The sequence below is a fragment of the Pogoniulus pusillus genome, chromosome 35 (assembly GCF_015220805.1).
Source record: "Pogoniulus pusillus isolate bPogPus1 chromosome 35, bPogPus1.pri, whole genome shotgun sequence".
Classification (NCBI taxonomy): Eukaryota; Metazoa; Chordata; class Aves; order Piciformes; family Lybiidae; genus Pogoniulus; species Pogoniulus pusillus.
In genome coordinates, this window is record NC_087298.1 from 10,581,705 (window position 1) to 10,651,713 (window position 70,009).

General features: G+C 54.4%; 1 protein-coding gene across 3 annotated transcripts; it reads right to left on the bottom strand.

The window, feature by feature from the left end:
* Nucleotides 1-2,095: 2,095 nt before the first annotated feature.
* On the bottom strand, nucleotides 2,096-50,639 carry NOTCH1 (notch receptor 1). Of its 3 annotated transcripts, none has more exons than XM_064170914.1 (34): nucleotides 50,414-50,639; nucleotides 48,324-48,405; nucleotides 29,287-29,549; nucleotides 28,603-28,941; nucleotides 25,048-25,170; nucleotides 24,654-24,887; nucleotides 24,356-24,511; nucleotides 24,067-24,252; nucleotides 23,518-23,631; nucleotides 22,822-22,935; nucleotides 21,432-21,665; nucleotides 20,990-21,100; nucleotides 20,073-20,265; nucleotides 19,566-19,705; nucleotides 19,255-19,368; nucleotides 18,137-18,256; nucleotides 17,660-17,812; nucleotides 16,935-17,163; nucleotides 16,570-16,771; nucleotides 16,282-16,435; nucleotides 15,868-16,052; nucleotides 15,541-15,673; nucleotides 14,989-15,246; nucleotides 14,766-14,878; nucleotides 13,270-13,841; nucleotides 11,720-12,148; nucleotides 10,815-10,963; nucleotides 9,942-10,161; nucleotides 8,782-8,872; nucleotides 8,361-8,526; nucleotides 7,195-7,490; nucleotides 6,409-6,556; nucleotides 6,201-6,298; nucleotides 2,096-5,764 (listed from the first exon to the last, which is right to left on the bottom strand). In XM_064170914.1, the coding sequence occupies exons 1-34, from the start codon at nucleotides 50,469-50,471 to the stop codon at nucleotides 4,283-4,285; spliced, it is 7,659 nt and encodes a 2,552-aa protein (XP_064026984.1). In that variant the 5' UTR covers nucleotides 50,472-50,639; the 3' UTR covers nucleotides 2,096-4,282. The 3 variants fall into 3 exon arrangements, with proteins under 3 accessions (XP_064026984.1, XP_064026985.1, XP_064026983.1); XM_064170915.1 differs by having other exon boundaries at nucleotides 14,989-15,108; nucleotides 19,566-19,711; XM_064170913.1 differs by having other exon boundaries at nucleotides 19,566-19,711.
* Between the last annotated feature and the right edge of the window lie 19,370 nt (nucleotides 50,640-70,009).

Consider the following 70,009-nt stretch of genomic DNA (forward strand, 5'->3'; position numbering starts at 1 on the left):
ATGCTTTGCAGCCTCCCCATATGTTTAGTTGCCTCTTGTCGTGTCGTTTTGCTCATCCCCCCTCCCCCCCTTTGTTTTAATCCATTCCAGGTAAAATTCCTACCTTGACCGTGAGCAACTGGAGCTTCACGCAGCAGACTAGATGGGAGAGAGTCTCATCAATGCCTCATGCTGTCATGAGGATCTTCCAGTCTCAGTGGTGGCACCATGGCATGCCCTGCTTGCAGCCAGATGTGGACACAAGGACTGGGATGCATCCACGTGGGAGAAGCCTGGAAGGATGGGCTGCGTGGGAACACAGCTGGATGTTCCCAGACATGATTCATGGACAGCACATGTGTGAGTTGTGGTGGAGGCAGACACACTTCATCTAGTTTATCCCAGATGGGATGCAGTGAGACACAACTTGAGGGAAGAGCACGTCTCAGGAAGCTCATCTCCAGGGTGTCCCTTGGGATAACAAAATCCTCACTACTTAGCCACATTTTGCAGGGAGAAGAGGGCTTTGGCCTCAGTTAAAACACCTCTTTCCATGGAGTTTGCAGGGAGTGCACACTGGCACATCACTTCCCTGAGCTTGGAAGGTGCTGTGCTTGCTGCTGGGTGGCACATCAAATGCCACAGCTGCAGCACCAGCTTCTGCTGACTGTACCACAAATATCTGGCAGCCCTGACTCTGTCTGGGGTTGGGTACTAGGTACATGTACACACATGTCCACTCCTTCCCTGGCCACTCAGTGGAAAATACCAGCATTCCAGGAGTTACCAGGCTTATCTGATGTGGGAGGAGGTCCACAGCTCAGCTATTTATATCCAGTTATTTGGGGACTTTGCTGCTGCATTTAGACTGCAGAGTCCCTGTGGGGAAGAGAAGGAATTAAATAAATTACCTTAAAAATCAAGAGTACAGCAAGGACAGCAAACATTTCTCTGTAGTCTGTGCCCAGAGTGGCATGAGTGAATCTGTCCCTTGGGTACTTCTGCCTCTCATCAACTGGGGATTGCACGAGATGACCTTTAAAGGTCCCTTCCAACCCAAACCATTCTGTGATTCTAACTACTTCCCAGTTCTGCTTTGTGCAAGCCACCACATCTGAGAGCCCAGCCATATGCTCAGTGCTATGTGTGAAGCAGGAGGCACTCCGCAACCCTTCACACCACTCCTAGAAGGCTCTGAGGCTCTGTTTCCATAGGCACCATGTAATTAAAGCCATGTTTTACCCTTGGGCCATCTCATCAGCCAGAGAATGCTCAAAAAAAAAACTGACAAGGAAGTTTTCAAGTGACAGAATCCAGTACCTTGAACATGCCTGAGTGACAGCCTTTAGAACAGCTTTTCCACGTTTCCCTTTTTAGATCCTGAGAGGCCTGAGAGGACACCAGAGCATCCACAGCACAAAGAGCTACCTGGGCAGAGCCTATTCTGGCCAAGAGCCTGGCACAGCTCCTCCTGCCTTGCTCAAATCAGCTGCTTCAACTCAGGGAGAGTTTTGCACGACTTAAAGAGAACCAAAGAGCCACAAAGCTGATTAAGGGAATGGAGAGCCTGAGGGAGCTGTGGCTCTTTAGCTTGGAGGAGACTGAAAGGTGACCTCATCAATGGTTATAAAGCTAAGTGCCAGGAGGCTGGAGCCAGGCTCTACTCGGTGATGCCCAATGACAGGACAAGGGGCAATGAGTGGAAGCTGAGGCATAGGAAGTTTCATTTAAGCATAAGGAAGATTTTTTTTCCCCTGTGAGGCTGACAGAGCCCTGGAGCAGGCTGCCCAGGGGGGTTGTGGAATCTCCCTTGCTGGAGATATTCAACCTGCCTGGATGTGTTCCTGCGTGATCTACCCTGGGTGATCCTGCTCTGGGTGATCCTGCTCTGGCAGGGGGGTTGAACTGGATGAGCTTTTGAGGTCCCTTCCAGCCCCTGACAATCTGTGATAATATCATTGTCCAAAGCCCTGCTCTGAGCTTTAACACTGAGTGTCTAAGACATGAGGAAAGCTCTGGCAGTGCTTCGTGATGAGAGGCAGCCCTGCAAGTACAGAAAGACAGCAGAGTATCCAGACCCTACCAACCCACCTGTAACAAAAACACTAAATTCCAGTTTTAGTAAAATCTAGATGCCCAGAAGCATCATTTATTGCAAATCAGTTAACCAAGAGGAAAAAAAAAATACATCATTTTTGCAAACTACAACTTTGCATGTAGATAGCTTTATTACAGAAGATATCTTTCTTTCTTTCTTTGTTTTTCCCCCCCTCAAACTACACTCTAGTTTATAAAACATAGGAAGATTCAACACCACGGTGATGGTTTTAATCACTCAAATTAGGCATGTCACAAGACCAATGGGCTGAAATGTTAACTAAGGTGAGTGCTCGAGCAAGGCTTTGTGCCTTGAGAAGTAGCTGCTTGATTTGGTCTAAGAAGAAGGAAGGAGGAAAAGGAATCCTTCCCCTTAGCTTTTCTGCTCTCTAATTGCCTGTCCCATACACATATCAAGTCTTAGGGTGTCTGCTTGCCTCTGCACCCCACTGAGTGATATTCCAACACCTCTCTAAGGTGATATATTTAGGATATATTTTAAGACTTGCTCATTTAGATTTTTGAAACAAAATCCACCTTTTTTTTTTTTCTTCCCTTTTTTTTTTTTCTATACAAAAAAAACCCCAAACCAACCCCAAACAAACCCCAAACAAACCAACCCCAAACCCCCAAAGGTTATTTACAAACGTTAAATCTGCCACAGGCTTATACTCTATTTTACATGATACACGGGCAAGAGTGGTAACATCAGTATCAAAAAAGATGCAGCACTCCAGACTAACGAGAACAAAATGTTAAGGTTTCACAGCACAGACCGAGCTGTGCTGTCCCTCGCCCTCCTGTTTAAACCAGTCCTGCATCCCCCACCCCCCACCTCCAACACTGGCAGCCAAGGAGCTGCCAGAGGAGCTGGCTGAGGAGGTGGGGGGAGAGCAGGGGGCGCTGGCAGTGTTGTAATGCTTTGTAACCTCACTCAGGCTGTCTGCATTAAGAGACAAGCCTTCTGCAGAACAAGCATCCTTAAAATAAGGATGTGGTTTACACCTCGATATTGGCATTTATTTCTTTAACAGTTCCTCAAACAACACGAAAAAAACCAACAAGGAAAACAACAAAAAAAATCCAGTAAAGATATTCAAAGTAAAATTAAAGTCTCCTTTGCTGTATCAGCTCTGCTGTTAGGGGGTTGGTATAGACTCCATAGTTATGGGCTTGGGTATAAACTCCATAGTTATGGGCTTGGACTTTTCCAAGTTTGGCAAATTATATTTTATTGCTGTGGGGTTTTTTTTTCCTTTTAATGTTTTTGCATTCATGTTTTGTAGGGGTTTTTTAAACTCGTTTTTTAGCTTACAACCTGTTCTTACAGGTCTATAATCCTGATTTCTTTTAGCTCATAAACATTATTTAAATATATATATATATATATTATATATATATATGTATATATATATATAAAAAACAAAACCAAACATAAAAAAAAAACCAAGAGAGAACAAAACATTTCTATTATCAAGGCAAATGTACAACTATATAATACTGAAATTTAAACAAAGATTTGTGACTGGTACCATAAAATGCCCTCTCAGATATAACAGCAAAGGAAACATTTTAAAGTACATGACAAAAAACCTGTCCATATTCATGCCTCCTCCCCCCCACCCCCCATCCCCTCCTCTCCCAAAGAGTGGTGTTTTTAACCCAATTTTTTTTTCCCTTTCCCCTTTTCTTTCTCACCTCTCTTTCGAAATCGAAAGAGAAAGAAAAGAAAATAAATTAATGGCATTTCAGAATCACAAATTGCTGCTTAAGAGCTTTACATAAACGTTTCCTCTCGAATCAAACACGACGAACCCCTTCCCCTCCCCACCCCCAACCCCCAACCAAAAGAGAATGTCCTCTAAAAACCTAATTGATTCCTTGAAACACAACTGGTGTCCCACACTGAGTCCTTAACAATAGACCATATAAATAAAAAAAGGCAGTGTTTGCATGTCAAATAAAAAGTACATAAATAAATACTAAAAAAAAGAGAGAGAGAGAGGAAAAAAAAAAGGAATTAATTTGTCTTTGAACTTTTTTCTTTTCCTTTTTTTTGTTCCTTTTTCTTTTTTTTTTCCTATAAAAACATCTTTTAAAAAGGATCCTTTAATAAAAGCATCCAATGGTCCTTTTGTTTTGTTTTAGAAAAGATCTCCCTCGAGGTCCTCACTCCCCACTGAGCGTCTCTCAAACACCTTCTCTTTTACTTGAAGGCTTCAGGGATGTGTCCCATCTGTGACTGCATACTCGTGGGAGGGCTGGAGATGCCCTCGGACCAATCGGACACGTTGGAGTGAGGAGATGAGCTGGACCATTGGTCCGGTGACTCCGGAGACGGCGTTAGGAAAGGGTGGTCGGGCACCTGGAGCTGGTGGCTGGGGGTGTTGTCCAAGGGGGAGGAATAGCTATGCTGGGAAGGCGGAGTTAGAAACTGCGTGGTGGTCATGGGCTGGGCGAGGGAGGATGGCAGAGATGTGGGCAGCATCTGGGAATCTTGAGGCAGGATGGTGTGGACTGCCATGGTACTGCTGCTCACCGGCTGCATGTCGGGCTGGCTCAGCTCGGTACCAAGGAAATTCTGGCCGATGTGGCCGCTCCCGTTGGAGCTGGGGTTGTGATGCTGCTGCGGCTGCTGCTGCTGCTGCGGCTGCTGCTGGGGCTGCTGCGGCTGCTGCTGCTGCTGCTGGGGCTGCATGTTTTGCTGCTGGAGCTGTTGCTGCTGCATCTGCTGGAGCTGCTGGCTCTGCATCAGGTGAGGCTGGGAAGCCAGCCGGGTGTTGGGCATGGCCTGGTAGCTCATCATCTGCGACAAGCTCGTGGTGGGCAGGCCGTTGTGCAGGGAAGTCATCATGCTGTGCTGGAGGTTCTGCGTCTGCTGATGCGCTCCCGGCTGCATGTTGCCTCTCATGGGGTTGTACTGGCTCTGGACCATGCCGTTCTGCAGCCTGCTGAGCCAGTCACACTGCCCGTTCAGAGCGGCTGCCCCGCCGACAGAGAAGCTCATCGGGGTACTGCTCATGGCCGTGCTGGGGCTGGAGACGGGCAGGTGGGAGAGGCGCGGCGGCACCGAATCGAAGCCCATCCTGCTGGAGCTTCCCATGGCCATGTCCTGCTTCCCCGCCATGTTGAGGTGATTGATGCTCAGGTGGGCATCAGGCATGCCTGGCAGATGGTTCAGAGGCATGGAAGGGGACTGCTGAAAAGGAGAGGTCATCAGGGGAGGAGAAGCGACATCTGACAGGTACCCATGGGGTGACTCCAGGGAATCCACCGGAGACAACACGCTGGAGTTGTCAAGCAGACATCCTTTGCCGTCTTGTGACTTTTTCCTCCGGGCTTTGAGGTCTTTGCCATCTTTGCCATTGCAGCTCAGGCCCTTGGTACTTGGCTTCCTGGCCTTCTTGCCCTGGACAGCAGGTTTCAGGTTGCTGATGTAGCTGTTGGGAGAGCAGAGTGGCGGGGACAGGGTGGGTGCCCCCAGCGGGCCGCTGTGCAGGGGCGGGCTGCGCACCAGGTTGTACTCGTCCAGCAGCCTGACGATGTCGTGGTGCATGCGCTCCTGGGCGATGTCCCGCGGCAGCCGGTCCATGTGGTCGGTGATGTCGCGGTTGGCAAAGTGGTCCAGCAGCACCTTGGCCGTTTCGTAGCTCCCTTCTCTGGCTGCCAGGAACAGTGGAGTCTCCTCCTGGAAAGCCAGCAAAGATGGTTAGGTTTAAGTTCAGGTACGCTCCTGGCTATCGTTATCCTGAGCTCCACGCTCTATGCAGTTGGGTGGCAGAGGCAGTAATTGGCTCTCCAATTTGCTGCTGTCTTTTCCTACCCTGGTGAGCTATGTTCTTGTGCTGATACCAAACCAGCAGCCCTAGGAGTGACCCAGAGCACACAAGGAGAAAGCCACACCAACACTTTACCATACTGCTCACCAAGCACTTCACGGCCTCTCAACATTACCCACAGGACCAAATCCCACAGTGCTTCTTGAAGCTAAACCCAACAGCTTTGTGCACACCAGAATCAGTGACTGAGTGCCAGGCAGTGTTGTATTTTAGGCAAAAACTACCCTTTAACAAGACTCCCCAAGTGGTTCTTCTCTTGCTTGTGTCAGCCCAGAAGCCTCCTACCTTATTGTTCTGCATATCCTTGTTGGCACCATTCTTAAGGAGGACTACTGCAGCTTCAACATTGTTCACAGCAGCTGCCCAATGCAGTGCTGACTTGCCTGCAGGGGAAGACCATGAAACACAACATGCAACAGTGAGTGGCAAGAGTAACGAAAAGCAGCCCTTTCCTTCTGCCTCTGAGGAAGCCTGTTGTAGTTGCCTGCAGTACCTAGATCATCCACAGCATTGACATCTGCATGGCAGTTGATGAGATCGTCCAGCATGCCCTCCACAGCCAAGCGAGCGGCCAAGATCAGAGGAGTGGTCCCATCGTGCATTCGGGCATCGAGATCTGTTGCCCTGTTCCTTATCAGGATCTGCCAGACAAAGGCAAAAGCACAGGAAGCACAAACGTTAGGAGGAACAGACAGCAGATGCTGCAGGTGCCCATGTCTCAGGACCTGCAACCACCTCTCTGTGTTGTAGAAGCTTTTTGGTTGGAAGGGACTTTTCAGATCATCAAGTCCAGCCACTACCCGAGCACTGCCAGGTCACCACTAAGCCATGTCCCTCAGCACCACATCTACAGGGCTTTTAAATATCTCCAGGAATGGAGACTCCACCACTGTCCTGGGCAGCCTGTTCCAGGGCTTGACAATCCTTTCTGTGAAGATATTTTTCCTACCCAACCTAAGCTTTCCCAGGTGCAACTTGAGGCCATTTCCTTGCCTGTTACAAGAGATGATCCCCACCTTATTCCAACCTCCTTTCAGGGAGTTGTAGAGTGAGAAGGTCTCCCCTAAACAACCTCAGGTCCCCCTCTCAGTCCAGGGCTGCACGTGCAAGGGCAGCTCTGGAATTGCTGCTTTGCTGTGCCCTGCCCTGAGATAACAAAGGCCTCAGTTTTCAAGACAGCACGAACTGAAGACCCTGCAATAAGCTCAGGGGTGTGACTGACTCAGCACCAGTGCTTTCCACAGAAAACCCTGAGAGTGGTGGCAAAAGGGTCAGTTACCTGGAAGACTCCTTGGGCATCAGCAGAGACAGCAGCATGGAGAGGTGTCCTGCCCATGTTGTCTTGGATGTTTGCATCAGCACTGGCTTCCAGCAGGCGCTTGGCAGCGTCGGAGCGAGAGTACCTGGCAGCCAGGTGCAGAGCGGTCTCACCGGTGCGGTCAGTCTGGTTGTGTAAGCTGGCACCTTGGTAGATGAAATCTGAGATGACAGCAGGAGCATCGTCCTCCTCTTCACTGTTGCCAGTCTCCAGCCCTCCTCCACTGCAGGAGGCGATCATCAGCGGGGTGAAGCCATCTGAAAAGCACAGGGGAGCTCAGCGGCAAAAGGCTTTTGACCTTCCCGTAATGCAGGAGGCTCAGCAAGATGCTCTGTCTGCTACAGATGCATATTCTCCTGGGTGCATCAAGCTCGAGTTCCTGGCTGGTTCTAAACATCAAACACGAATATCCTTCCTCTGATATGGATCTGAAATTCCTTAGTGGTAGCTCACCACGCACTCCTTTTCCTATTTGGTCTGCTGGCTTCCACATGAACATGTGAGGAGCCATTTCCAAGGAAGGTCGCTCAAAGCAAACTTGTGTACACTACAGTTGTGTGGACAACAACACAGATGTGGAGGAGACCAAATCCGTGTAAGAATTGAAAAGACTCTTAACAATTAATATAGTTAAAAACCTAAAAACCATATCTGTGTAAAGTGCAGTTTGGTGGGAGGAGAAGAATCTAGGAGTGCTAGAGAGGTAAACTGGATGATTCTTTGCTGTGAGGGCGGTGAGACACAAGAACAGGTTGCCCAGAGAAGTTGCAGAAGCATTTAAGACCAGGCTGAATGAGGCTTTGGGCAGCCTGGTGTAGTGGGAGGTGTCCCTGCCCATGGCAGAGGGGATGGTCCCTTCCAACTCAATCCATTCTCTTATTTCATAGGTACTTCTTCTGTGTCTTCTGATTTCCAACTCAGAGACTGAACAAAAGAGACCTCACAGAAAGCAGAACGGGACAGGGGCTAGCTCTAAATTACACACAACAGCAACCCCATCATGCAGAATGGCTCCACACTAGAAACCAAGCCAGGCAGGGCTGTCTGCAGCTGCTCACCTGCAAGGGGTATGGAAGGGTTTTAGATTAGCTGACAAGCAACCCAGAAGTGCAAGAAGTCCAGCTTACCAGGGCCTCTGACATTGACATCCATACAGTCTGCATCGATCTCCCCCTGCGGTGGAGTAGGTGCCATGGAGGATATGCGCAGGTCAGCGGCGTCCAGGTGCTGCTGAGTCCACTGCCTGTGGTCTGTCTGATCGTCCGTGTCCGGCAGCATCGCCTGCTCCTCGAACTGAGGAAGAGAGGGAGATGAGCACCGAGCAAAGCACCCAGGTCAGGATGGGAGGAGTGTGCTGAGCTCCAGCCTAGGAAGCTCTGCAGGTCTCAAAGGTACGTTGGTCACAGGCAGGTTTGCAGAGGAGCCAGAGGCAGCGATGCAAGCTGGGCTCCTGAGGTCCCTCTGCTCTGCTCTGCTCTGCTGCCTTCTTGAGAAAACCTGGCAAGTAGTACTGGGCAGCACAGGAAGGGAATGTGGCAGGGAGCTTACCCTGAACTTCTTGGTGTCCAGGGTCTCCTCATCGCCCCACTCATTTTGGTTGTCATCCATCAGCGTGCCATCCGAAGGATTCTTGAGGGGTCTTTAAAAATAAACCCATGAACACATTAGCTCCTCTGCAGGAACTAGTCCATGATGGATGATGTTTATCTACGTGCACAAAGAAGAGTCAACAAGACAACGTCCAGGACGTTCCCCTAGGGCTGCCTTTCCATTTTTTTACCAAGTGCAAATGGATGACAAAGCATTTAAAAACCTCTTCCAGGTGGGAACAGTTTTCCCCATGCAGAACTTCAAGAAACCTGATTTTATCTCCTCCCTACTACACCAACACGATGCACCAGAGAGCAACATTAAGAAACCCTGATTTTTCCTCCTCCCCACTATCCCAACACGATGCATTAGAGAACGACTTTAACAAACCTGTTTTTTCCTCCTCCCCACTACACCAGCATGATGCACCAGAGAGTCACTTCAAGAAACATGTTTTTTTTCTCCTCCCCACTATCCCAACATGATGCACCAGAGAGTCACTTCAAGAAACATGTTTTTTTTCTCCTCCTCACTACACCAACATGATGCACTAGAGAATGACTTTAACAAACCTGATTTTTCCTCCTCTCCACTACACCAACATGATGCACTAGAGAATGACTTTAACAAACCTGATTTTTCCTCCTCTCCACTACACCAACATGATGCACTGGAGAATGACTTTAAGAAACTTGACATTCTCCTCTCCACTATTACCAACATGATGCACCACAGAATGGCTTTATAAAACCTGATTTTTCCTCCTCCCCACTACACCAACATGATGCACCAGAGAGTCACTTCAAGAAACATGTTTTTTCCTCCTCCCCACTACACCAACATGATGCACTGGAGAATGACTTTAAGAAACTTGACATTCTCCTCTCCACTATTACCAACATGATGCATTGGAGAATGACTTTAAGAAACTTGACATTCTCCTCTCCACTATTACCGACATGATGCACCACAGAATGGCTTTATAAAACCTGATTTTTTCTCCTCCCCACTACACCAATATATTGCACCAGAGAGCAAAATTGGAGTGGTTTCTTCCCGAGGAGCCCCGAGCAGCCCTGCTGCGCTGCGTTTAAGGAGTTAGCAAGCCATTTACTCACTTCAGCCCAACAGAATCCTCCCCAAGTGGTTCTCGTCGCTTCTTCTTGCTCGACTCTGTCACTTTGAAGCCTTCTGGGAACCAAAGCTGCCCATGCTCCCTGCGCCGCTTCCGAGACACCAGCACTCCCACTCCAATGAAGGCAAGCAAGACCAGCGCAGCCACCACCACCACGTACATAGGATACAGCTGGGAGTTCTTCGTGGGCTCAGCTGTTTCGCCTGCAAAACAACGGGGCGCAAAGAGATGCTGAAGCATTAAGCCGCATAGCAAAGCAGTGGCGGAGTGGAAATGCAGGAAAATTAGTTAATAGAGGGTACCTAAGTCTGATCTAAATCAGTTCCACACTGCCACCACCACACCCCCCCCTCCAAAATAAGGTCATTTTCTACGCTATTAATCAGAATTGCAAACTATTGGCAAATTCTCGGCTGCACAAGCCAGGCTGCGTCAGGAGACAGCTTCACTTTTTTCTCCTTTAAGGAAAAGGATTAGCAAACTTCAAATCATTGCGCTTGCATTGAGCTGTTAAGACAAAAGGATTTAAGGGGGATTTTCAAGCTACAAACTTCAACTCCTTGCATGTCTCTGATTGATCGGAGCCGGTTGGGTTTTCTTTTTCTTTTCTGCCTTTTTTTGGTTGGGGTTTTTCTTTTTTTAAACAACTTTTATAGTGATAATGATTTTGAAACAAGCACACACACACACACAGATAACAAACTGGTTTTGCCAATTGCTTCAAGAACAGACTTAAAGAGAAATATAAAGAGGCATGGTTATCAAACTCAGACTGTGCTCCAACACATCTAACTGACACGAGGAAGGCTGGGAAGTTTTGGCTGACTCTCCTCCCCAGCTGAGCAGCCACACTTACTTTTGACAGCTTCTATTTTGTAGGGTATGTTCAGGTTGCCAAGAGAGGCCAAGGCACCCAGGAAGGCTGCCACATCGGTTGCACTCTGGAAGCACTGGGAAGAGGACTGGATGCACTGGCGGTTATCAATCTCCAAGTAGACGATGGAGCTGTGTGAGAGAAGAGTCAGTGAGGAACACGAAGCAATGACCACGCTGTCAAGGCAGATGAGCCCCATCTCCCTTCTCTCCTCAGCCTCTCCTCAGTGAGAACCCACCTCCTCGCTTCCCTGTGGCTCAAGCCCAGCAGCTCACACTCATGGTCTCTTGGATTTGGCTCAATGAACACTGTGAAATCAACCTCCTCATCTACAGGAATGGAAGGGAGCCTCTGCTTCACAGCATTACACAATCATGCAGACACTACAGTGTCTTAATGCTGTTTGGGAGCCTTCAGATCTTTTCACATCAGTTTCACTGCTCTAACTCCTTCCCTTTCGGTGGCTTTTGATTGAGGGAGAAGGTTAGATCTATATGTTTATTCCAAAGATCTCCAAACACAGTTGGCTGTAATTGAGCTTTACAACAAAGCTCTAGAAAGCATTTCCCAGGGAGAAACTGAGGCTTAACTTAATGACTTCCTGAAGTCAGACAGTCGGTCAAGCCAGCCTCTGCTTCCAGGTCCCACCCAACCCAGCCCCAGCTCCCAACAATGCACAGGACTCCTTCAATGGTGAGAGTTGGTGCAGCATTGTGTCCGGGATTCCTGAGTGACCACTTGCTCTTCCCGCCTGAGAGCACAGCCTGCTTTCTATTCACACAGAAAGCAACATCCAAACACAATCACCTGGCCCACATCCTTCCCTCTGCAGCAACACACAGCCCAAATGCTGCCCACTGAGAGAGGAACCCACTGGTCCCCCTTACCCTCTGATGTCCATCTGATCGAGCTCTCTCTTCTGCCTTCTGCCAGCCCTGGAGTAGAAGCTGCTCTTGACTTTGTTGATGACAGCACTAGACATGTCTGACCAGTCCTCTGTTGACCTCTTGATGTAATGCTTTTTCAGCTCCTCCTCATTGCCATAATATGGGAAGATCATATACTCCCCCTTGGGGTTCTTCTTGAAGACCACATTGGTGTGAAGCACGCGGCTCAGCTCCCGCAGGAAGTTGAAGGAGTTGTTCTTCAGGTTCTCAGGAGTGATCAGGACCACGACCACCAGTGTGCCATCTGCAAGCTTCTCTGGCATGTTGTTTGCACAATCCAGACCATCCCATTCACACTCAAAGTTATTGCAGCCCTGGTCACAGTGGCCATCTGAGAAGTGATCTTTGCAGTACTGATCATAGAGAGGGCTGGGCAGAAGGAGAAGAAAGGCAGAAGAATGAATCAGAGCAAACACTGCACATATTGCCTGGCTGCTGAGAAAATCACTGGTGGTCCACAAGGACCTCTGTTTTGTGTAAATACTCTTCATCCTGAGGGACTTTCATCCACTTTACATGGAAGGCCTCTGGTTCATGCAGTGCTGTGAAGCATTCACCACTGGGGGTGAAAGCAGCTGTTGCGATTTAGATGCCAGAAAATGGGACAAAATTACTGTGACTCAGACACAGGGACACAGAACAATTACTCAGACCAGAGTTTCTCCAGGAATCTGGGATTAAGTTCCTGCTGTTGCCAAAGACAATGTTTGGTAAATGCCTGGATGTTAACATCATTATGATGTGTTCTAGCTACTCTTCCAGATGGAGTCTCCCTCCACTGAAACTCACTGTGTTACTACTCTGAGCTGGAGAACTCGCTTCTGTGGTGTGATGCAGGCAAGGACAGGGAAGCCATCTGCAATGAGTCAGACCCAGAGAGCTTCCAAGTGTCAGTAAGACCACAGAAGTGTGGTTGCTTGAGCTGCAACCCCACAGGCAGAAGAATAGAACACTGGGAGGGAAAAACAGGTTTGTATTTTAGGAGCTTCAGGAGATGAAACCAGAAGACAGAGAGAGTGATTGACATTGAAATGGGCTGCCCAGGGAGGTGGTGGAGTTGCTGTCCCTGGAGGTGTTCAAGCAAAGCCTGGCTGGGGCACTTAATGCCATGGTCTGGTTGACTGGTTAGGGCTGGGTGCTAGGTTGGACTGGCTGAGCTTGGAGGTCTCTTCCAACCTGGTTGATTCTATGAACATGCCCCTAGATGACCAGCACAGAGGTCACAGAATCACATACTGGTAGGAGCTGTCTGAAAATCATTAGGTCCAATGCCTGCCCCCACCAGAGTAGAATCACTTAAAGCAGATCACACAGGAACAAATTCAGGCAGGCCTTGACAGTCACCAGAGGTGACCACCTCTCTGGGCAGCCTTTTTTAGTGCTCTGCCACCCTCCTCACAAGTGAAGAAGTTTCTTCTCATGTGGAGATGAAACTTCCTATGTTCAAGTTCATGCTTTAGAACAAGAAGGTCACTGAGCCAGTCACTTACTTGCACTGCCCTTCGTACTTCTGGCAGTCAAAGCCATCGTAGAGGCAGCCGGCATTGTTGCACTGGGAGTCACACTTGCCGTCGTTGAAGTACTTCCAGCACTGCAGAGACTGGGAGCAGTTCTTCCAGGGGTCGTTGAAGTTGAGGGAGCAGTCGCCGCCGTCCCAGCCGCAGGCATGGTTGTTGCATTTCCCGTCGCAGATCTTGTTGCCGGCGTAGCCTGTGCACACGGCGATCTCGCACTTCTCCTCGATTTTGGGTGGGATGATGTCCTGCCCGATCCCACCCTGGAAGTCAAAGTCGAGGATGTGGCAGTTGAGGCCGTTGAAGTTAGCCGGGCAGTTGCAGCGGTAGTAGGGAGAGGCATCGCTGAAGAACTCGCAGGTGCCCCCGTTGTAGCAGGGGTTGGAGGTGCAAGGGCTGCTGGCTGGGTACTGGCACTCAGGGCCCGTGAAGGCTGGCGTGCACATGCACTTGGAGCTCTTGTGGATGGAGATGCAGGTGCCACCGTTCAGGCAGTGCAGGTTCCCACAGGTGCGGGAGTCGTTCTCGCAAGTGGCACCCACGAATCCCTACAGAGGTGACAGCAAGGAAGGAGTCAGAACCAGTGACGCTTTGCTACGAGCAGCCTGACACATGGAGGTGCTCTGGGAAACTTGGCATGGCTCTGGTGTACAGCCTAATAGAGCATCCCCCTCAAAATGAAGGGAGCGCTTCTGCATGGTCAGCTAGGCAAGTCTGTCCTGCAGAGCTCTGCGTCGACCATGTAGAGCTGAGCCATCTCCTTCTCCCTGATCCTAACCCAGTCTTAAGAGAATCACAAGCTCCCAGCATGGTGTAGGATGGAAGGGATCTCTGGAGATCATCTAAGCCAACCTTCCTGCTAAAGCAGCTGGCCCACCATCACAATGTCTAGGTGGGTTTGGAATGTCTCCAGAGAAGGAGACTCCACAGCCCCTCTGGGCAGCCTGCTCCAAGGCTCCAGCAGCCTCACAGTAAATTTTTTTCTCATCTTCAGATGGCACTCCCTGTGTTCCAGTTTGTGTTTGTTACCCCTTGTCCTGATAGACCAGATCAGGCATTGACCAGCCTGGTCTAGTAGAAGTCCCTGCTCATGGCAGAAGGGTTGGAACTACATGATCTTTAAGGACCTTTCCAATCCAAACCATTCAATGATTGTTCTCTGTTGTAATATCACTGGGCACCAGTGGAAAGGGTCTGGCCCCATCCTCTTGTCCCTGCCCTTTAAATATTGATGGGCATTGAGAAGATCCCCTCTCAGTCTTCTCTTCTCCAGCTTGAGCAGCCCCAATCTCATTGTAAGTGCAGAAGGTCTGCATACATGGATGCATCTCCATCCAGCCAGCACCCACAGCTAAGCATCTCCCCCTCCAGCTTACAGCTGGAGCAGCCTCAAGAGCTAGACTGTCCCTTTGAGTGTCCTGCTCTGCTGACCAGGTCCCATGCAACATCCTGTGCTCAGAGCTGGCACCTACCGGGGGACATTTGCAGATGAAGCCTCGGCCGGTGTTGCTGGCAACCGCGCAGGTTCCCCCGTTCCTGCAGGGTTTGCCTTTGCAGCCGTCCACCACCGTGTCACAGCGCCGGCCTGCCGAGGGAGAGGAGGGGGTGAGGAGCAGAGGAAGGCGTGCGAGAGGCTGGGGGTGGCCGGGGGGCCGCGGGGCTGAGCGCTGGGGGTGAGCGTGCCGCGGCGCTCACCTGCGTAGCCAGGCCGGCACTCGCATTTGTAGTCGTTGACCCGCTGCACGCAGTTCTGGGTGCCGCGGGCGTCGCAGGGGTTGGACAGGCACTCGTTGACGTCTCCCTCGCAGCGCTCCCCTACAAAGCCAGGGGGGCAGATGCAGCTGTAGCCACCTACCCGATCCGTGCACTTGCCATTGTTAAAGCACTTGGGCCCCAGGGTGACGGGATCAAAGAAAGGGCTGCAGTCATCCACATTGATCTCACAGTGCACCCCTAGAGAAATGGGGGAACAACCCACACAGCTCATCAAACAGTATCGGGGGGCCCAGAGGTCCCTCGTGCGAGCCCTCCCTGCAAAGGGGCTGAGCCTGCCCAGCTCAAGGGCAGGGGGCACCCAACACCGCGCAGCTCACCCCCGGCTTGCGTGGCCTTGATGGCTAAGCTCAGGAGCAAACACAAACCCTCTACCCCTGCATTTGCTTCTGCTAGCCCGAGCAGCTAATGAGCAGATATCTGAGGATACCAGCGCTCAGCCTACTAATGCCCCAGCCTGGGGAATTAATTTACCTTGAGTTCCTCTGGGGCAGGAGCATTTGTAGGTATTGATGAGATCGATGCAGGTTCCTCCATTCTGGCATGGGTGGGACAAGCACTCATTGATCTCCTCTGAGCAGTTAACTCCATGATAACCAGCCACACACTGTAAGGAGGAAAGAGGGGAACTATTAGAGGAGTTCACTCAATTCCCTCATGGCTGCAGAGCATAGCCAGCACCCCAACATTGAGCTGGGTAAAGGGGCATGGAGTCAGTCTGAAGCTGGGGCATCTCCCTGGGGAGCAGAAAGGCAGTAACTGGTGTTTTCCCCCTGTGCATCTCTTCCCCACAGCACTCACCTCGCAGGAGTAGCCTCCTAGGTAGTCTGTGCAGGTGGCTCCATTCTGGCAGGGGTTGGGGGAACACTCATCCACCTGCTCCTCACAGTAGCTGCCGGTGTAGCCAGCCTGGCAGCGGCAGAAGTGAGTGTTGCCAGTGTCCACACAGAGCCCTGAATTTCTGCAGAGATGTGCCACATCGATACCTGTCAGAGAGAGTTGAGTGAGACATGGGGACTTGGGTGACATCCATGCCATCCCACATGCCATTGAGGACCACAGCCCTGGAACTGCAGCCTCGGAGGATGCACATTGCAGCAATCCTTGCGATCACTCTGGTTGTGCCAAAGACCACCCCATAAGAGTGTGTCCCTCCACAGAGCCATTGGGACCCCTCTCTGGCCCTGTGAGGCCTTATGCATGGCAGAAACTGACCTTGCTGCTTAGCAGCCACCTCACAGGAGACGCTGGGGACGTCGCAGTAGAGCCCTGTCCAGCCACTGTTGCACTCGCAGCGGTACAGGTTGTTGGTCTGCCAGCACTTGCCTCCGTTTTTGCAGGGAGAGGAGTCACACCAACGCACCAGGTTCTGGGGGGAGAACAGCAAGAGATGGGGGTCAGGACCCAGCAAGAGTGGAGGCTGCAGAGACCCCTGGAATCCACAGAGCTGGCACACAGAGATGGACACTGGGGTCAGTGGCTGACAGCCCAAGGCTCCTCTACCTGGCAGTTGAGGCCGGTGTATCCTTGTGGACAAGTGCACTTGTACGTCCCGTAGCTGTCCTGACAAGTGCCTCCGTTCAGGCATGGCTTGGAGTCACACTCATTAATGTCATGCTCGCAGTAGCTGCCCGTGAAGCCGGTTGGACAGATGCAGGTGAAGGTGTTGATGCCATCCACACAGGTCCCACCATTGAAGCAGGAGCTGGGAACACAGACATCACATCCCCGTGAGTCACTGCTGGGCATACTCCACACCAAAGACTCCCCAAACCAGCCCAGGGCTATGGGGCAGTGCAGGGACCTCAACCTCTTCCTCCAGCCCCAACAAAGGCTGTGCCCACAGCAGGAGCCATGCCAGGATGTACCTCTCCGTGCAGTCGGGTGTGTTGTTCTCACAGTGGATGCCACTGAAGCCAGAGGGACAAGTGCAGGTGTAGCTGTTGACGCAGTCGGTGCAGTTGGCACCGTTCTTGCAGGGGTTGCTGGCACACTCATTGATGTCCTCCTCACACTTGGGTCCACGGAAACCAGCCAGGCACTCACAGAAGAATGTGCCAATGCCATCGGAGCAGGAGCCACCATTGTGGCATGGATCTGGAGAGAAGGGATGCAGAATAGAATCATAGAATCATTTTGGTTGGAAAAGACCTTTAAGACCATCAAGTCCAGCAACGATACATATGTCAAGATGAAATGAGGAGAGCTTTGGTGCAGCAGCCCTGCCTGGGAGCACCAATACTTCCACATGTCCCCTGGCTGCACAGAGGGGTAGGACAGAGCCCACAGACCAGGCAGAGGCCAGGCCAACCCCACCAGATGACTGTGAACAAGGAGGGCATGTGGGACACACTTGCTCACTGCCTGCACATCACTCTCCCTCTCCAGCTCCTTCCTGCCAGCTCCCACCTGACCTTGGACTGATATGGTTCAACAGGGACGTGCTTTGAGGCAGCCCAAAAGCCCACGCAGGGCTCGCTGCAGAGGCTGTGGCCTGCCCATGGGGAGGAGGATCCCAGCCCCGGGACTGGCAGAGAAGCCAAGCTGTCAGGAGCAGGCAGGGCATGGTCTCCAGAGCAGCCCCTGCTCTTACTGGGCTTGCAGTCATCGATGTCGGTGTCGCAGTTGCGGCCGCTGAAGCCGGTGCGGCAGGCGCAGCGGTAGCTGCCGTTGGTGTTCTGGCAGCTGGCCCCGTTGCGGCAGGGGCTCTTCACGCACTCGTTGATGTCGATCTCGCAGGTCTGACCTGGGTGACAGAGACCACATGAGCTGGACGTGCTGAGGAAGGCCCCACGGGTGATGATGATGTCATGGGCACTGCTCGCACCGGGACAGGAGCCCTTGCAGCAAACTGCTCTTGCCAAGGGGTGCAGGTGATGGCAGTGTCACATCCTCCCAGCTGAGACATGTGGTAAGTCAGGACCCTCCCTGAGGCTGGGCATCATGCAGGACTGCTCCTGAGCAACCTGTCCACTGCTCCCTGGCTATGCTCCCTCCCCTCCATCTTCCACTCCCCAGGCAGCCAAGGAGAGCAGGGTGTGCTGAACCCCGAGGTGGGCCATGCCCCTACCTTGCCAGCCAGGGGGGCAGCTGCAGGAGAAGCTCTCGTAGTCTTCTGACTCCCGGCACTCGCCACCATTCTTGCAGGGGCCACCAGCACAGGGGGCCAGCACATCCTCACATGTGGCTCCTGCACAGACACAAGCACCCACTGACACTCTCTCCAGAACAGCAGGGCACCCAAGACCCCACTACTCCCGTTCCCAGCCCTGGTACAGGCTCTGAGCTTCCCCACCACCCCAGGGCAGCCAAGCTGGGGCTGTCTTCTCTGTCTCTGGTCCTCTGTGACTCCAGGCCCTTCCACAAATCCTTTAGGCCTTGGCAATCAGGGCTGCATTAAAGCTCTGCACACTTCCTTTGGCAGGGAAGTGCTGTTTGGGGTGTCCTTCCCCCCTTACACTCCCCTCAGTCGCTTTTCCTGTTTACATCCAGCCAAGGGACACGTTCCCTCCAAACTCTTATCTTCCCTGTCAGCCAGTATCTCCCCAACTGGCCTTTGCTATTTTCCAGAGCCTTCCCCTCCCTGCCTGCCCCATCCCCTGTACCCCCCCCAAGGGGTTTCTATGGCCACAGTCTAGGGCAGGAAACAGCTCATGGCTTCCTGCAATTGTGCACTGACTGCTGCTCTGTGCGAGCGGAAGCTGGAGGCCAGCAAACAGGAATTGGCTCAGCAGAATCCTCCAGTCCCTCAGCCTCGGCTTGCTTTGTCCAGCACGAGCATCATGGCAGCAGAACAGGGCCACCAGCAGCGCTGACCCTCCAGGGCAGTGGGGTGTGAGGGGTGGCTGCCCAGTGCTGCTGCCACGGGTGCAAGCTGTGGCCAAGTCACCGCCTTGGTGCCTTCCAGGAGGAGGAGGAGGAGGAGGAGGAGGAGGAGGAGGAGGAGGAGGAGGAGGAGGAGGGAGGAAGCTCTGGCTAGTTTCCCAAAGTTCCTCCACATTTCCTCCAGCTGCACCATGGCAGGGGAGGTGGAGCCATGGCCATGACGAGCCCCATGGCAGGGTGAGGGAAGCCTCTGTGCTTGATGCTGGCTTGTGCATTTGGTGGGACCTATTTGGTGTGGCAGGCGAAGCAGCAGCTCCATGGACCCCCGGTAAGGACCTGGAGGGCATGAAGTGCTCTCCTCACCTGTGTAGGGCAGGAGGCAGTTGCAGGTGTAGCCAGCAACATCATCGATGCAGGTGCCCTGGTTCAGGCAGGGGTTGGAAGCACATTCATTGATATTGGTCTGGCAGTTGGGTCCTAGAGAAATAGATAAAAGAGGCTGTGATGGAGGTGTGCTGGTGGGAGGGGGCTGAGGCTACACAGTGTGATGACAATAGCAATGACTCACCCATCACCCTGGAAGAGCCTCCCACTCTCAGCTCCAGCCATGGGCACCCAAACTCAGCCCACCCACAGCTCCCACCCACGCCCCAGCAGAGTGGCTGTACCCTTACCACTGAAGCCTTCCCTGCAGGTGCAGATGTAGCCGCTGGTCATGTCCTTGCAGGTGCCACCGTTCATGCAGGGGTTGGATTCACACTCATTGTTGTTAATGTCACAGTTCGTCCCGCTCCAGCCCGGGTCGCAGTCACACCTGTAGCTTTGGGGAAAAACTGGGGCATGAAGCACAGGATCTGGTCCAGCTTGGCCCTGGTGGCTACACCAGTCACCATTTACCCAGCAAAGCCCAGCTCCTAATTGTGTCCTGCAGGGAAACCTCCCTCAGCACTTTGCACAGAGCACGGATGAGCACTGGCCTGGGCGGGGGGACATGTCCTCAACCTGCTTAGAATCACAGAATCAAGCAGGTTGGAAGAGACCTCCAAGCTCAGCCAGTCCAACCTAGCACCCAGCCCTAGCCAATTAACCAGACCATGGCACTAAGTGCCTCAGCCAGGCTTGCTTCCAACTTTGTGGGTTCCCCCTTTGGTCCCAGCAGCTCCCCACACCCTCCAGCCTACCCATTCAGCCCATCATGGCATTTCCCATGGATGCAGGGGTTGCTGTTGCACTCATTCACTTCAGACAGGCACTTGGGGTCATGGAAGCCTTCAGGGCAGAGGCAGGTGAAGCCGTTGATGCCATCCTTGCAGGTGCCCCCATTGTGGCAGGGGTTGCTGGCACACTCATCGATGTTGATGTTGCACATGCGCCCTGGGAAAGGAGGGGCAAGGAAGCGTTACCCCGTAGGCTGCACAGCACTGTGTGTACCCACTGGGCAGGTCCCCCTCCAGCCACCCAGGGAATGGCTCCTGGAGGCTCTGATCCCTGGGAACACGTGCGCCAGCCATGTAGGAGTGGGCTGCTTCCCAGGCAGGGCGGCTTCATGCTCCTGCATCACCTGTCTGGCTTAGTTAAAGGTGACTGGAAAGAAGCTGTACCCTGGGCTCATTTGGTCCAGGAGGGAACGAGGAAGGGAGCCGATTTCAGCCTGTAACCCTACCTGCCGTGGCTGACAAAGGCAGGCTTTATTGCAGCTCCCGGCGGGCAGCAGGACAAGGGGCTGCGCGGCGGGGAGGGGCGGGGGCTGCTCCCATCAAAGCCCTCCGCCATTTCCAGCAGCCATCAAACAAACCAGTTGGACAAGGCAAGCAACCTGATACTCATGGGAGTGGGCGCAGCAGGAGCTGAATTCATAGCACCAGACACCCCTCTGACTTCGGCCTGAGCTGAGGTCACCCTCCTGAACAAGCAGGAGCGCTGGAGGGTGCAAGACCTTTGGCAAGTGGGATGGCAGTACCTTCCCTCATCTAGGCTGCATGAGGGACCATCCCTGCATTGCTGCAGGCACAGGGGACATCCTAGGGCTACTCAGAGCAAGGCTGGATCTGGACCAGGTCCCCAGGGTGTGAAGGTGGCCGCCGTGCCCTGCTCTCACCTGTGTACCCCGGCTCGCAGGTGCACTCGTAGCCATTGATCTTGTCGATGCACTTGCCATAGTCGCAGGGGTTGCTGGCACAGTCATCCAGGTTGATCTCACAGTTGGGCCCTGAGGAGGAGATTAGTGCTGTTAGGGGGTCCCCAGCCTTGCTGATGAGGCAAAACGAAGCCTGACAGCACCGACTGCTGCTGCTGCTCCACAACAAAATGCCTCCACCAAAAGCAGCTCCCCAGCTCCTGGCTCAGGTGCGGTTCCTGTGAGAGCTGGGCACCGAACCAGGAGAACTTGCCCTCACCAAGGATGCCCCAGGCCAGCCCTGGCACCAGGGAGACTGAGAGTGAGAGCCCAGGGCCAAATCGCCCAGGGATGGGGACGAGACCAGGGTGCTATGCAGCATGGCCAACCTGTGTGGAGCCCTTGGGAGCTCCCTCCTGCTCACCTGTGGTCCCTTTGAGGCAGAGGCAGTTGTAGGCATTGTTCCTGTCCTGGCAGGTCCCCCCATTTTTGCAGGGCTGGCTCTGGCACTCATTGATGTTGATGTCACAGCGGTGGCCTGTGTAACCAGGCTGGCAGAGGCAGGTGAAGGAGGCAATGCTGTCCTTGCAGGTGCCATAGTGGCATGGGTCAGGGTCACACTCATCAATGTCAATTTCACAGTGAGCACCTGAGAAACCTGCGACCAGAGAGAGGGACAGAGAGTCAGGATCAGAGACATGGAATCAAGATGGGGGATATGGGGTGAGGACGGGAGACGTGGAGTCAGTATTGGGGATTCAGGGCCAGGATGGAAGATGCAGGGTCGGGATGGGGAACACGGAGTGAGGATGGAGGATGCAGGGTCAAGGATTGTGGATGTGAGATCAGGATGAAGAACCCCACCCTGGCCAGGTGTGAGGCAGTACACCAAGGTGGCTTGCCCTGCCCACCTCCCCCACTGCAAGCCCTGGGACCGCCAGGAGCGGGGTGCAGGCAGGGAGCACCCTGGTACACCGGCGATGGGGCCGGTCAGACCCCGGCTCGCAGGCTTTGTCCCGGGGCGCACAATGACCTGCATTAAGCTGCCTCGGCTCAGGAGCGGGGCCCCGTGCTCGCCCGCAGCTCGTCCTGGAGTGTGCAGGGGGGGTGGGGGCGGGGGAGCGGCCACAGGCACCCCCGAATAATAACCCCCCTTCGGCAGATCCTATTCTCCTGGCCCGCTCCCTCCCCACCGAGTTTGGGGGTGGAGAAGCGAGGACAAAGTACAGCTTTGACTAGACCCCGCCAAGCCCACATAGCAGCTTTTCATCGGGGCTTGGCATTAGCAAGACACTAATTAGAGGCCATTGAGCTGGAAGATTTCTGGCGGGAGCTGCTCCACAAAAGAGCCACTGTTTGCCATCGGGGCTCAAGTCATCATTCTGTGCAACCGCTCCTTGGGTTTCGCTCGGCGAAGCCCCCGCAGCCCTGCACCTTGCGGCCCCATAGAGGCAGCTTTATTCCTTCCTTCCTGCCTTCCCCCATCGCCGCCGCCCGCCGCCGCGGCGGGAGCACGGCAGGACGGCTGCTGCGGGGCCACACCTAGCGAGCGCTGGGCTCCTTGTGCCCGGCTCCGCAGCTGGCAAGCAGCAGGGCTCGACTCGCTCCACCCATACCTTGGAAAGGGACTGTCTTGCCCCAGGGGAGTCACAGCAGCAGCAAAACCAACTGCACTGCTGGGGGCTCAAGGACACCCCCCACGGCAGGTGGACACTTCCTAGTAAGCAACTTTGTGTCTTTATGGCACGGCACAAGGCACAAGGTGGCTTGTTCCTGCCTGGCAGGGCAGGACTCCCCAAACCCCCGGCCCTCACCTTCGGTGCACTCGCAGCTGTAGGTGTTGGGGCCATCCACGCACTTGGCACCATTCTTGCAGGGGGTGCTGGCGCACTCATCGATGTCGAACTGGCACAGGTGCCCGTTGAAGCCTGGAATGGAGGGAGGAGTCACATCCCCGCATCCCGGCTGGACCCACCAGCCTCCCCCTGCCACCGGGCCGATCCCGCCGGGCCCCCCGTGTCCCGGCCGGGGCGCTGGGTTTCCATGGGGATGGCTGCTGGGGGCCCTGAATGCGGGGCTGCGACCCGCCATTGAGAGCATCTTATTTACATCTCTAGAGGAGCAAAGTCTCTGAACTTCAAAACCTCCTTTCACAGATTAACCGTCTCCCCATTCTCCGCTCCACCCCGTGACTTTGACACCGTATTCAAAGCTGCTGGTGCAGCCCCCCCCGGCCCCCAGCCCTCCTTCCCAAAGAGGGGCCTTTTCAAGTGCAAAGCCGTGGGGTTTAATCCTCCTTCCCCTCTCCCATGGGCTGGACCCCGAGCAGTATTGCCTACGCAGGGTTCAGCCCCTTGCTGCGTTGGGGAACCTCCCACCCAAAGCACTGAGAGGTGCTCAGTCCCCTTGCTCTGAAATTTAGTGAGCCTATTTCAGCTCCTTCTTGGCTCAAGCTGGGATCCACCGCGGCTTTGTAAGCATCACGATGCAGTGGGATGGACTCCACGTACCAGTGGGACACTCGCAGTGGAACTCATTGATCTTGTCAAGGCAGTTGCCGTTGTGCAGGCAAGGGCTGCTGGCACACTCGTCCGTGTTGATCTCACAGTAAACTCCTTCGTAACCTACAGAGAGACCCAGGGCAACATCAGCACTGTGGCACAGGACTGCCACAACACATGGGATGGGCAGCTTATACCAGAGCATGTCTGGTGCCCTCATCTTTACAAAGGCAGCTCAGGAGCTGCGCTACAGGTGGTGGGATCTGATGAACAAACTGTTCCATGGTTGTCCAGTCCCAGTCTCCCTGCCCTTGGCTTGATTCAAGCCAACAACATCAACAAGAGGAGTTCAGAGCAGGGCTGATGATACCCAACTCTCACCCCTTGGCCCCACACCACTACAGCACACAAGGCAATTTTCAACAAGATCATTTTTCTCAGTGCTGTCCCCAGGCTCCCATGGGTCCACACCCAAACCAACACCAAGTCCAAGCTTAGGAGCCCTCCCACCACCCAAACCCAGCAGCAGAGCAAGTGTCTGTGGGGCTGCCCACCCACCAGGCATGCAGATGCACTGGAACTCTCCGATCTGGTCCAGACAGGTGGCATCATTCTGGCAGGGGTTGGAGAGGCACTCGTTGACATCGATCTCGCAGCGAGGGCCTGAGTAGCCCTGCAAGCACTGGCACTGGAAGGACCCCTGGGTGTTGATGCATTTCCCTGCATGCTCACAAGGGTTGGCACCTGCAACACACAAGTATGGCTCAAAGGACATGTTCCAAGTTACCACCAGTGCTTTCCCCAGCTGCCCCTCTGCTACTCGAGCAAGCTCAGCCCCAGTGCTCACCCAGTGAACATTCGTCCACGTCCTGGTTGCAGGCTGGCCCCATGTACCCTGAAGGACACGTGCAGATGGCTTTGCCATTGACAGGGTTGGTGTCGCAGTTGGAGCCCTCGTTGCAGGGGTTGCTGATGCAGGCATCATCGAGATGGCACAGCAAACCTGGGCAGCAAAAGACAGGTGCATGTCAGTGGTGATGGGCACGCAATCATCACATGCCAAGATCTCAGCTAGGAGCCAAGGGACGAGTGGGGAGCTGTCACCGTGCACGGCAAGCAGGGGGCAAGATGGGAAGAGGTCTCACCTGTGCGGCCATGGGGACACTCGCAGTAGAAGGAGGCCACCCGGTCATGGCATGTGGCCCCGTGGAAGCAGGCAGCCATGGCACAGTCATCAATGTTCTCGCTGCAGTCCTCGCCTGTCCAGCCATTGACGCAGACGCAGTTGTAGCCACCATGGTTGTTGTGGCAGGTGCCTCCATTTTGGCAGGCATTGGGCATCAGCTGGCACTCATCCACATCCTCAGTGCAGTACTGACCTGCGAGAGGACAGGGCACCTGCATGAGGCTCCCACAGGCTCTATTAGCATCGCTGTGATGCAGGAGAGCTCTTCCCACCTAGTCCTCAGCATCCCACATAGTAGGACCTGTCTTCCCAGCCCAGCTCTGTGCCACCATCACTGTCATCACTGACGTTACCTGTCCACTCAGGAGGACACTGGCAGTTGTAGGTATTGACGCCATCCACGCAGGTGCCCCCATTCTTGCAGTTGTTGCCTGGACAGTCATTGATGTTCTCCTCACAGTTCTGACCTGTGAACCCTGTACAGAGAAGACGTGTGCTGTGATGCCAACCAGTTGTGCCACTGCCTCAGCCCCCTGCCACCCCCCCCACTGGTGGCATGTTGCTTGTTACTGGGTGCTGAGATTGTGTCAGGCACTCCCAGCGCAGCTTTGAAGCCTCACAGGTCCATCCCCAGTCCCATCTTGTGTTGGCTGAGGCTTGGCTCTGCTGCACAGGTTTCCCTGCCCAGGCACCATCACCAGAGCCTGGCAAGCAGGGCAGACAGGGCGTCCCCAGAGCAGGGCTCACCTGCCAAAGCCCCCAGCTCTGCAGACACTCGCCCCAAGCAGCAGAGGATCTGGCTCTGCAGCAAGCCAGGATGCAGCAGGGCTGCTCCCACGGAGGCTTGTGGCAGCCGATGCTGAATCACCGGTTTTTAATTTCCCATGTAAAGAGCCTCAGCAGCAGCACTTCCCCCGGAGGGGGATCCAAGTCCCTGGCAGGGTGAGCCACCACCCCACGCAGCTCTGTGCCCAGCCCAGCTCTTGTGCGGTGAGCCTGGGTTTGGGTTATCATCTCCACCTGACAGTGCAGCAGGCGTGGAAATCCTGCCGCCTCCAGCCTCTCCCCCCTGTGTCTGCAGCAGAAATGAAACGGCCAGGCCCTTCTCAGGGCATCTGCCAAGACACAGTCTGTACCCCTTCACTTGGGTTAAGAGCTGCATTTACTGTACCCAAAGCCCTTGACCCAGCTGCCAGCCTTCCCTAGCTTTTGCTGTCAGGACAGCAATGCCAACCCACGGTGCCAGCATGCACCTGCAGCTCCCCCAAACTCCCCGAGGCATTCTGCAAGTCCAGACCAGGCTGCTCGCCCGCACAGGGAGCTCACCACATCACCGCCTCCTCAATGAGGAAGGAACTGGGTGCCCAGGCTCACCTGTGGGACCCCAGCCCCTGGCCCTGCTTGCTTTGCTCCCCTGACTCTCTCTGTGCTTCCCCCTCCCCTGTAGCCTCAGCCCCATCACATGCAGCGAGAGCTGTTTACGGCGGCTGGTTGGAGTCCAAAGCAGATAACGTCCATTTGCGCCCGGTTGTTGAGCAGCTGGGCTGCGGCTGAACAGCACTAACTGGCAATGTCCTAGATACTAGGATTAACTCATTTTGAACCATCCCAACGAGTAATTAGTACTGCAATTACTTTAAACTCAGGGTTACATTCTACAGCGATGGCACGATAAAGCAGCCTGGATTCGTTTAACTCGAAGAAGCCCGCTACGGCCAGACCTCTCGGGCAATGAAAAGGGGACATTGTTTCGGGTCTGCTGCGCTGCATACCAGCGTATCAATCACCCTCTTATCATGAGAAACAGCCCCCCCTGGTCCTCCTGCCCCTGCCCGAAGCCCATGCAGCTCCTGCAGCGAGGTGGAGGTGCCATGGGATCCCCCCCTCCACCTCATCCCCTGGGAGCGGGGAACGAACCAGCTCGTGCAGCATGCAAATCTCCTGGAAGCAGCCCACGAAGCCACAGCTGGGTGTGAAAGTGCCGATCCCCCCCACAACAAGGATGCTCCCCCAGGGCCATGCCTCACCCCAGCGTTTGGGATGCTGCAAGGAAAGTGCCTCATCAGCAGAACGGCAGGGCAGGACCAGCACCGCTTCTCCTGCCCCCTCCACCTGCCTCTCCCTTCAGCAGTGCCACTTTGCTGAGCCAGGACTCAAGAGGTCTTACTGTGGAGCACTGCGCCTGGGAGCTATCTGCACTAGTTCATCTTGGAATGAAAGTCTTCCTTCTCCAGCACTGCTCTCCTGGTCAGCCCCAACATCTCACCGTCCATAAGGCCAGGAGCAAGTATGGAAGGCAAGCAGGAGATCTTACAGGGCTCTAGATATTCTGGGTGGTTAATGAATTCCCTGAGTTACCAGGGAGTAACCAAGAGTTCTGGGAAGGGGATTGAATCCCTGAGCCTGTGTTCAGAGATCAGGATGAAATCTCCCATGCTGCCCCACAGAAATTGTGCATCTTCCCTTGGCACTGGGCTGCCAAGGGCTGTCTGTGCCAGCTGGGAGACCTTACAAGGACAGGCTGAGACCTGAGGATGAAGAGCAGCCTGAAAGGTGATCTTCTCAATGCTCAGTAAGAGCTAAAGGGCAGGGGCAAGAGGATGGGGCAGACTCACTTCAGTGGTTCCCAGCAACAGGACAAAGGGCAATGGACACAAACTGGAATTCAGAGGGTTCCATCTGAAGATGAGGGAAAACTTCTTTGCTGTGAGGGTGCTGGAGCCTTGGAGCAAGGCTGCCCAGAGAGGTTGTGGAGTCTTGTTCTTTGAACAGACTCCAAACCCTGCTGGACATTGTGATCCCGAGCAGCCTGTTCTGCTTTAGCAGAGGGTTTGGTCTAGATGATCTCCAGAGGTCCCCTCCAGCCCCTACCATGCTGGGATTGTGTGATCCCCACCCCAATGCCACATTCCCAGCAGTGTGGGGCAGGAGGCTGAAGCTCCCTGCAGTAATGCCAAGCTGCATGCAGAGCACAGAAGCTGCCTACCCCTTTTCCTGCTCTGGCTCCTGCAGGATTACAGGCAACCAGAAGAGATCAAAGCAATCCCATGAGAGACTTCTCATGCAGCTTAGCACTGCCCACAGCTTCCTTCCAAGGCAGAAGGCGGATGCGTCCCCTCCGTGTCTGCCGGCATGGTTGGCAAGAGTGAGAAATGGCACTTGCTGCCCGGCAAACAGAGCTTGGTCTGAGCGTGGGGCTGCACTGGGTGGCTCTGGGCTGTGCTGGCAGGAAACTCCACTACTTCATTTCTCCAGCCAGCACATGGGGGTAACTTGGGGCCATGCTCAGCCCCTTCCGCTCCCTGCTCTGACCACAGTGCAGACCGCAGCCCAAGGGCAGAAGCAAAAGGGCTCACAGGGGTCAGGGGGCCCTTTCACAACTGCTTTTCTTTCCTCTGGCACACAGGGTGCTGAGCTCCTGGGACAGCCCCCAATGGGCCCCTGCCTGCACGAGCCCCTCATTCCAGGGGCTGTAGTTGGGCTGGGCTGCTCCTGTGCTTGCTAGAGGGAGCAGCAGCAGCAGCGAGCACGCAGAGGGTCTCCCTTCCCCACGATCATTCACACTCGGAAACTTTCCAAAATAGCTATTCCGGGCTAATTATTCCACTCTGGAAGTGGATTAAGCTAGAGCGGAAAAAGGCACTCTTATTCTGGAATATGAGCATCCGCAGAGGGGCCTCTGCTGAAACAGTTGTTTTGGAGGAGCTATTTTGATGAATCACCAAGCGCAGAAAGCCCCCAGATGACCTCTTTGGGCAACATCATCCCAAACGCAGGGCAAGCTCAAAGCCCTTCGGATGTGCCCTTCCCAGAGCCATGTCCTGGGGCAGCACCAAGACCTATTCACTTAGTGGGGACAAAGGAGATCTCCTAACCCCATTCCCCCACCTTCTCCAGCAATCTCCTACCTGGCAAGCACGTGCAGTCATAGGTGGTGTCTCCAATCTGGCGGCATGTCCCCCCGTTCTGGCAGGGCGAGGGGTTGCAGGGCACATAGAGGTGCTCACAGTTCTGCCCAGTGTAGGCTGGCTTGCAGGAGCACTGGTAGGTGCCCACCTCGTTGGTGCAGGTCCCACCATTCTTGCAGATGGGCGGTGTGATGTTGCACTCATTGACGTCCTGCTTGCAGTTGGCCCCGTGGAAGCCAGCGGTGCACCGGCAGATGTAGTGGGCATCAAAAGGGACACAGTGGCCCCCGTTGGCGCAGGGATTGGAGGCACAGGGGTCAGCCTGCTGGCAGGTTTTGCCTGGGGGGGGCAAGGAAGAAGAATGAGGATGCAAAGTGCAGCTCAGGCTCTTGGTGGGAGCAGATATTTGCTCTAGGATTGGGTTTGTGGGGACTGCAACTAATTCCCCCCACCTCCGCCTCTGAAGAACCCTGATCCATGCAAGAGGCTTGAGGCTCACCTAGCCAGGGACCCTCCTAAGCTCCACTCCAGTTTGTAGACCACCCCTCAACCTTTCCCCCAGCAGCAGTGGAAGCTGAAACAAGAGCTAAAGCCCTTCTCCATCCATGGAGGTTTTCCAGGCCTGTCCCTCTTCCCCACGAGCAGGTCACCACGTCCCCACACGGCATGGTGACACAGCCTCACCTGACCAGCCAGGCGGGCAGCGGCACTTGTACTCGCTGAGCGTCAGCAGCTCGCAGGTGCCGCCGTTGCGGCAGGGGTTGCTGAGGCAGACGTTGTCGCGGGGCGTCAGGCAGAGCTCGTCGCTGAAGCCCAGGCGGCAGGTGCAGGTATAGTCCACGGTGCTGCCACGCACCACCGCGGTGCAAGTGCCAGCGTTCTTGCAGGGGGAGCTCAGGCAAGGGTTGGGCAGCTGGCATCGCTCGCCCACATAGGCACTGCTACACCTGGCAACGGCAAGACACACTGTCAGTGGGATCAGCCCTGAGGGGATGGTGGGCACCCAGACGCCCCGGGGAACCAGCTCCAGGAACACCTCCCCATGCCCGACTCTGCGCCACAACCTGGCAGGTCAGGTTTGGTGATTGCAAGGCTCTGCCCTGGCCGCTCCAGGCTGAGAAGAGGAAGATGAAAGAGACACCAGGAATAAAGATGTCCCCCATGGAGGGGCCTGCACTGACTTGCAAAACCACAGCCTCGAGTGCCAATGTCCTGCTTCTCAGCACAGTGTGTCTGGCACCCCTTTGTCTTGCTCAAGAGGAACCCAAGGCGAGATGTGGTGGGACCAGGAGGGGCATCCCCATACCAACACCCAATCCAGGACACCTAGATGCCCTATGGGAGAGGAAGCCCCACAGTGACCCATGGCACCAGTCCTGTACCCCTGCCTTCACCAAGGTGATTTTTATCCTCCTTCATCTTAAGAAACCACTCAAACAACCAAACAGGGCCTCAGCGTTGGCTGGTAGCAGGTGGGACATGTTACTGCTCCTTGCCACCAGCTGAGATCTTCTCTGAAGATAAGCCCTGCACAAGGAGGAATCAGTGGCCCTGGCTGCTGCATCTGGGGACCCTGAGAAAAGGCCTCCCAATGTGACCACCAGCTCAGCCATCTGTCACCATGGGCTGGAACTGCTGCAGGACTGGGGCAGGCGACAGAGACATGTTGCTAGGGTGAATCTCATCAGCCATCATGGCAGCACTGGGCAGGATGTGGGGCCAGCAAAGAACCTTCCAGAGCAGGGAGCTGCCCCCCAGGAAAGGGAGGACAGAGCAAAGCTGTGCAGAGAGAGAGAGCGAGGACACCTGACAACAAAAGAGGATCCTGGGGATGAGGCCCTTCAGCACCTCCGTGGCACAACCCCTCCCACACAGCATCTCTTGTATCACACCTGCAACACGATATGCCACGCGTTGTATCCCCAACCAGCTCTGCTCACGTTTCACCAGTTCCAGAGCAGGATTTTCTGCCTTGGCCGGGCTGCACTGTGCTGCTGGTGAGCAGGCTGTGGGAGGAGCAGGCCAGCACTGGCATGCTGCTGTGCCACACCACGATGGCAGTGCCACTGCAGCACAGCAGTATACGCCATGCTTAGCATGGGCTGGGCTGCTGGCTGCTATCAGAGACCTTGAGAGCAGAAATAAATCTGAGGGTGGTTCCACACACTGCTGCAAGCTCAGGGTATGGCAGCCACTGCTGGAGGTGATGGCTGGAGAGGACAGTGGTCCCCACTGTGTTGGGGCTCAGGGCACCTGCCATGTGCTTGCACCCATCGCCCCTCAAGCTGGTGGGACCTCACATCCCCAGGCTTTGCCCATGGTCTCCAAGGCTCCCATGGCAGGCAGCACCCCTGATGTGAGCGAGGTGAGTCCTGGGGAACGCTGCAGCTCCACCTCCAAACCCCAAAGCAAGACCGTGGGGCTCCTCCAGTGAGGCAGCCAGCAAAGCCTCACCCTCAGCCGGCCCCAACCCAGAGCCGTGCCGGCGGCAGGACCACGTTTGGGCCCCGCTTCCCCTCTCCTCTTCCCCCTCTCCTCTTCCCCCACTTTTTTTTTTTTTCTTTTTATTTCTTTTTTTTTTTTTTTTTTTTTTTTTTTTAACCCAATTCTGATTTCATTGTTGGGGATTGTGTGAGAATTTGTCAGGATTCGGAGACATTTTGAGTTAATGAGACGGCATTATCCAGGCCAAATGAAAAAGAAAATGTGTATAATAATAAATCAGGGCATCTGCTCGGCACACAAAGGGCGGCGGGGAGCAGGTGTGCATCCTAATGAGGCAGAGCAGCTGCCGGCGCCCGCGGCCCGATGCCCGGCTCGCCGGCGGCTCCGAGCCCGGGGCGCCGCGGCCGCGGGGCGACGACGCTTCTGGGTGGCTGCGCCGCGGCCCCGCGCGGGGGAATGCGAGGGCTGGGGCCACGGTCGCCTCTCTGAGAGGGGCCATTGTGCGGGGCTGGGTGGCCGGCGCAGGCACGCCGTCGGCAGAGCGCTCAAGTGTGCAGTCATCTGTTAAGAGCAGCGCCGGCCCCTGCCGCCCCGCACCACACACGCTTTTTTTCTTAAAACAATCCTCCTGCGGCGGCTGGTGGAGAGGGAAGCGTCACGAGGGGCTCCAATGGGAGAGAAAGGAGGAAAAAAAGGGGGGGGAGAGGGAAGGAATAAGAGAGAAGAAAAATGATGCTGGACAAAAGAGCCCCGAAGGCAGCGCGGGAATTGCTGAACGCGCGGAAAGCACCGCGGCACTGCAACTGCCGTGGCTTGGCAACCACCGCGGCACAGGAACCATCATGGCACTGCAACTGCCATGGCTTGGCAACCACCACGGCACTGCAACTGCCATGGCTAGGCAACCACCTCGGCACAGGAACCACCACGGCACTGCAACTGCCATGGCTAGGCAACCACCTCGGCACAGGAACCATCACGGCACTGCAACTGTCATGGCTTGGCAACCACCACGGCACAGGAATCATCATGGCACAGCAACTGCCATGGCTTGGCAACCACCACGGCACATGAATCATCATGGCACAGCAAGTGCCATGGCTTGGCAACCACCACGGCACATGAATCATCATGGCACAGCAACTGCCATGGCTTGGCAACCACCACGGCACAGGAATCATCATGGCACAGCAAGTGCCATGGCTTGGCAACCACCACGGCACATGAATCATCATGGCACAGCAACTGCCATGGCTTGGCAAACACCACAGCACAGGAACTGCTATGACTTGGCAACTACCATGGCACAGGAACTGTCATGGCACGGGAACTACCATGATAAAGCAACCATCATGGCATGGGAACTACCATGACACAGGAACCGTCATGGCATGGGAACTATCATGGCACAGGAATTGTCATGGCATGGGAACTACCATGGCACAGGAATTGTCATGGCATGGGAACTACCATGGCACAGTAACTGTCATTGCACAGGAATCGTCATGGCGTGGGAATCACCATGGTGCAAGAACCACCACGACACAGCAAACACCATATTACAATCACCACAGCACAGGAGCCACCATCAGGAACCACCATGGTATAGGAACCACCATAGTATGGGAACCACCACAGCACAGCTACCACCATGGTACAGCAACCACCATGGCACAGGAACCACCACAGCATAGCAACCACCATGGTATAGGAAATGCCACAGCACAGAAATCACCATAGTACAGGAATGAGCATGGCACAGGAGCCACTACAGCTCAGGAATTGGTACAGTTCAGGAACCACCATAGCTCGAGAACTGCCACAGCTTGGGAACCACCATGGCACAGAAAGCACCACAGCTCAGAAAGCACCATGGCTTTGGCTCATGGTGGTGCTACCATGGGTAGCCAGGAGTGGAGAATGATGCTCTGCATCCCAAACTGAACTGGGATTAGGGCTCCTGCGCTGAGGGATTTAAGTGAGGCCAGGGCAAGGGGTGAGAGCTGAAGGTTCCTCCCACCCAACTACTTATGAGACCACTTCCAATTTCAGTGCAGGCAAATGGTGCTTCGAGCTCAGAGATGGGAAGCCAGAGCAGAGCCCAGCCCAAGGCATGGTTATTAGCCAGGAGGTTAATTAGTGATTGGAGGAACTCCCCTGGGGGTTGAGGCCCCTGGCAGTGCACAGGCTGGGGGCTGCCCCATGCCTAGCTGGGCTGCCTGGGTGCTTTCCAAGCTTTTGCTTTAGGAAGTCCCTTAAGTTTCACAGAGTTAGCAGATATTTAATTTATTTTCATAGCTTTTAATTTGTTTGCAGATGGATACAATCAGCTCAAGCAGTGAGGAAGGTGCAGAAGACACCAGGGAAGGGCTTAACGTGGCTCTGTCCTGGTTAGAAAGGACTGAGCTGGGTGATGGACACACAAGCTTAAGTGGGACTGGGATACACTCATGCATCATGCCTTATGAGGCTTTGAGCAAGCTGGTCTAGTAGGAAGTGTCCCTGCCCATGGCAGGAGGGATGGAACTAGACGATCTTTAAGGTCCCTTCCAACCCAAGCCATCCTGTGATTCTATGACCACATTCCTCTTCCCTTCAGTGGAGGCATTCCAGCCACTGAGAAGTGCTGGTGAAGCAACTCTTCAGACAACAAAGCAGCATCACAGAGGCACCACTAAAGTCCAGTACTCACCACTATAACCCATAGAGGAGTTTGTGCCCTGCAGAGCTGGGCTGTGCAGCACAGGCTCTGAAGATTTCCAGATCACAACCACAGTTGTGGCAGAGACAGTGACAGCTCTCGCATACCCACTGCTGCCAGCTCAGGGAGCCCTCTCAAAGTCCTTCACAGAATCAGAATGGAATGGATGGAAGGGACCTTAAAGATCGTTTAGTTCCCACTAGACCTGGTTGCTCAAGGCCCCATAGAATGATAGGGATTGGAAGGGACCTTCCATGGCTTCTAAGTCATCTCAGTTTCTTTTCAAAGAGCAAAACATCTCTGATACTACAGCTCAGCAAAAGCATGAAAAAAGGACAATGGATGCTCCTTTGCTCCACACATGGCAGCACCTGGACATGCACATGGGTAACCTTAACATCTGGTGGCTTCAGCACTACTGCTGTATCATCTGGAGGCACCTCTACCCAGAAATGATGCTATTGCTGCCCAGCTTTCCAACAGCAGGTCTGAGAGAGGTGGGGAAGAATACAGCTGCAGAACAAAGCCATGGGGATGAATCTCACTCTTTCCTCCCTGTGCAAGTCCCAGAGCTCAGTCAGACTCTGGAGTTGCATTTAAAAACCCAGCAACCACAAGAGCTTTAGAGTGCCTGCTGCAGAGCAAAGCCTGGAGACAAGCCTTGCATGCAAAGCAAGAGATCAAAAACCAGGTGAAGAATAAGGCCAGCCCAAGACATAGTCATTGTTCAGCTGTCTCAGGTCTGGAAAGGCTGGGCTCAGCAGAGCCAGCTTCAGCTCTCAGCTGTTCTGCAACCTCAGCATGTGTCCACCTACTTCTCCAGGGGCTAAAAAACTTCTCCTGAAGTTCAGCCCATGGAGCTAAGCTTTATTGTATGTAAAAAGCAGACCGGCGGGTGGTGGCGTCAGGGCTCCCAGGTGAGCAGACGTGGGGGACGCGACGTCCCCGCGGGCTCAGCCAGGTGAAGATCACCCTGTGGTTTTTCCTTTGGCATTTCCCAAGCAAGGGCTACCCAAACCAAACCCCAAGCAGCTTATGGAAATTATCATAAGAGACATGAAAGCTGTGCTTTAATTACAGATAGATGTGTTGGCAGAGGACAGGGCGGGAGCGCCAGGATCATAACAGCTCTGAAGGGCCATTAGAAAGCAGCTCTGAGGCAGCGAAAGGTGGCTGAGCTCCTGGGGACTGGAGGGGCCTCCAGAGCATCCCCAGAGAGGCCAGTGAAGCCACAGAACTGTAGAGGTTGGAAGAGATCTCTCAGATCCTCAAGTCCAGCCATCAACCCAACACCTCCACACTCCCAGCCCCACTCCCGGTCTAGGCAGGGGTGGCTAAAAATACCAGCGCCTCTCCTTCCCCTGAGCATGCAGCTGAGAAACGTTTCCGTTGACTCAATAACCTGCTGAAGAGGCACCAAACACTCCAGCTGTGACCCACCCCTCCGGTTTTGATGGTGACAAGGAGTGATGGCATCCTGACTGCAGTGACGGCCAAGCCAGTGCACAATGCTGCCTCTGCCAGCACTAGGAGCAAGTCAGAGAAGACAGTCTCATAGTCCTTCAGCTCTAGGGTATTTTCCACATGACATAACCAAGAGAATGAGGCTGTCCCTGAAGCACCAAACAGGACAGGGGGCAGTGATGAAGAGGTTCATCTCCAACGCTGTGTCTGGGGATGCTGCATGTGCTCCTTGCAGGTGTGAACACACTGATTCACACCCCTCGAGTGTCTGGAGCTGCTGTCCATCCCGGGGGCTTTTTGTTTTGGGGGGTCAGGCAGAGGCTGGGGGTTGGATTCTCACGACACTGGGCTGTGAAGCATCTTCCCCTCCACACCGGCCCCAAGAGCAAACTGTGGCGAGGGGGGAGCGCCATTAATCATGCACCGTGCTCCCAACCCATAAATCTCCGGCACGATTCACAACTGATGTGAAGGGTGATGGAGAAGGCCTTGTCCAAGGTCAGACAGTGAGTCCCAGGGGATGGCCTGGGAACGAGAACAGCGGCCCCAAATTCCCACCCTGCTCCCAAGCCAAATCTGGATCTGCTCAGCGTGGGCACGTGCATTTGTTGTGTCTGCTGCACATCCTTCATGAGTTACAGTGACCCAATGCTGCAGTTCATTCAGCAAGGCTGCAGAAAAGCTTGGCAGATCCTAGAACCATAGGACACTGGATTAGATGATCTCCACAGGTCACTTCCAACCTCTGCCACGCTCTGAAAAGCGGCACAACTGAGCTACAGAAATGCCAGAGGGCCAACAAGCACTGTGCCATGCTGCTGTCCCAGCTTTGCATACACATCCTTGCCTGGGCACTGTTGCTCCCAGCACCCCTTTGCCCCATGAGCAATACTGGCAGAGCTGAGGTGCTCACCCCAGCCCCACTGCAGCCCCCACTCTGGCTGCTCCACGTGTGCATCCCCATGCACGACACCGACCCTTTGTTCACTCCCTCCTTGCTTGCGGCGTGCAAAGCTCTTCCTCCAACCCACCAGCAACAGGTTTTGTCCCTCTGCAGCAATGTGGGCACTGAAAGCATCCCGAGGCAGATGTTTCTGTGACCTCTGACCCAAGACTAATGTTTTCCTTTCTGTGCTAAGCTGCCATCTGCCACGGCCAGCACAGATGACATCCAGGCGCTCCCGCAGCCCACCCTGCCCCAGCCTGGCTCCCGCATGGCAGCAGAAGGGCTTTGTTTAAATTTGGGCTGTGTCAGCCCTGCCCAAGCACAGCTCAGGGTCTGGGGGTGTGTGTTTCAGAGCTGCTGGGTGCATGGGGGATGCCCTGGATCCAGGAAGGGGGCTCAGCTGAGAATAGCCACACTCACACCACCCAATGCTCTCCTGCTTGGCCCCAGGGTGTCCCCTGGCAAGGGCTGGAACTGCAGCAGGGTTGGAGATAAACGCCACCTCAGGCTTAAAAAGCACAAAATAAACCAAGAAGCAGAATGAAAACCAGAGGTAAGCTGAAGCATGGCCACTGGACATGCAGGGGCTGTTCCCCATCCTCAAGCCATCAAGGGAGGCAGGTCCAGGGGCAGCTGTGGGAGGGGACAGGGGACTGGCAGGGAGCCCCATCCCAGCCGCCGGCCCCACATCCAGGCTGCCTCTTATCTGCACTGCTATCACATAACCTCTTCCTCACCCTCATCTGCTGCAAGCATAAATGGCCCCGGTTGTTTTCCCCAAGGTACAAGCACCGTGGGAAAGCTGAGGAGAGGCTTGGGTCTCTATTCAAGCCCATTTTGGGGTTATTTGAGACTAGTGGGGGCAGGAGAGTCCCCATTGCCTTTGGAGAAGCAGCAAACCCAGGGCCCCACCTTGACACCTGTCCCCAGGAACAAGCTGGGCTGTGGGGGATGCTGTCTGGTGCCCATGGCCCAGAGCAGCCATGCCAGACAAGTCACCCTCCATGCACCCCAGAGTTCCCAGCAGAGCCACCACGGTGCAGAGGTGGCGGAGAAACCACAACTGCGACTTTGTGTGGTGCAGAGGGTCCCCACCACGAGACCATGACACCCACACCTCTGCACCAGCAAACACGCTGTGTGACCCAGCAGGTGCCTGTGCCAGCGTGGTCCAGACCCCATGGAGTGAAGCAAGTGGCCAAACACGAGCAGGACACTCAGATTTCATGTGTTTGCTGGCAGCAGCTGAGGGAAGGAGAAATAACCCAAGTCTCCTCAGAGGACCACAGCTGCTGCTGCTCTCAGCTGCAGAGCGGTGACACCACCCTGCCCCATTGTGCCCGCACCTCCCAGGCTAACTGTCATCCTTGGGCTGCTGAAGGGGAACCACAGCAGCCTGCTTTCAGCCCTGCACAGCCCCAGCAGCTGCAGACCCTGGGCGTTCAACTTGCTTTCCATGAGGCATCCACACACAAGAGTCACTTTTCCAGTTGTGCCAGTGGCTTCCCACTTGGCACAGCCTGGAAGCAACACCCCAGCTTTCTCCTGAAGTTACACCCTTTCCCCTAAGACATACTTGCTCAGTGCCAGCCTGGAGGATCCTGATCTTCCACAGCTCCAATCCAACCAGAGGAAGGGCTGGTGCTCTGGGGTATGTCTCCATGTCACTAAGAGATCTGTTCCTTATTCCACCTTCCCATACCATCTTATTCCATTGCCTCCTCACAAGCCACGGGTTCCTGCAAGGAGCACCACTGGGACCACTTTTGTGTACAATTGATTAGGGGATGTCTTCCAGATGCCATAACCTCACCTCAGATATGCCTCACCAAGTGTAGGAACACATTCTAGAGCCAAAAGGCCTGGAAAATGGTCCCACTGGGAAAGCAGAGCCCAGCACCCTGCACCCTAGTTCTATCTGCTCAGCTCCTGCTGTGGCATTGCTACCCTGCTCAGAGTGGCACTCCTAGAACTGGCAGAACAAGATGGGTGCAGGGAAATGAGGAGCACTTTTGGACACTACTCTGATCTGGGACATGCAGGACCATGGATGTCCACTCCTGCTCTAACAGCCAAAGGCTCCTAGCAACAGGTACGGTCAGGCTCACCACACCTCACCTGCAGCTTCTCTCTGTGGTTTCTGGCACCTATTAAGAACCCAAAGGCTTCACCACAGCTCCCAGGAGAGTCAAGGCAGAGAAAGCAGAGTTACCTAGCTCCCCTTTGCTCACATGGGGCACTCCAGCTGGGTGATGCATCCCAAAGCTCTCGGCGCCAGCACGGCCTCACAAACATCTCCACCAGCTGTGACGTGTCTCCCAGCACCAAAACCCAGCACTAAACCAAACCAGTCCCATCCAGGCTCTGCTTTATTAACCACTCTGGGACACCAGCCTGGGAAAAAAACAGAGTTTCACACTGGGAGGGTGGTTGGCAAAGCAGCAGGTTACTTCGAGTGACACCAGGTTAATAAAGCAAGAGCAGATCCCCAGTCTTGTTTAATTAAAAAAAGCAAACTGCAACCCAAAGCCTTTGATGTTGTTGGGTTGTGAGTGTTTTTTTTTGTGTTGTTCCAGTTCATTTTTGACCTAGCCCAAGCCATCTAATTGAGATTTTAAGACCCAGACTTTCATCTGGAGAGAAACTAAAGGAATACTCAAAACTGGATATACTTAATGGACAGAAGTGGGGGAAAAACCTGCTTAGAGCCCTGTTCCTCCTACCAGCAGCTAAGGGGAGAGGGAGAAGGAGGAAAAAAAAACCCACACAAATGGCTTTGTTTCTTAGGGCAGACATTAGTCAGGATAGTTTGGGAATCAAAGTTCCCATTGTCATGAAAAACAATATAATCCCATTACTAAGCAAAGTGGCCCCGGCTACCTGGGAAGGAGCTGCCTTTCAATGGAGCTTCATTCACAATAAACATGAAAGATGTCGAAGGAAGAGCCCAAGACAAAGCTTGCCTCATTCCCACCCTCAACAATGGCTGCTATGAAGTATTATATTTTTTTTCCTCCAGTGGATGTTTTTTACATCCTCCCCCGGTGTAAATCTGCACAGCCTCATTGTTTGTGGGAGGAGGCTGCCCCTGCGCCGAGCTCTGCTCTTCCCACTCGTCCCAGTCCCTGCTCCTTCTCCTGGAGGAGCCTGTTTATGGGGGGACCATGACGGATGAGATTCCAGCAGAGCATCCCTACGGAAGACAACCTGGCTGATGATACTGTGATACTATGGTTCTGTGGTCCTGGGGCAGGTCCTCAAGTAGGCGCCCACACTGGTGACACCAGTAAGGTACCACCCAGCTCTGCTTTTCCCCCATGGTGCTGCCCAGCAACTGCCACATTCCAGAGCACCTTCTCCAACTACTCCCTGCTGCAATTTTTCATCTGTAAACATCTTCCCTTTAAAACCATTTCATTCTGCCAGCCATCAAAAGGAAAAGTCGGATTTTGCATGAGATGAGGAATTTCTACCTCCCTAGCCCAGCACTGCTGGTGCCTGAGGCCCCTTACCCTTCCCCATCCCACTCTGGACACAAGTGCTGCCCACACTCGCTGCCTGTGCAGGGTGGAATTCACTCTGCCATGCTCCCAGGAGCTCTGGCTTGCAATGTTGGTGCCACCATCTCACTACATGATGATGATAATCTCTACTTCTTTTTCCTTTCCTTTCCCCCCTCAAAGCAAGTTCTGGCTAAACACTACTCTGCCAGAGAGCCAAATATGGAAAACTCCCACCCAGGACACGTGTGACCCTTCCATCCCACTCGTCTAATCCTGAACATAAAACCTGAGATTAGGATCTCAACAGCCACCAAGACTTTTAAACAAGCTATATTTAGCTCTGATATTTATAAACAGGAGGAGTGGGGGATCTGGCAGAGCACAGGGGTGCCCCCGCAGCACAAACCCTCCCGAAAACCACAACACTTCATGGTGGGAATGGGCAAAGACTGCCACGGCCACTGGTGGATCCAGCTCTCCCAATCTCACAACCACGAAGCTTTGCAAGCAAAGCAGAACTCCCCAAATTCCTTATTAGCGACCGAACCCTCGGCCCCTGGGAAACCACGGTCTGAGGGAGGCGAAGGACCTCTGAGCTGGAGGGGATGTGCTCCCAGGATCTCTATCCCGGGATTTCAGTTGCTGGTGAGTTTAACCAAGGAAACGGAGAGGGAGGGAGGGCAGACTCTGCCTCTGACACCTTTTGCCGGCAGAAATCCTTGTGTCAACATGACGCCCTCGCCGAGGGAGCGGGACAATGGTGGCGGCTCTGCCCTCCGGCCGCAGCCTGCATTCCTGCCCCCCTCCCCTGGAAACCCCCCTTTTGTGGGGAGCAGCAGGCCCTGTGAAAGGGCCGTCTGTCGCCCTGCCTTTTGACTTGGAGGTCTGTGTCTAACATTTTAATAGGGGCTGGGGGCCGGGGACGGTCCCGTCCCCCCCCTCCTCTGGGACTGCTTCTCCAGAGGGTCACTCTCCCAGCCCGCCCCAAAGGCGATGCGTGGGGCTCTGGCTGCTGCTGGGCAGCGGGTGGGAGCTGGCACATCCCGCCATCGACAGCCACATTCCTCCATCGACAGCCACATTCCTCCACTTGCCCCAAAAGGAGGCGTTTGGTGAGTCAGCCTGCCCTAAGTGCCTCTGGGAGGGTCTTTTTCTGATCCATCTGCAGGAGGCTGCTCCAGCGGGGTGGCAGCGCTGGAGACCTGCTATGCTCCACGGCTGCTCATCGACAGCAGCTCATTCCCATCTTAAAATAACCCCCCGGACGCTCACAAACACTCTGCCCCCCCCCCCCCAGTACTGGCACTGATAGGGAGTGGAGTGGAAGGTCCTCAGGGTCCCCATCACCCTGCTGGTGCCAGCTCTCTTGGCATGGAGAGCAGCTGACAAAGCGAAGAAGCTGCTTTGACTGCTCCTCTCGAGGTCGGTCCTGGCGCACACAGGTAGTGTCACATCACACCAGGAGCCACCGAAGAGGATGCCCCCTCCCTGGGGGTGTTCAAGGCCAGGTTAGATGGGGTCTAGCGGAAAGTGACTCTGCTCATGGCACAGAGATTTCAATGAGATGAACTTTAAGGTCCTTTCCAGCCCAAATCATTCTGATTCTATGAGGGGCGATCGGCAGCAGGAGGCAAAGCTCAGCACTGCAGCCCCAGCCCTCGCAACACTCAGGGACTGATCCTGCACAGATCCAAGCACAGCCTGGTACCATTGCTCTCAGATATTCAACTTCAGACCCAGCCCAAGGCACCACTCTCCCACCAGCACCCAGTCTACCCAGTCCTCCCAGCCCACCGCCACACGGCTGCTTCCCTGCAGCACACCCTCTTCTATTATAGCATCATTAAAACTTAATATATCCATTTCCCATATAAATACCATTAAATTCAGATTTTGGGGAAGGGAATTAGGGTGAAAACTTGTTAAAAGAAAATGACTTGGGCACAAATAAATTTTTGCAACTTGACTGAGCGTGAAAGTTTCCCATTAAAATGCAGCCCTGCTCCCCTTGCTGGAAATGTGCAAGAGCCTAATAAGCAGCACCTAAACATTAACTCCTTAACTGGCTTTTCCAATATTAACTCCAGGCTGCCGTGGGGGAAGGGGAGGGATGTGATGGGTGAAAGCTTAAAGCAGACATTAATTACTGCTGTGCAAGAGAAGCTCACCCCCAGCCAGCACGGCTCACATCTCACCCCTGTCCTGCTCCTGACAGCCCTCTGCAACAACAGATGTAGGACATGACCTCCCCTGTACTTGGGGTGCTGGGCAGAATGTTGCCCCATCAGATGGAGTGGATGACCACTGCAGGCCCCTGCCAACTGAAAGTCACAGAATCCCACAGAAGCATGGAGGGGTTCAGAAATGACCTCTGGAGATCATCTAGTCGAAGCCCCCTGCTAAAGCAGCATCACCCAGAGCAGGCTGCCCAGGATCATGCCCAGATGGGTTTGGAATCTCTTCAAGAGAAGGAGTCCACAACCTCTCTGGGCAACTTGCTCCAGGGCTCTGGCACCCTGACAGTGAATCTTCTCCCATATGGAAATACTCTGCCTGTTCTATTATGGGACAGAACTCCCCAGACCGATCAGCTAAACACTTCCCTTCCCAGTCCCAGCACCTCACAAGGGCTTTAATTTTGGTCCTGATCCTGCACCTCTTGCACCAAGCACTGCATTTATCAATGGGTGCTTCCCTCTTCTAATTCATCTCCCCACAAGCCAGGATATGCCTGGAGGGTCCTGCTGCTCCAGGTCACCCCGAGATAGGTTTTGTTCAGATAAACAACAGCAAATGGAGCAAACTGAGGCACTAAGCAATCCTTGCTTGATGTATTTGGAAACCCCAACACCTTCCCATAACACAGATCCCTGTCCACAGGGTATTTGCCAACATGGGGAGGTGAGGGAAGAAGATCTGATCTGCCAGATACATGCTAGGTTGGTAGACAGCAGCCCTCTGAAGGGTCCTAGTGCTGCTGAGCACTGAGGAAGGCAAAGTCCAGACAAGGATGGTGCAAGTCTGAACGGGCACCATCACACCTTGGCAAGATGGCCAGCTGGAAGCAGCATTGAGCTGTTCTACTAGCAAGACTCAGATGTCAAAATGAAGATGGAGTGTCCCCAGGTGGGCATCTCTAAGTGTTGTGGAGCTCTCCAAGCAAGCAGATGGGAGCTGCCATGGTCTGGTGTCACTAGGACCAGGGTGCTGCAAAGACTTCCCAACATGACACACAACAGATGAGCAAAGAGAGCTGTGCTATTACATCCACATAGGGCTCCCTCAGCCACTCAGAGCTCCAACCCTGGTCAGAACCTGCTGATGCTGGCCCTGCCCCTCACACATCTGTGCTCTGCTCCTGGATGTCTCCATGTTCTGATACCCAAGAAGTGAAAATGCAAAGACTCCTTCAACACCAGAGTAGCATTTCTGCTGCTCATTCTGGATCTTTGGCTGATGTGAGTAGCTGTAGTTTTCCCTCAGACCAAAACACAGAGCCCTGGGCTGTTGACCACCCAACATAACACCCATGGCCAAATGGTGGCAGTGCCAACCTGCTGCTACGGATACCTCTCTCCAGGTCAAACCAAAGAACCCAGCAGTGCAGGATGGAGCCTTTCCATGGACAGATGGCCTGGGAAAGTTGGAATGCCTTTTCCTCACAGCAAATTCATGCTCATGAGGTCAGCATGCAGCAAGGCAACTTCTGAGACCTTCAGAATTTTGGCACAGGCGCTTCCAGGCACTAAGGCTTAGAGCTGTGTGCCAAGGGTATGCAGTAAGATATTTTGTAAGATGTCTTTCAGCATTTGGAATCACACCAAACTTTCACCTCTCCATCCTGATGGGTCCCAAAGAGAAGGACTGCAGGAACCCAGGGTCAGCCTGGGGAGCAGCAAGCAAGCAGCCCAAGTGCCCTCTGGCAAGCAGGAGCCATCTGAACACAAAGCCAAAGACTTGTAGTGAAGCAGACAGACCCCAAGCACCTTTTTGCCTCCTGGGCAGGACTCAGCTGAGACCCTGCTGCAGACCTACTTTCCCAAGGGGGTGTTCAAGTTGTACCTCAGAGACTTTTCCACTCCACAGCCCCAATCCATGGTCGAAAACCTTCACCTGGAGTTTGGCAATGTGCTAACCATGGAGAAGTCTCCATCTAGATCCAGAGCTTACCAGCTCTTGGTAACTGCACCCTGAGGCTATTCCCTCGTTCAACACACTGATGCTCAATAAATTTCACATTCCTCTCTTGTACACACGCCGTTACCATTTGGGACACCTACCAACACGAGCAAAACAAGGGTCACCACACCTCCAGGCCTGGAAAGAGCAGGTTAATTTCCAAGCAATGTTATTTTAAAACTTGCTAACTGCCTCCTGATTATGTTATCCAAGCCCTTAATTGGTGAGTAGCTTGGTCCTGCAGTGACTTATATGTGTCTCGCTCATGCTACACACAAGAAAACCAACAAAACCTTGGAGGTGAGACCAGGGCATGCAAAATCAGCTGGAACAAATGGACCTATTGTGGCTTCCAGCAGGTAGGAAGACAACAAGTCAGGTGGTTGAGATGGAAGAGATTTTGCTGTAGTAACACACACCCTGAATGGCAAAGTGAGTGACCTACAGAAGCTGGACGTGGAGCAGGGCCCCGTGCGCTGCATCACAGCTTTAAGAGCTACAAGCACCCGGTGAGGAACAGCCTCTCTGATCTCAGGTGATGATGGCCACTGCCAATACCTCATCCCTGCTGCATCTTTAGGAGCCCCTGAGCAAATCCATCTCAGCTGGCATCATCCCATCTCTTCTGCTCGCCTCTGTGCTGCTGGTACTGCTGAGGGAGCTACAGAGATAGCTGCTTTTGAACGTGCTGGCCCCTGCCTGAACACAGTACAACCTTCTGGTGACCACAAGTACCAAAACATGAGAAAAATCAAGCAAAAAAAAACCCAACTCTTTCACTCCGACCAATAAAATCCCCAAGGCAAGTCAGAAGGAGTGGGTAGGACCACCTGAGACAACTGATAACCATCAAGCCGCTCTGCAGAGAGATGTAAACAGAGATTCTTCTAGAAAAGAGCTGCAAAGCCCTGCTGCTGCCCCGGTGACCTCACCAGCTGGACTTCTCAGCTAAGTTTCTCTTCTACTGGAATCTGCAACAGGTGATGCTTTTGTATTTTTAATCTCCCCTCTCACCCATTTCCACCTTGCTCTTTCCCAGAATGAGATCAGGCTCGAAAGAGCCATCAAGAGTTCTCAACATGGCTGAATCACCACTCGTCTACTTCTCTAAGAGCTTCCTCTGGCTGATTGTTCAATACCCCACCCTCTTCCTCCCCCAGCACGGAGACTGCATTTTTTCTTTGTTATTATTTCATGGAAATAACGTTGGGTTAAAGCACATGAGAAAAAACCAAACCAGAAGGAAACTTCCGCCCTTTACAACGAGATAACAATGACTGAGCAGCTGAATAACTCGAAGGGCAGCGAGAGCTGCAGGGCTTAGATCCCTTCTTGGGTCTTCCTGGTTGTCTCCTGCAAGAGTTTCGAGCTAAAATAATCATCTCTTCCCACTAAGGTTCCCCCTTTGAATGTTTCTTCCAACGTTGCTGGCCCGCTGCCCATGGAGGCTGGTGGTGGCAACAGGCACCAGCTCAGGAGCCTCTGCCTGGCTGAACTAGGACGCTGTGCTGATTCATAAACAGAGGAAGTAGTTTAGTGAGCTGACTTTTCCCCCTCTGCAGATCAAGCCTAGTGATTAATTTAACTTATTCTTTTCCTCTGCTGTCTCCTTTGCTTCTCTGGGCGAGAGCATGACAACCCAGCTCCTCTGACTTCAACGGCGACGGGCTGGTGGAGCAGGGCTGGAAGCTCAGCCCTCCTTTTATGCCATCTGCTTTTAACTAGCGGTGCAAGGGAGGTCCTGGGAACGAACATCACATGGCACAGCAATCTAAAATCAGCCCCGCTCATTGCAGGGATGCCAGTCAAAACTATGGTTGGCCAACAGTCTAATTAGGAGCTATCAGAAGTCAAAAGGACCTTCTGGAAAAACCTTCTCATTTTGTCTGGGAAAATACTGTAGTGAAAGGCAAGGGCCTTTTTGGGAAAGCCACAGCTCCCCAGCTCCGTGGAAGCACACATCAACCAGGGCAGCAGCCCCTGTCTGCAGACCAGACCCTCCCAAAGCTCCAGACCTGCTGCGAGTGCCACGCGTGGGACGGAAACACCTCCTGCCTTCAGCTGGGCTATGAGCAAGATGCACAAACCCCTGCTGCTGCCCTTCCAGCGCTGAGAGACCCAACTACCTCTGCCAAGATGGGAAGCAGTTCCAAAGGCTGCTTAATTAGGCTGTTTCTGTCGCTAGCCCTTCAGCCCATCAACTGCTCAGTCCTCTGCGTTCAATTAAAGCCCTGAGTGCCCCGGGCAGCCTGGCAAAGGGACAAGCAAGATAAGGCACCTGGAGATTTCACACCATCGCTGTGAAATAAGCCCAGCAGAGACAGGTCCTCGCCTCGCCCCGGCGGTTCCCTTTCCCTAACGGGGCTGATAACTCAGGTTTTGGAGTTATCAGAGTCGCCTTCATCTAACCCAAATAGCTCCCTCCTGCCACAACCGCCTGTCCACGGGAGCAGCGTCTCCCTCGTACGCTATTTATTTCACTCCACTTTCTAATTGGATTTGTGGGGGCAGCACAATGGGGCTTTATGGCCAAACTTTGTTAAGTGCCAGGCCGAGAGGAGATGTGGCCAGCAGCCAAAACGGTGCATTTCACGCAGGCGCCAAAGGGCAGTGCCAAGCTTTTCTGCGTCTGGTATCTGTGTTCTTGGCTCTGCTTTGTTTAAGAAGCTTGGAAGCAAAACTCCTCGTAAAGAGATATTCGAACAAGTGAAAAACCAGGGCTCTGCTATCAGATACGTTGGAAAGCTGCACCTCCTCCAGTCTGGCAGGAGCTCTAGTATCAGCTCCCATCACCTGCAGAGCGTACCCTGCACGGGACAAGGGCTTTAACTCGCTGGGAGCACACACCTTGCTTGACTGCAGAAACAACTCTCACGTGCACTCACGAAGCCACCCTGGCATCAGCGGCCAAGAGAGAGATGGATATTCACAGCTAGCAATGAGGAAGCTCTTGCAAGTTAACTTTTTCCCTCCAAAAAAAAACCAACCTGCCCCAAGCCTCCTTTGGAGGCTTCTCCTCCAAACAGAGCTCGCACACATCAGATCTAATTAGATTCCATCACCATCTGCACATGAAATGTAAATCAGGAGTTGCAGAGACCGAAGGAAGAAAAAGAGGGAAGAATGACCACAAGGAAAAGGAGGGGTGTAAGGTTGGGGAGGGGGTGGAGGGTTGGGCATTCTGGGAAGCCATACATGATTAGTCACACAGCATTAATCTGCCTCCCTTAACAATAGCTGCCGAATTTCGACCGAATCCCAGCTGTCGCTCTTTGAATGAAAGAAAACAAGATTTAGAGCGTCAAGCGTTGGTAAGGGCTTCTGTGCAAAAAAAAGTGGCGTGCATTCATTAGTGGCTCACAAAAGGACCCAGCCTTTGTCCATTAAATTGCTCATGTGCCTGATTGATTTGCTGATTTATTTGCACCAAAGGGTTGGGGGGCTCAGCTTGGAGAAGGGGGTGGGAGGTGCCCAGCTACTGGGCAGAGTAACGGCACCCGGGCGGGTTTGCAGAAAAGCAACAGACATTGTCAAGGGAAGCTGCCATTCAACAGGTTGGGATTGGAAATGCCTTCAGGTTCCTCCGCCGAGGACTTCCTCTTTGGAAATTTGGGGTGGGTGGGAACGTCTCCCCGCCTGATCTCGGCTCAGGCCACGTTCAACAGGCAGAGGGGAAATCTGGCCGGAAAACAGAGCCTTGCCCATTCACATTTCTTTTATGGAATAGTTTTTAAAAGGGAGCTGGAGCCTTATTCATTTCTCTTGGTTATTGTTCCCTGGGAGCCTGGAGTGAATCGGCCATCGCTGCGGTGGGTCGGTTGGTCCTTCAAAGAGTCCCAGAGCTTTACACATCCGTTTTCCCCACAATCGGCTTGGAGAAAGCTCCTGCCTGGGTGCCAGCTCCTGCCAGAAATGCCAGGCTGGACTGCAGCCTGGTACCAGTGCCAGCAGGGCTGTGGGTAGAAGCGACCACGCTCCTTTGTGATACACCCAAAACCCACAGACATCAATGGGGCAGCTCCATCAGCCAGAGCCATGCCACAAAACTTCTCTGGAGCATTTATTGGAGATGTACTGGATGGACACTGCCCCACAAAGTAATGGGGTGCAAGGAACTGAAAGGCAACGCTCCAGGGCCAGGCGGGTGTAGCTGGAAGACAGACAGACAGACAGCTTGCCTCCCTGCCCGACAGTCCAACAAGTGCTGCAGGCTGGCCCTACCTCCTGCTCCATCAGCAGGGCAGTCTGCATAGGTTACCACCAGCAAAACATGGCCCTTTGCCCATGTTTTTCCACCCAGCCAGGAACAAAGCCTGATCCTGCCAAACTCGTGGCGACTCCTACACAAGCAGGTTATTCTTGCCTCTCAAGGAAAGAGAATGCATCTTGCCCTATTAAATCCAGAGCCTTCAAAGCAAAGTCAACATGCATGTCAATACTTTGGTTGGGGGAGATGAAAATCCTCTGGCTCTTCCATACTTACTGGCACAGCTCTGTCCCGTTGAGAAAAGTTTCACACTTGCCTCCGTTGAGGCAGGATTCAGCAAGCTGTGTGCATCGTAAACCTGCAAACAGAAGGAGGGTGTTAGACACAGTGCAGGTCCTGGAGGGCAGCAGAGGGGGCTGCATCCTCTAGTGTCATCTGGACCAGGGACAGGCTCACTGAGATCCCTCAGCTTGGTGAGATGAAGGCTGCATCCTCTAGCATTGCTTGGACCATGGACAGGCTTGCCAAGACACCACAGCCTATTGGGTTGGCGGCTGCATCCTCTAGTACCACCCAGACAAGAGACAGGCTGACTGAGACCCCACAGTCTGGTGAGATGGGAACTGCATCCTCCACTGTCATCCAGACAAGCAACAGGCTCACTGAGATCCTGCAGCCCTATGAGATGGGGGCTGCAGCCCTTGGTGTCACCTGGACTGGGGGTGGGCTCATCGAGACCTTGCAGCCTGGTGTGATGGGGGCTGCAGTGCCCAGTGGTCTCCACCCGCAGTGTGATGGAGGCAGGCAGGGAACACATGGCCTCAGCACAGAAAAGCCTCACCTAAAAATAAACTTGGGGTGGGCTTGAGGGCAGGCTCTGCCTTCTCCTCCAGCAGGAGGGCTGACAGAGAGAAAGCCCAGATCAGGCCCTTGAGTGACAAATGCCATTTGGGAAATCATCCGCCCGAGGGCCCACGAGTTACCATTCACTCGGTAACCAAATGAGTCGCCCGTCACAACTTGCTATGAGTAAAGGTTTCATTGTGTGGCCCTCGGAGCCTAAATCTGCACAGCTACCCCAGCAACTTGCTGAAAGCACCAGAACCTCTTCTGATTCCCACCCCAGCTCGCTCTTCCCCTTCTGTCCCACTTCGCGGTAACCAGCTCTGCCACACGCGTGTGCAGCCGGTGCACTTCCACACGGACTGACGATGGCTTCACACCACCACCATCACCAAACTTCTCCCCCTCGGACGGCTGCCGAGCCCCACGCATGCCGGGGACACCCCACATGTCCCACGGGGGATGCTGGGGGCGGTGCTGGGGACTTGCTCCAGCTGGGCCCAACTTTCTGCAAACTTTGCTTCCGAGGAGCTGGGTGCCAGGCAGCAGGGCGATGGCAGCCTCACCGCTTTTCCTTCCCCACATCCTTCCAGGACATTTCTGCACCGGATAAGGCTCCTCGCTTGGCCCCGAGGTGGGGAGGGGGTTGGCAGCTCCCCGCTCCGCCCCGTACCTCCGGCCACTTTGAGGGTTCTTTACCCCGCTCACACCGATCGCCCCTTTCGAGAGAGCTTTGCGGCGAAGCGCCCAGAGCCGCGCCGGGGGGGTGGCCCTAGGGGGCCCTCGGCTGACTTTCAAGAAACAGGAAACCGAGAAAAAAACCTGCAAAACGGTCAAAAACTCTCGCAGAACAAGGGGCAGGAGCGCGGCCGCCCTGCGCGCCCCGCTGCCGGGACGAGCTCGTCCCGAGCTCCGGTTCCCCCGGCCCCCTTCGCGCCCTGCTCCGGCCGGCTGTGGTACCGCGCTCCGGTTCCCCCGGCCGGCCGCCATACGGAGCTCCGGTTCGACCCGACCGACCACCATACTGAACTCTGGTCTCCCTGACCGACCGCCGTACCGACCTCCGGTCCCTCCGACCGACCGCTGTACCGAGCTCCGGTCCCCTCGACCGGCCGCCGTACCGACCTCCGGTCCCCTCGACGGCACGGAACGCAGCTCCCCGCCACACTCCCCGGTACCAAACTCCGGTTCTCAGCGACCCCGAGTACAGTTCCCCCCGTCACCGCCTCTGGGACACCGAGCCCCGGCCGCCTCACTCTTCCGCGGTGCCGAGCCCCGCTCCCCCCACGGCTCCGGCCCCGTTTCCCCCGGCTGCACCGAGCTCCGTTTCTCCCGCTGGAGCCGAGCCCGGTTCCCAGGCATCCCGCGGCTCCAACTCCCGGTTCCCACGGGGACCACCTCCCGCCCCCAAGCCGTACAACGCACGGCACCGGTGCCCAGCCGGGACAGGGACACACTTCGCGCCCAGCCCCGCTCTCAGCAAACTTCCTGCCGGCGGCGGGGCCCGTCTCGGCGGCCCTCACCTCGCGTCAGGGCGGGGAGCAGGAGCACCATGAGGCCGGGCGCCAGGAGCCGCTCCATCCCGCTCTGCTCCCGCCGCTCACAGCCGCATAGATCCGGAGGACCTCGGCCGAGCCGAGCCGGTGCCGGTGCCGGTCCGCGCTGCCCCACAGGGAGCCCCCAAACACACCGCGCCCCAGCGCCGAGCGCAGCGACTCCCAGCGCCGGCGCCTCCCGCGGCTGCTCAGCCCCGGCGGGCCGGGCCGGGCCGGGCGGGAGGGCGGGAGGTGGGGGGGGGCTGGAGGGGGGGCGGGACGGCGTGGGGCGGGACGCCGCGGCACGGCTCCGCACAGCACGGCACGGGATGGGACGGGGAGGAACGGAACGGGACGGGACGGGATGCTCCTCCCTGCCCAGCCTGGGGGCCCGCCGTTGGGAACCCACTGCCCCGACATGGAGAGTCGGGGTGGCAATGGGGCAGCGGGGTTCGGGCAGGAGCCCCAGACACTGCCGCTGCAGGCTCCAGAGCAGGCGCCTGACACCTCCGCTGCAGCCCTCCGGACACCCCTGTGCAAAACTCCGATACAGCTGCCGGATGCTCCCAGTGCAACCTCTCCACTCAAACACTGGACATCCTCAGTGAAACTTCCCCAGGCAGCCCCAGACACCCCCGATGCAGCCTCCCTATCCAGCCACCGGACACCCCTGTGCAACCCCCCACCATGCAGCCCCCACAACCCCAACACAGCTCCAGTACAGCCCTCCCATGCAGTCACCACAGGTCTTCAGAACAGCTTCAGACACTTCCATGCAACCACCCCTGTGGATCCCCCCCGACAATCCCAGCGCAGCCCCAGGCACCTCCAGTTCAACCCTCCCCGCCTCAGCCTTGGTGCAGCCTCTCCGTTCGTACTCTGCATAATCCCAGTGTGGTTCACCCCCTTAGTCCCAGTACGTCCCCTCTCAGCCCTAGAGCAGCCCCTTTAAACAACCCTGGGGACACAGCCCCTGTGGGCTGCAGCACCCACTCTGGGACCTCAGAAGGACCTAGAGCCCCAGAGTGAGCACAGCGTGTCCATGCAGGGGCCCTTGGCACACAGTCCGTGGAGGGGACAAGAGGAGAGGCAGCTGTAAATGGCCACTTGCACTGGAGGAACCAGGGCTTGGACTGGGTACCCCTGGGGGTGTCAGAAGGTGCAGTGGGGGACACAGGGTGGGATTCACCTTCTGTCCTACGTCATGATTCAGGTGTATGCAGGTAGCTGAGCCATTTCCTACCTGCTTTCACCATAGCGTGCAGGCAGCTACGCGGAGGGGGGTGGGGGCGGGTGGGATGTTGTTTGTTTTGTGCTTTGAACTCATGAACCCGCAGCAGAGCCCTGGCCAGCCCCGTGCACCGCATCCACAAATAAACAAATAGATGAGGAGGAGCAGGGAAGCCAAACCCAGGAGGCAGCCCCACAACCCCCAGATGTGTGCAGGCTTCCTGTGCATGCAGCTCTGCCTGCGGGTCACACAGTCCCAATGTTCACAGACTGGTGGGGGTTGGAAGGGACCTCTGGAGATCGTCTAGTCCAAACCTTCAGCTAAAGCAGGGTCACTCAAAGCGGGTTGCCCAGGATCGTGTTCAGGCAGGTTTGGAATGTTTCCAGGGAAGGAGACTCCACACCCTCTCTGGGCAACCTCCTTCAGGGCTCTGGCACCCTCAAACTAAAGAAAAATCTCTTCATCCATCCCTGTGTCCCAAGAGTCAATGCCGAGGTTGAGCCCAGCACATCAACCTCCCCCAGAACATCTGGAATGGCAGTGTGGGGTTGTCCCACCCAAAATCCAGCCAGGCCTTGAGTCCAATCAAGAAGAGGCTTAAGCAGTGGAACTGCTGTGCTCTTGTGTCGCCTGAGGACTGTTCCTGCAGTGAGGTGTTCAGCAGCTGTACCCACAGAGCAGCCTAGCCAGAAATAGTCCGTGTGAGGGTGTTAATGTGTGATGCTTCCTCACAGGGTTGTGGGGCCAACCCTGCACAGCAAGGCTCACCATGGTGCTGGTCTCCTGTGTCACACCATGACAGTCTGGTGCCTGCCACCACAGAGCTGTGCCCCAGTGCCTGCAAATGTGGGGGGACAAAAGCTCAGAGCACAGGGCATTTGGAGTACTAGCTGCCCCAGAGATGGGAGCACCTAAATCCCATCAGAGTGCTGGATGCTCCCCATAGCTCCTGAGAAGTGTGGCTGTTGGAGGCCATGGGATGGCCCTTTTACAGCTCTCAAGTATGGGGACATGTGGGACTGGGTGCTGGCCGTTGACTGAATGCTTGGGAAGAAGGAGGAGAGAGGGTCAGCAACGAGCTAATGAGGAGGTGACATCATTGTCATCTGTGTCTTTAATCACAGGCCACCTCTGCTCCAGCCCCCAGGCTCATCCCATCCCATGCCAGGCTGACTGTTATCCCACTGCTTCCTGTTGTAAATTATTTCCAGAGCAAGTGTGAAACAATTAAACAATCCAACAGGCAGAGTCTGCTGCTCAGATCAAAGGAGGGAACCCTGCAGTGGTACCTTGCTCCTGAGTGTTCCTCTCCTGCCCTGCTCCTCCTGCCTTCCTTATTTTGGGTCACTGGGGAGTGGGGGCTCTGGGCAGAGCACGGTGCCACTCAGAGCTTGGGTACATCTGGGAGATCAATTCCCCTCTGAAACCTTAAAGCATCCCACTTGGCTTTCTCCATCGCAGTGGAGCAGGGGCAAGGCCAGGTCATTGGCATGTTTCCCATGCCAGAGGACACAAGGCTGCAGTACCTTTTCACCCTGACTTTCTACCCTTGGCAGAGAAGTGAGTGGTCCCCTAGTTTTATCCTCCTTACATTCAAGAGGAGGATGGCAGCAGCTGAGCTGCAAGGCACAGCCCCTGCTTCTGTCCTGGCTGATCAAAGTCCCTGTGCCACCACAATACACCACCACTCTCACCCAAGCCCTAAGCAAGACAGCTGCAATGGCAGCCTGAGGTCCCATCACTCTGGCTTCCTTGGAGATGGAGACTTTCTCTGTCTTCTCCCTTCCTTCCTCCTCATCTGAGCCCAGCAAGCAGAGAGCATCTCAACTCTATCTGCCTGGAAATACCAGCTGTCATTTGCCCGGGCTTGTTCCCCCATGCAGAGAGCACCACACGCTCAGCTTAGCTGTGCTCAGGGGCTCGCTCCCCAGAGCTGCAAAGAGCCCCCCTCAGCCTCACTCAACCATTGTGGCCATACATGGGGACCCTTCCATGCCCAAGTTGTCTGGAAATGGATGTGGTGGCAGAAGCCAGTGGTGGAGACGTCCAGCCCTGCTTCTTGCCCCAGCACTGTCACAGTGGGCACTGCCAGATGAGTGTGTGGTCCTGGCACTGGCTGGTCTCAGGGCGCTGGACACTCGTGAGCCTGGGACCAAAAGAGGACATGGAAAAAACCTTGTGTGAACTCTTGTGTGGCTGGGAGGGTCTTCCTGAGATGCCCAGGAGCAAGGATGCTGATAAATCCAAACACCCCAGTGCATGCAGCTGTGACACCTCACCCCTCAAACAGAATGGTCAAACACATCTGTTAACTGCCATCACCCAGAGCTGCTGTGACCCCAAGCCAGTGGGGCAGTTCTGCACCAGGGCAGGCTTTGCCATGGAGGAGGTAAAAAGCTCCTCTGTGGTTTCTCATGGGCAGGATGAGGACATGAATATCTTAGCATGAAGATAACTCCCCCAAGCCAGGCAATGCCAAGAGATGCCCAATTTTAATCTGGTGCCATTCTTCTCCTGGTACATGGGGGGATCTGCTGCAAATTCCTCCCAGGGAACCTCCTTGAGTTTCCTTCTCCAAAATGCCTCCTCTGGAGACACCTTCTAGTTAAAGAAAAAGGAGAGGAAGGGAAAAGTCAGCGTTCAGCATAAATCTTTTTTCAATAAAAGGCAAATACAACATAAATCCAAAGCAACTTCCCCCCTCCCCCCCTCTTTTGAGTGGTCTTGAGAGGTTAAAAATAATGAGATTTTAGGTACTCTTAAAAATAACCTTCATAAAAGGCTCTAATAGAAACCTTGGCAGGGGGCCACACGATCAGCGATTTGAAAACACAAAACCTCCAGCGTTTAAAAAACCTTTTAATAACTTAAAATGAAATGAGGGAAACTCTGAGAATTATTTTTTTTTGTTGTTGTTGTTGGTTTTGTTGTTTTGGAGTTCGTTGTGTTGGGGTTTTTTTTTGTTACTGCAAGCTAAGAAAATGATGGCAGTCGAGCAAAAACCTTCATACAAACATAAACAGGTAATGCACATCTGTAAATTATTTTCGTGTCTCCAGGGGCTGGAAAAGAAAAGAAAAGGGGAAAAAAAACCCAACCCATCAACAGCAACAACAACAACAAAAAAACAACACCCAAACTCAACAAGAAAAAAGAAAAGAGGGAGAGAAAAAAAAAAGCCCTAAGTGAGAGCAGCATTCTTATATATATTTTGCCTTGACAGCTCAGGAAAAAAAAATTGCCAAAAAGCAGAGTTAGAGCACTGGGCTGGCGTGGGAAAGTTGGTTTAGTGAGAAATTTGCCCTAGGCTATTTAAATAAAAACAGGCTTTTATTCCCCCCCCCCTCCTTTCCTTTTCTTTCTCTCTTTTAATGGCAAATGCCTGTTAAACACAACCCAGGCAGCTCCCAATCGCCTGACTAACGAGCGCACCTATTCCTTCTTGATACTTTCATCTTGTTATCATTGCAATCGATAGTTTTACTCTTATACATTCGGGGCAATAAAAAAAAAACAACCCGGGACCGATAAAGGAGGGCGTCAAACTGGATCTCTCCTGCTCTCCCCGCCGTGCTTTGGCGCTCCTCTGCCGGCTGCGGGGTTTTGGAGCGGGGTTAGCCCTCCCCGCGTGGCTACAGGCACCCACACCCTCGCTCATGCTCTCGGAAGGAGCTGTTTTTAGTAATTAAGTGTGAATCAAAGTGGGTAGAGCATCCTGAGTAGATAAAAATACAGGCGGGGCCAGAGTCTGAGATGTAAAACTTGTCCCAGACAAAGCTGCTCCGTAATGGGATTAAGCTGTGATTCCCCAGGGCGCTGGAGAAATGAGGCTGCATCGGCAAGGACAGTCTGATGCCTGACGTTGCTTTCTGAGTGGAGAGTTGTGAATGGGCATGGGATAAACCACACTGATTGTACCATCTCTATGGCACAGTGCTGATGGCATCACTGGCCCACGGAGAATGGCTTTTCTCCTAGCAGGAAATCAATCCCACTAGGGTGTCTGGATGGGACAGAGGGAAAAAACAGTCCCCACTGCCATGTGCAGAGAGGTCGGTGCCATGCTTGTCTCTGCCCCCAGCACGGCTGCTGTGCTCAGGCTTGGCACGCGTGAGGTTTTCCTCCTCACGGGCTGCTGAAACTGGTTTTAATTGCAGGGCTGCTCCTGGCCATCATTTCTTGCTGTGTAAAGGCAGTTTGGTAACTCAGCCGCGGGATTAGCGACAGGCGAGGAGAGGTCCGGGAGGAGCAGATCTCCCTGCACTGTTTGTACCTGGGTGAAAGGTGCTGCTGTGCTATTGAGCTGTAAAAATCTGTGTCGTGTTTAAAATAAAACTCCTTTATGGGCTGTGAAGGGGGAGCAGGTGTTGGGCAGGCGTCCCTCAGCCCTGCCTTGCTGTCCCCTGCGCTGCTCTTATTCACCTCCATAAAACAACTGAAACATTCACTGTTGTGTAAACACAGGCTGATGGGGTTTATGGAGCCATTAGGGTGACAATGTGCCCGTCCCATCCCCTGTGGGTGCCAGGGTGTAGATGAACTCACCCACATGGTTTGGCCCGGGACGTGAGTTCCCCCACCTGGCCCTCAGTGCATGTCTCTGTCCCTTTCATGCTCGTTCTTGTCCCTGCAGACCCTGTGTGTCCCAATCCCCTTCCTCACCGAGGAGCATTGAGGTCACACAAACTTGAAGTGGGGGTTGGCTCTGCACCCACTGAGGGGAGGGACACAGGTGACCATCCTGGTGCTCTCAAAGCACAGGCCCCCAGCCCTGGTGCCATGCAGGACATGTTTGCATCTTGTCCTTCACAGAACCAGAGAACTGTTTCAGTTGGAAAAGCCCTCTGAGATGATTGATGTCCCACCCTTGGCCATTAAAGCCATGTCTCTGAGTCTCCATATTTTTGGAACACCTCCATGGACGGTGGCTCCACCACCTCCATGTGCATCTTCTCTCAAAACCATCCATTTCTCTGCTTTTTTCTTCCATCCCTCCTTTTCCTGCTGGGGCAAACAGGACTTTTCATCACCTCGGCCAAGAAATGGCTCCCTGCAGTGTGTGGAGGGGCCAGGATCAGACCTCCTCTGATATTTACATGAACTAATTGAAAACCACCGCTCGCAGCAGTGAAAACCCCAGCGTGATTGTCTGCTCACAAGCCCGGGCATGATCCTGATCCTGGGTTTCTGGACCGCCGTGCAATGCCAGGCACAGCCGAGCTGTGCTGCCATCCCTGCAGTTTCGCCCGGCTCCGTGCCGCTGGGATTCGCCTCTCCCAAGGAAGGAGCTCAAGAGAAGACGTCATGTCATGAGGCCACTCGCTGCCTGCAGGTTTGTGGGCAGGTTTTTTGGAGAGACATCATTCCTGGAGACCCAGGCATGCCCCTTCTTGCCCGTGCTGGCCTCAGGAGAGGCTGCGTTGCGGGGTCTCGGAATGCCACCGATGCCAGCAGATAGTTTCAGGGTCAGTTCGGTGCCAGCTCTGTTCTCACAGCAATGGGATTTGGGACTCGGGAGCTCCTGTGCTGGGCTGAAACCAGCTGAAATTCTTCAGTGATTACAAAAAGAGGATGGAAAAGTGCTCTCTGCACCCCAGCCCTTGCTGCTAGCTCCGTTCGCGGGCGCTCCCACCCACCGCCCCCTCTTTCCTTCCGTGTGGAAGCGGGAAGATTTGGAGATGTTTGATTTCACAGAACAGCTGCAAACCAGCCCTTTCCCCACCAAAACATGTGCAGAGGGGACTGCACATCCCCTACACCAATGTTCAGGGCTACGTGCACCCGGAATGGCAGCCTCACAGCTGGGGTGGTGTGGGGGATACTGTATTCCCCCCAGCCACGGCTGGGTGCATGTGCGAGGGCTGCTGTTGGGGAAAGCTTCCCACCCGGCTCTGACCTTGGTGCCTCCCAGCAAAAACACCTCCTGGAAAGGAGCCAAGCACAATAGCCAGTTCCTTCTACTCCCTTCCTTCACAGGCAGCCACATTATCACAGGGCTCGGCTGTGAATCAAAGCCAGGCACACGAAGATGGGAACCAGGAGAAATGGGCTGAAAGATGCCGTTTCCGCTCAGAGAGGAGAGGCTGTGGGGCAGTGGCTGCCTCCCCAGAGCCGCCTGCTTTATCATGGGGTGCTCCATCCGAGAAGGCTCCATGCTGGGAGGGAAGGAGACCCCCCTGAACTGTGCCTTAATGTACTCAGGAGCACCAGGATAAGCCCCACACATCCCTTGGGCTGGGGCACTGAGGGTTCCCCTGCTCTGCACCACGGCAGCTCCCACAGGGCTGGCTGCACTCAGGGGTTTTTGTGGTGCCAAAGGGTCTGGGGGAGCCCCACAGCCCCTTCCTCGACATCTGTCCACTGGCAGCAGTAGGAGAGAGGTTTTTTCCCCTGGAAAATCTCTGCAGATTTTCTTCAGAATGAGGGTGAAAAATAAAATCTTTAGAGAACTTCAGTGAAAAATAAACTCTTGAGAGAACTTCTGTGATGCCATGACTGACCCTTTGTCCCTCTGCGGGGTCCCAAGCCCTTCTGCCTGGTGAGGGCTGATGCCCTCTGCCTCCCTCGGCAGGACCTGGGGGCTTTTGCTCAGGCTGTGCCCCTTCAGGGTGCTGTCTGGCTCACAGAGTTCCCTTCCATCCCCACGCAGGGATGGTTCCACTGCTCCCATGCCACGTTGCAGGCACAGGGCTGGCGGCACGGGCCCGGCCGTGTGCCGTGCCACCCACCAGCAGCAGCACCCCTCCCCGTGGCACGGGCCGGTGCGGGTGACGGGCTGGGAACCGGCCAGCAAAGAGATACCAGCAAGGTGTGAGCCCTCCCCTGCCACCCTGAGCCGCTGACTTCAAAGCCTGGTGACCTTTCAAATGCATCGGCTCATGCATGGGGCGGGTGAGACTCACGGATGAGGAGGAAGCAGGGAGTGCGGGGGAGATCCTTGCACTCCTGAACCCACTGGAGGGTTGGAGACGGTGCCCTCCCTGCCCAGCACATCGAGACAGGGTGATGCTTGCTGGTGGAACCTCCGTGCCAATGCCAGCTCCCCAGTCCAGGCATGAGCCTGTGCACCACACACAGTCAGGCAGGGCTCTTGCTGCCACCTGGACTTTGGAGCCTAGGAACTGCCAAGGGTTGTGGTGTGCTCCCTGCCTCCTGCTCCAGTGCCTTGCCAAGCTGCGCCCCTGTGGCACACAGGCTGTGCCAGGGCGTTGAGAGCCATGGTCCCCACGTCACCGTGCAGGGATCTGTGGGCGCCCACAGGACCATGCTCCCACGAACATCCAGCAGCAAAAACACATCAAAGCTCATCCTGATGGCAGCAAGTAAACAGGAAGGGAGAGAAAGACAAACACGGCTCCTTGCAACTGTTGGGAGAGAAAAACAACTCTCTCTCCAGGCGGGAGAAGGTTTGCTGCCCTCTCAGCTGCAACCCCGCAGAGAAAAGTGGCAATTGAGCCAAATGAGCCAAATGAGCCAAAAGGCCTCGGGACCACCTGCTCCAAATGCTGCTGGGTGTGTGGCTGTGGGGGACTGAGCCCCACTGGTGGTGGCTGCGGGGCTCCAGGGTGCCCATGCACACCCATGCGTGCTAGGGCATTGTGCTCAGAGCTCTTCAGAGCAAAGTGGGCTTGGGGAAACTGGTGGAGATGGAGCTAGGTGGGGGGTGGCTGCTCTTGGTTCTGCAGCAGCAGCAGCTCAGGGTGCTGCAGGCTCGTTCCTCACTCACTGTCCCAGTGCCTTGCAGCGAGTTCCCAGCGCTGCCCGATGGGGTTGCGCCAGGGTCCAGTAATAGGATTAGAGGCCTCCTTGCTCCCTCATCCCATCCTAATCCTGCTGGGAGGGGAAAAGTCAGGCTGGGACAAAAGGCATTAGCTGTCCACGCCCGGTTGTGGCTCTCTGACCCCTGTGCAGGCAGCAGGGACAGGGCACCCTCCACAGACTCCTTGCTCCGCCACTCTGGTGGTCGCTGCCTGCTGAATCAGTGGCATGTGCCTCATGTAGGAGCCCCCAAGTGCATGGGGCATTGGGCACTGGAGCACTGTGTGGCCCTGGCACAGTCTGGGTGGGTGTCAGGGGGATGAGCTGATTCACTGCCTCGGAGCAGCTGCTGTCCAGTAAAGTTCCTGTTTTCAGTGAAATCCCAAACTCCATGCCCAGAAAAAACAAATGGGAGCTGAGCAGGTGCCTGGCCCTGCACAGAGTGGCTGTGGGGACTCAGTCCTTGCTCTCTGTTGGAAACACAAACTCCAGAGCTGGACCAGTCCATACTCACAAATCTATGAAGCAAACTCAAAAACTGCCCCCTGCTCCCCCCACAAAAAACCCAAACACCTCAATCTCAAGAATTTGAGAGGGAGTCAGACCCTTCTGCTCTGGAGCATGAGGCACATTCAAGAGGTAGGAAAATCAAAAGGAAACTTTCCCTGGAAACAGATTAGCCCCCCTGTGCTGGCTGTCTTCTGCCTGGAATCATTGCTGCCTGCTCACCAAGGGTCCCCAGGTCAGCCCAGTATGTCCCCATGCCTGCAAAGTCCTGGGCAGTGTGGCCAAACCCACCTCTGCAGTCACAGGAGCTGACTCCAGGTGTGGGATCTGGGCTGTCCCGAGTGCTCAGGTGTTCTTGATGTGCCTCTTTCCATGGACATGCTGGTGTGGGAGCAAAGTGTGGTGCCCAGGGAAGTGAAGTGCATCCCACATCTCCATGAAGAGAAGGCTGAGGGGAGATCTCACTGCTCTCTACAACTCCCTGACAGGAGGTTGTAGGGAGGTGGGGGTCAGTCTCTTCTCCCTGGTATCAAGTGATATAGTGAGAGGAAATGGCCTGAAGTTGCACCAGGGGAGGTTTAGGATGGTTATGAGATAAAATTTCCTTGCTGCAAGAGTGGTCAGGCATTGGAACAGGCTGCCCAGGGAGGTGGTGGAGTCACCACCCCTGAAGTGGTTCAAGAGACAAGTAGATGTGGCACTTCTGAACACGGTTTAATGGCCATGGTGGTCTTAGGTGGATGGTTGGACTCCACAATCTTAGAGGTCTTCTCCAACCAGACAATTCTGTGATCCCACAGGACTCCCAGGCTTTGCCAGCAGCAGTCCTGGGATGACCCCACAGTGCCTCCTGCAAAGTGCCTTTAGGGAACAAAGGCTCCACGAGGCTGTTCGCACACCCTAAGCCTCCTGAGGTGCCACTCAGCACAGCACCCTTGGGGACATCAGGACGGGCGCGGGGAGAAGGACCGGCGCCTGATCGAGAGCAGGCTGGCTTTAGCCTGCCTGGCTTCGCTTTGCTGAGCGAGATGTTTTCAAACCTGCTCTGAAGGGAGGAGGTTTGCCAACGGAAATATGTAACTGACTGTAAATAATGGCTTTTATCTGCGGCGGGACCGTGAAATGAACGAGCTCCCCGGCAGCGGCGGCAGCGGCGGGGCAGAGCCGACACATCTGCGCAGGTGACAGCGCAGGGTGTTGGGTTACGGACTCCACATCACCGCCGGAGCCCCCCGATGACTTGTGACAGGTTCATAAGCTGAGAAATGTGATGCTTTGCAAGGTTCAGTAAGTATTAAAACTACTCCTCCCTCTCTCTCTCTCTCTCTCTTTTTTTTCGGTGCAGGTTTAATTGCCAGGATAATTCATGAGGGCACAGGGGGGAAGGAAAAAAATAACACATCTGGGAAAATAGGACCTGTTAAATAGCATCCATTAATAACAAAATGATTGTTCCTCTGCATGTGATCCAGACAGCTGCCTAATTGTTAATTACCTCGATATGAGAATAACAGGTAATTATGAGGCTACATCACGAGGAGCTGGCTTGTTGGGTTTGGGGTTTTGGTTTTTTTTCCTTTTCATTTCTGCTTCTTTTCTTTGGGTAAATGCTGGAGACAGAGCATGCCCCAGCAGGTCACGCCAGGACTCTGAGGAGAGATGCTCCCCAGGCAGAGCTCCTCCTGAATCATAGAATCAACCAGGTTGGAAGAGACCTCCAAGCTCATCCAGTCCAACGTAGCACCCAGCCCTGGCCAACCAACCAGACCATGGCACTAAGTGCCCCAGCCAGGCTCTGCCTGAACACCTCCAGGCATGGCGACTCCACCACCTCCCTGGGCAGCCCATTCCAATGCCAATCACTCTCTCTGACAACAGCTTCCTCCTAACATCCATCCTAGTCCTCCCCTGGCACAATTTGAGGCTGTGTCTCCTTGTTGTTCTGCTGCTTGCCTGAGAGAAGAGCCCAACCCCATCTGGCTACAGCCTCCCTTCAGCAAGCTGCAGACAGCAATGAGCTCTGCCCTGAGCCTCCTCTGCTGCAGGCTGCACACCCCCAGCTCCCTCAGCCTCTCCTCAGAGGGCTGTGCTCCAGGCCCCTCCCCAGCCTTGCTGCCCTTCTCCAAATACCTTCCAGCACCTCAATATCTCTCTTGAATTGATGAGCCCAGAACTGGACACAGCACTCAAGTGGAGGTGGGAGTTCTGTGTTCCAGACACATTCTGAAGCTGTTCCTGCTCCTGGATATAGATCCCACAGCACACAGCTGCCCTCAGATGGGTACTGGGGACCAGACATCTTCTTCATCCGTGGGACCCTGCCTATGTGGTGCGCAGAGCCAGCTCTGCACTGAGCAAACAAGAAGAGAAGGTTGTTGGTGATCTTGGCTGTGAAATTCCCCAAGACTCCTTTATTCAAGAGGCATTCCTGAAATGTTTTATTCCTGTTTGCCTGTTGCAAAATGTGTTTTCTCTGTGAGTGCACACACAGACACACTCAAGCCCGCAGGCACACATGTGCAACACACACACACACGTGTGAAAACACTGAGCACATATCCCACAGAGACAGGACTCTGCCCTAAGAGTTTTTGGACCACAAAATGTTCCTGGGTTCCATTTTCTAGAGGCAAGAGGATGCAGAGACATCCAGGCACTGCTGAAGGAGGTGATAACATCTGTGCAATTAGCATTGCTGCTGCTGGTGATTTGCCATCGATGGTTTTGTGCAATTAGTGCCTTTGGCTTCTTCTGCCAGCCAGGAGATAGCTGAGTAATGTGGAAATTGGGACAGATAAGTGTGGATGGAGAGAGCTGTTTGAGGCCTGATTGGAGCAGGAGGCAGACCCAAGTGTGGTCCTCTTCTCATTCTCCCCTCTCAAAGCCAAGTGCCTTGAATCCCCTGCATGCACTTTGTATTTTGGCTCGCCAGTGCACTTCATTTGGCAGTGGAAGTGACCCAGTGGCTGAACAGCCCTGCCAGAGAGCCAAAAATGGTGTAACAAACCAGCTTGAGGGCTGAAGCTGCTCAGGAGTTGTCTTCAGCACAGTCAGGAGGAGCATAGCAGCAGTCCTTGCTGACTCCCCTTCATGGGCACGACCCAGTGCCAGTAAAGCCGATGCTGTTTCCCCTGGGCAAGGGGAATTGGCCACCAGTCAGCAGAGATCTCTGCAGGAGAAGGTGACTTGTCTTTTCCTTCAGCTGCCCAGCCAGCACTGCAGAGCATGAGATGCTGCAGGGTCTTGATGCTGTGGGTACAGGATTCTGTGCTGGAGCCTCTTACATCCCTGTTTCCATTGCCTGTGGCAAAGACACCACACCCCCTCTTTTAGAGCCACAGCTCGGGGGTGGCAGCTCTCTGGCAACTGCTCTTTGCCCTCTGAGGATGAAGGTGATGGGGCAGCAACAGCTCTGTGCCTGCTCTTGCCTTTGCAATGCACTTAGAGCCAGCATGCAGTTGGATGTGCCCAGATCGGTATCCCTGGCCCTGGGCACGTCCCACTGCCAGCAACGTGCTGGGGAGGGAGGGATACTCTCCTCATCCCAGCTTCCTGCAGGCAAAAATAGCCCTGGGCCCCGGGTTCCTGTGGATCTCACGCATTTATAGTGTGAATGGCTCTGGGAGGCTTTGCCCTTTGTCTCTCACCTGTGCTTTGGGGAGGAAACATCATCTCCCTGCCGTGTGCTCCTGCGTCTTTCACACCGGAGAGGTCTCAGCACTTCCCACGTAACTCAGGTCCCAGCAGCAGCACCTACGTGACTGTGTCCCTCTGCCCTGGCTGATGGGCGTGGGGACAGTGCTTGTCCAGGGTGGGATGCTGTGTGGGAGCGGTGGGTGTGTGCCCAGAGCTGCCATCCAACACCTGCGTTTGACAGCAAGGGCAAAGTCCACGGGAAGACAAAATCCTTTTGGGAAGCAAAACAAGGACAAGCATGGAAGCAGCTCCAGCTCAGCACTGACCAAGCAAGCTGGGGACACAGGCACCAGCAGTGTGGGGGGACAGTGGCTGCCGGCTTCGCTTGGCTGCCTGGGGGCCCGGCGGTGCTGGTGAGGGCAGGGCTGGCACAAATCACTACCCACAGCAGTGGCTGGAGCTTATTTTCCTAAGCAATTTGCCAGAGAGGCTAAATATACATTTTCCATTCAGATCCCCACAGCAGCGATAGCCCAGAGCCTAAAAATAAACCCCTTTGGATTGTGCCTGGGCCAGAATTAGACTGACTCTGGACCAAGCCCTATTCTGCTTCATCCCAACTTCAGTCTGCCTCTCTCCCTCTGGGCTCCCAAGGGCGTGGGACAGGCTGGCCCCATGGCTCCTCGACCTTCCCCAGCTCCAGCTCTGGTGGTGCCATCTTGGTCTGTCCCGTGAGTGTCCGTGGCCAGCACCTCTTGCAAGGCTCATCTGCTGGAAGAGCTCATGGTTTGCAAGGCTCTCCCCTGCTCAGTGTGTGCCAGGTGCTGGCCCCAAACCCAGTGTGTCCTCCAGCACACCCTCCCCTGCGAGCTGGCAGCTTGTGCCCTGGACAGATTCATTCTGATATGGGTCAAGAACTGGCTGGAAGGCTGGGCCCAGAGAGTGGTGGTGAATGGTGCCACAGCCAGTTGGCAGCTGGCACCAGTGGTGTGCCCCAGAGATCGGTGCTGGGCACAGTCCTGTTCAATATCTTTATTGATGATCTGGACCAGGGGATTGAGTCCAGTATCAGTAAGTTTGCAGATGTCAGCAAGCTAGGAGCAGGTGTGGAGCTGTTGGAGGGTAGGAGAGCCCTGCAGAGGGACGTGGCCAGGCTGGCTGGATGGCAGGCAGCCCATTCCAATGGCCAATCACTCTTTCCATGAGGAAAGATTCTATGATTCTATGAATGTGTGACTGCTTCTCCTCCACCTTGGAGGGCTTTGAGGACTCAAAGGTCCGAGCTGACTCCACCACCTCCCCAGGCAGCCCATTCCAATGCCAATTGCTCTTTCCATGAGGAAAGATTCTATGATTCTATGACTGTGTGACTGCTTCTCCTCCACCTTGGAAAACTTTGAGGACTCAAAAGTCCAGGCTGACTCCACCACCTCCACCACCTCCCTGGGCAGCCCATTCCAATGCCAATCGCACTTTCCAAGAAGAAAGATTCTATGATCCTGTGACTGCTTCTCCAGCTTGGAGGGCTTTGAGGACTCAAAGGTCCGAGCTGACTCCACCACCTCCCCAGGCAGCCCATTCCAATGCCAATCACTCTTTCCATGAGGAAAGATTCTATGATTCTATGATCCTGTGACTGCTTCTCCAGCTTGGAGGGCTTTGAGGACTCAAAGGTCCGAGCTGACTCCACCACCTCCCCAGGCAGCCCATTCCAATGCCAATCACTCTTTCCATGGAGAAAGATTCTATGGTTCTATGATTTCTATGAAGAAAGATTCTATGATTCTATGACTGTGTGACTGCTTCTCCCCAACCTTGGAGGGCTTTGAGGACTCGAAAGTCCAGGCTGACTCCACCACCTCCACCACCTCCCTGGGCAGCCCATTCCAATGCCAATCACTCTTTCCATGGAGAAAGATTCTATGATTCTATGATTTCTATGAAGAAAGATTCTATGATTCTATGACTCTGTGACTGCTGCTCCCCAACCTTGGAGGGCTTTGAGGACTCAAAGGTCCAAGCTGACCCATACTGAACAGTCAGCCACCCCAACCAGCCCCAGCTCACCCTTGCCTCTGCCGTGTAAGTTGTAAGCACCGCTACACCTCAGCGAAACAACACATCTGAAAGAAAGGAGGGAGAGGGGGAAGGGGGCAGAGGAAAAAAAATTAAATAAATACCCTAACCCCTGTAAAACTGAAATTGTAGTTCTCCCGGGATGCAGAGCCTGAAATATTCCCACAACCTTTGCATAATGCATTGCTCATGTCAGACCTCAGGAGACAGAAATTAATAGCTAACAGCAAGCAGGCATGGCACACACGTGGGCTTGCCTCCACTCGGCTCTCCCGGGGGGGCTCAGTGCTTCTGAGGGGGGGGGGGGGGGAGAGTGGGGGTTGGTGGTGGTTTTCTCTTTCCCTTTACATTCAGCTCCAACCATTGCTGTTCTAAAAGACACGAGAAGAAAAAGGCCCATAGAGAAGGCAAAAGTGTATTTGTGCCAAACAGGAAATATTCAATAAATGTTTATCCTCTCACACAATGGTGGCGTTTCAAAAGTTCTCTATGGATGTGATTTAAGGTTGGAGCCGGGTGGAGAAGCTTTTCCTATCCTCCTCCCCCCTCCCTCTCCAATTCCAGCCTCTGGATGAGTGAGAGATGAGTTTGGGTTATGCCCATGGCAATGAATTCTGCCATCTAGGCAGCTGCTCCCTGCTGATGAAGATGTGATCTGGATCGTGCCAGCCCTTCAGTTGCACCCAGCCAGGGATAGGGCAGGGGTTAAAGATTTCAGCATTAGCCAGGACGCTGCCCTGGTGGGATGCTTCATGCCTCCATTTCCCTGTCAAGCCCTCTGTTCCCAGGACCACAGTGCAGAAAAGAGGGCTGTGCTAACCAGCTCCCTTACAAATCTGCTCCTTCCCTTTGCTTCCCTGGTCCCGGCTGCCTTTTTTCCCAAACCTTCTTCCCCTCCCCCCTAAAAATGTGTAAAAAATAGCTCCATCTGGATGCTGTTTCCACCCAGGCACAGGCCTCGGGGCCGGGAGCCAAGAGAGCAGCGCCTGTGAACGGCAGACGTGGGAGCCGGGGAGGATGTGACGGGGAAGCTGTGAGAAAAGCCTGAGGTCGGCAAACCTTCAGTCTCACCATGGGAGCTGCTCTACCTCGCAGGAGAGGGCTCAGTAGCCCGAGATGCAGGGCATGCCAGCCCTGACTCTGAGGGATGTGGCAACCCTGCCCGGGGATGGCAAGGGGAGGTGCAGAGGGCTGGAGAGAGGAGGGACAAATCCTGTCCATCAGCTCTGCGCTGAGCCAGCACTGCACCGAGGGCCCTTTTCCGTCCCATGCCAGAGTGGGGCATCCCATGGGACCTTGGTGGAGACTATTTCAGACTGTCAATGTGGAGCAGCCCGAGGGAGGCTGCAGAGCTCCTCCAGCAGCAGCTCCATCCCCAAACTCTCCAGCCACCACTTGAGGCTCTCCAGCCTCCACCACGGGAGGGGACAGGACAGCTTCCCACTTCCCAGACTTCCCACGCCAGCATGGGTTATTTACGACTCCCAGGTTTCCAAACTCATCATAAATCAGCGGAGGGAGGGGGGAACAGAGGTCCCACCACATGGTGACCGCCACAGGAGGAGCAACCTCGCCGCAGGGACGGGGACAATCCCAGCCGGCGCGGGAGGAGTTAAGTTGTGCGGCATGGGGAAGCCACCTCCATCCTCCAAAATACAATCGACCAGGAAATAAACAGGAGCTTGTGTTTGTTTCAGTTCACAAGTGAAAAATAAAAGGATTTCCTGCGGGCCAGGGCGCCCAGGGTCCCGCAGCCCTGCCGCCGAGCCGCCCGCTGCCCCGCGCCCATTGTTCGCCCCAGCTCTGCCAGGGGCAACATTGTTCCCTCGACGTGTCCCATCAGATAAAGGACCTGAAAACGACTCCCTGGCGATGAGTTTTGCAGGGCCGCTAGTGTGGCTGAGAGCAAGCTCATGGGTTTGATCCAAGTTTTGGGGATCTCAGGCGTAGCCCCCAGCTGAAGCCCTGCAGGCACCTCTGATGGCAGCAGTGAGGGGCTCATAGCCTGCCTTCTGCCTCAGGATCAAGATGCCAGCCAGGCAGCAAGAGGGTCATACCCTTCCTTCTGCCTCAGGACCAAGATGACAGGCAGCAATGACCCAGCATGTTTAGGGGTGACCTGCAGCTCATCTCCTCACCCAAAGTGGGGCTGCAGCTGTGGGTTGGACCCGAATCTGGGTGTCTGAGCAGACGAGGGGTTCAGGGAGGCTGGAGGCAGCACAAAGAGACTTTGCATTCTCTGAGAGGGCTTCAGTCTTCCTCTTTTTATCAGCAGAATCTCACTGAAGCAGTAAAACCTCACGTTTCCTACTGTTCAATGACACTTGCTGACTGCAGTGTCACAACAGCCTCACCGGATGAGTGGAAAGAAAATAACCCTGCGTGGAGACGCGTGGGAGTGCTGAGCCCTGACAGCCGTGGGGCTCCTGGTCAGCAGAAACCCCTTGCTGAGGCTACTGCTCCTGGAAAGCAGCAAAGTTGAAGGGAAAACTTTCACCAGCCTCTGGCTGCTGGCCCCTCTGGAGGCACCCAGGGGGCTTTGCAGGGCTGCTGGTGTGCTGCACACCTTGGTGTGAAGTGCTCGCTGAGGCTGCAGCACGCTTTCACTGCTGGCTGATTGATGTGCTAACAGCATCTGAAAGCCAGGGGGACTTTGCATTTTAAGTTGTCTCCTACCTACCATCACTGAAGAGGGGTGAGACAACCTGTAAGAAACCCCCAGACCTTGGTGAGAGGCATCTTGGCAGGAAAATAATGAGACTCAGAGAATTGTTTCAGTTGGAAAAGACCTCTAAGGTAGAGTCCAACCATCAACCTAACACCACCATGGCCATTAAAACATGTCCCATAGTGCCATGTCAACCAAATTGGAAGAGAGCTCCAAGCTCAGCCAGTTCAACCTAGCACCCAGCCCTGCCCAATCAACCAGACCATGGCACTAAGTGCCCCAGCCAGGCTTGGCTGCAACACCTCCAGCACTGGCAACTCCACCACCTCCCTGGGCAGCCCATTCCAATGCCAATCACTCTCTCTGACAACAACTTCCTCCTAACATCCATCCTAGTCCTCCCCTGGCACAACTTGAGGCTGTGTCCCCTTGTTCTGTTGCTGCTTGCCTGGCAGCAGAGCTCAACCCCACTTGGCTACAGCCTCCCTGCAAGTAGTTGTAGACAGCAATGAGGTCAGCCCTGAGCCTCCTCTGCTGCAGGCTGCACATCCCCAGCTCCCTCAGCCTCTCCTCGCAGGAGTTATATTCCAGTCCCCTCACCAGCCTTGCTGCCCTTCTCTGGACAGATGTTTCTTGAACACTTCCAGTGATGGTGACCCTACCACCTTTCTGGGCAGCCTGTTCCAATTGCCACAGTGGCCATGGTGGCTCTAGGAACTGGCAAGGAGCTGCAGGCTGCAAGAGCTTCCTCAGATTTGGCCCTGGGTGAATAAACAACTGCACACAGAAGCAAAGGCACTGAAGTATCTCGAGCAGAGTAAATATAGTTCATAACTTATTTCCCACCCTCCTCCTTCTCCAGTCTGATCCTGAGCCCTGTCTGTTTGTGCTCTTGCCTTTGTTTTGGTTTTGGTTGTGTTTTGTCATGGTTTTGAGTTGTTTTTTTTTTTCCTGATGTGTTTTTTTGTTTGATGGTTTGTTTTTTTTTTAAAGCAGCATTTGATGGCAACCTCCCAACACCACATTTGGGCTGCTGAAAGAGCCTCATTTTGCTGTGGCCAGGGCAGCAGCTTTCATTGATGGTTCAAATCACTAGGCTCAGAAAAAGACAACAATACTACCCCACTCAGAGAGGTTTCAGAGCAAAATTTGCCATAAAGGGGATGAAAAAGGATTATTTTGTTGGTTTTTGGTTGGGTTTCTTTGCCTCTGCCAACTGTAAACTAGAACCACACTGGGTCTGAATCATGTCTCAGGTGATAGGAGTGTGGATGCCTCTGCTTGGGCACCCCTCTGCTGCCCACTGCCACAGCTCCCTTCATTTTCCAGCTCACTCAACCAAGTGCCAAAGCTGCTGCCTGGTTAACCAGTGCTCAGTTGGCATTTCAGGAGGGGTTGCTTCGCAGATGCAGCTAATTGCCACGTTGGGGCTGATGGTGCAATGCAGGCAGTGGTCTCACCACCACTATGGGCTGCAAATAGCTGTGTCTGGGTTTAGTTGATTCACTTTCAGGCATTTCCCTCTCTCCATAGCTCCTCCGGGGGTGTTTGTTGGCTTTCCTCGTCGGTACAGCTGAAATGGACAGGCAAGATGTCTCCTAGGTGGTGGGCAACCCAAACCTTCCCTGCTGAATGCCTTCCCCTGATGTTCTCCTGGTACTTGCTGCTCCTCCTTGGTGGCCTGTCCTGAGCATTCAGGGTTATGATG

Coding starts and splice junctions, on each gene's coding strand:
- NOTCH1 (XM_064170913.1), bottom strand. CDS start 50,471: ATGGAGCGGCTCCTGGCGCCCGGCCTCATGGTGCTCCTGCTCCCCGCC. Junction 23,632..24,066: donor CCAGTGCATCTGCATGCCTG/GTGGGTGGGCAG, acceptor GTCTCTCTGTAG/GTTACGAAGGAGTTTACTGT. Junction 18,257..19,254: donor CTGCCTCCTGCCCTACACAG/GTGAGGAGAGCA, acceptor GTGTCTGTGCAG/GAGCCACATGTGAGGATGTG.